We start from the raw sequence: 72,089 nt of genomic DNA, 5'->3' as shown, positions 1-72,089 counted from the left end.
TCTATGTGCCAATGAAGAAAAAAATAGAAATTAGAACATATTTGCTACTGGAGGAGAATGAAAATAAAATATATTAAAATTTGTGGAATGCCACTAAATCAGTAGTTGGGTGAAGTTTCTGTTATTAAATGACTCTATTAAAAAACAAGAAATCTTCCATTCAAGACACTAAAAAATGAAAGACGAATTAAATGTAAAGTAAGCAGAGAAATGAAACAATAGAGATCAAAATAAAAATCAATAAAATAGAAACACAATAGAGAAAATAAATTGAAAGTTAGATATTTGAGAAAATCCATAATACTGATAAACTTATAGCCTATCTGATAAGGACAAAAAGAGATAAGGTAATATTACCAATGTTAAGAATGAGAGAGCTGATAACACTCCCCATACACATTCTACAAATATTTAAAAAATAAGAGAATATTATGAAAAACTTTGTGACAATACATTCAACAATTTAGATGAAATGAATAAGATTCCTGAGAAATGCTAACTACCAAATCTCATTTAAATATGAATAAGTAATTCTAAGAGTCCTGTATCTATTAAATAAATTGAATTTGTAGTTGAAAATCTTCCCACAAAGGCCACTCCAAGCATTAGATGACTTTACTGGCATCTACCAAACATTACTGAATTCTACCAAACATTAAAGAAAGAAATAATACTAAATCTATAAAACTCTTCCTGGAAATGGAAGAGGGAGCCGATTTTACAAGTTATTTTATGTGGCCAGCATTATCGTGATATCAAAACAAGACAAAGACATTATAAGAACAGAAAACTAAATATCAACTTTTTGTGTTTGTTTGTTTTTTGAGACGGAGTCTCGCTCTGTCACCCAGGCTGTACTGCAGTGGCGTGATCTCGCCTCACTGCAACCACTGCCTCCTGGGTTCACACCATTCTCCTGCCTCAGCCTCTCAAGTAGCTGGGACTACAGGCACCTGCCACCACACATGGATAATTTTTTTGTATTTTTAGTAGAGACAGGGTTTCACCGTGTTAGCCAGGATGGTCTTGATCTCCTGACCTCGTGATCTGCCCACCTCAGCCTCCCAAAGTGCTGGGATTACAGGCGTGAGCCACCACGCCCAGCAATATCAATATTTTTATAAATGTGGATTAAATGCCCTAAACAAACAAACATACTATATATATACATATATATATGTATATATATAGCAATAGTTGGTAGAAAAGTGCCCCTCCCACCAAAGATGCCCATGTCTTAATTTCCAGAACCCGCGAATGTGTTATTTTATGTGGCAATAGGGATTTGCATATGTGATTAAATTAAGAGTATTCATATAGGGAGAATTGCCTGGGTTAGCCAGGTGAGTGACATTATAAGGGAGACAGGGAGTCAGGAGAACCAAAGTCAGACAAGGAAATGTGATTATAGAGTCATAGATGAGAAGAGAGAGAAAGAAAGAGAGAAAGAGAGAGACAGGTGAACTATGGGCTGGCTTCTTCAAGAGACAGAGGAAAGAATATGAGCCAAGGAATGCACACAGTCTCTAGGAGTTGGAAAAGGCAAGAAAGCCCCCAGAAGAAATGTAGCCCTACAAACACATCAATTTTAGGACTTCTGCCCTCCACAATAAAAATAATATGTTTGCACCACTGATTTTTTTTTTTGCTATTTGTTACAGCAGCAATAGGAAACTAATACAATGACTAAGTGAAGTTTACTCCAGAATGTAAGAGTTTAAAATTTCAAAATCATCCAACATAATGTGCCGTATTAACTAACTAAAAAAGTAAACTATCTGATCACCTTTGTAGATGTAGAGTAAGCTTTGACAAAGTCCAACATTTCTGCCTGATAAAAACTCTTAGTCAACAGGAATATAAGAAAGCGTTTCCAATCTGATAAAGAACATTCATAAAAGATTTACAGGGGACATTATATTTACTGATGAATATCCACCTAAGATCAGGAACAAGACAAGATAACCTCTTTCACAACTTCTATTCAATACTTTACTAGAAGTTCTAATCAGTGCAATAAATCAAGTAAAATAAATAAAAGCATCCAGGTTGGAAATAAAGATACAAAATTGTCTTTAGTCACAGATGACATGATTGACTGTGGAAAATTGGATGGGATTTATGAATAAAGCCACAAAGTTAAGTGAGTATAACACGTTTGCAATATACAAGATAAACATACAAAAATCAATTATATCACTATATGCTTACAGTAAGCAGTTAGCAACTGAAGTAAAAAAAAATCATACACAATGACATAAAATAGATGAAATGCTTGGGGATAAATGTCAGAACATATGTGCAAGACTCACACACCAAAACTGAAACTACCTTTGCCAAAATTATAAAGGTGAGAAAATTATGACAATTAAAGAGATCTGATCTAACCAACCCCCATCTTGCCTTTAGCCTCCAAATTGCCCTAGGTCGTTCTTGGGCTTGGGCCAAGCTAACTTTAGGAGAAAGTCAGTTTATAGTTTAAATGATAATAGCCCTTGCCAAAACTAAACCACCTTTGTAAAACTAATGAAAGAGCTCCAGGTTAGGAGGATGAGAGGAACCTGGATTATGCTAAGGTTTAGATATAAATGATTATCAGCCATTATTCCAGAGGTCACAAGATTTGGAACTTTCCCAGTAGTAACTGCAGATAACTTCACTATTGTAGAACTTAAGATTGGCCTTTTGAGATGTCTTTTCAGGCTTTTGCATTTCTGAAAACCAATGGCTCCACCCTCACGCTCCAACCAGTCCTGCGATCCCGTCCGGAAATGGACTCAGTGCAAGAGGACCATTTCCCACACCCCTATGATTGTAATGCCAACCAATCAGCAACACCCATTCCTCTAGGCCTGTGTCTGTCAAATTCTCCTTGAAAACCCTAGGCTCTGAATTCTTAAGGAGATTGATTTGAGTAATAACTCATCACTCACGTGATGTGGTCGCCCTCCTGCCAGCTGAACCCTTTCTTTATCACAATGCAGTGCTCTCAGTGAATTGGTTTTGTCTGTGCAGCGGGCAGGAAGAACTGTTCCAAAACTATTCCAAAGCATTGGTAAAATCGATTTTTAAAAGTGTAATAAAAATTCAAACCTACATCTTGTTCTCTTGGGTCAGAACAATCAATATTATTATGTCAATTCTCCCCAAATTGATCTACATATTTTTTGCAATTCCAATCAAAATCTTCGCAGAATTTTTAGTATAAAGACTGAGAATAATCAAAACTTTAAAAAGGAAAGCAAATTTGGAGAACTAACATTACATAATTTTGGTACTTATGATAAAGCTACAGTAATGAAAACAGCGTTGTATCAGTGCAGTGATAAATAGATGAACAAAATGAGCCCTATAGAGACAATTAAATATTGAGGAAGGCTCAAAGGCAATTCAGTGATGAAAGGACAGTATTTCAACAAGAGCTGCTGAAAAAATTGGATAACCATGTGCAAATCACTGAACTTTGAACCATAATTTCTATTATATTCAAATATTAGCTCAAGTTGAGTAAATATCTAATAGAAGTTCTAGGATATGAAAATTGAAGACATGCCAGTGAAGAGATAATATTTGAGAGCTCCTGATAATTGAAGATGTAACTCCTCACATTAAAAAAAATAGCAAAACAACAAAACCTCTAAGAATCAAAATGATTAAGTAAAAATAAATGCATCCTAAGATTCATAATTATGAAATATAGAACATCAGTAGAAAGAGAGAATATACCATAGAAAAAGATAGAGATAGAATAACTCAAATGAGTCGCGGATATATAGATGATATCTCCTAAGCAATGATACACTCCAGAAGAAAATAAAGTGATATTTTCAAAGTTCTAAAAGAAATTATTAGGAATCTAAAATTCTATATTGAACTGAACTATCTTTCAAGAGAGTCTGACATAAAAACATGTACAGATGTACAGATATACAAATTATAAAAAGTATTAAGAAATCATTTACACAAATCAAAAGAAAACTACTCATGGAAGTAAAGTGAGGAATTCAAAATGAGTAGTGGAAACAGAAATCAATACATACTTGATAAATTTAATCATCAGCTGTTAAATTAAAAACAAATTGATGTGTTTATTGTAAAAAATTGATGTGTTTATTGTAAAACACATCATGTGTTTATTGATGTCTTTATTGTAAAAACTGATGTGTTTATTGTAAAAATGGCAGAACCAGATCTCTAACAACATGAAAAAGACAAAGGGGGATTCTTGCACAACAGATAAATCATATTGAGTTTCTTATAACATTTAAAAGGAAAAAAGAAATTCTAAATAATTTAGGTAGAAATTTAAATTAAAAATTTAAACTGAAATTTTAAGGAAAGCGTTAAAAGCATGAAAACACCTATAGTTTTCTACAACAAAGATTTTGTTTGATTTTCAGGGAATATTAGGTTCAATTGCATGTGAGAAAAATCTGTATTACAGTGATTCATATAAAATATAGTTTGATTTTTTCTTGTCACGTAAAGCAGATTACAGGACAGTCACTGCAAGATTACTACAGTGACTCCATGATTATTTCATCTTTCTAGCACTAGACTTGTTCTTCAAGTTCACGTTCAAAGTCTAAGATGGCTAGTGTGCCAGGAATGATGGTTCATGACTGTAATCCCAACACTTTGGGAAGCTGAGGTGGGAGGATTGCTTGAGGCCAGAAGTTTGAGACCAGCTTGGTCAACATAGAAAGACTCCTGTCTGTATAAAAAACAAAACAAAGCAAAACAAAAAAACAGCTTGGTGGTATGCACCTGTGGTCTCAGCTGCTTAGGAGGCTGAGGAAAGAAGACTGCTCGAGCTCAGGAGCTCCAGGCTGTACTGAGTTGTGGTGGTGCCACTGCACTCTAGCCTGGGTGACAGAGCAAGACTCTGTCTCAAAAAAACAAAAATAAAAATAAAATAGCTGGTGGAGCTCTGAGTTTCAGGCTGGAAGAAGAAGAAAAGGAAATGGAAACAAAACAAAACAAACAAACAGAAATGTTCTTCTAGACAATTCAGCTCCATTTAAGATTACCCAGAAGCCTTTCACAACATTTCTGCTTACAACTCATTGCCCAGAATTAGTCAAATGGTCACATATGGTTGCAAAGGAGGTAAGCAAAGGAAATTCTATTTTGTGTGAGTAGCAGACCATGTAACTAAATATTGAAGAAACTGGAGTGGGTTTTATGAACCTCAGAACAAATCAAAGTCAGTTGCTTAGATAAGACTGATCTCTCAATTGAAATTCTTAGTATTATATCTAGGTATATATTCTTAATATGAATCAAAGTCAGAAGGCTATATGGAATGAGAAAGAAAGAGAAAGCTTTTTCCTTTTTGGATTAGGAAAAAATGCTTTAAATTACTGGATTCAATGATTCATAAATAGTAGACATTCCACTAATATTTGATGTTTGAATGAATAATTTCTTATATCACATATTCTTGCTAAGCACTGAGAATTTCATCAGTGCCAATCATGATAGACTTACACTACTGTGCAAACCCCTTCATCTGGGATCGTCTACCATGGTGGCAAGAGATTTGGATGATACAAAATGCTTTCCTATTAAATAAAGTTTTTCCATTTGAAACAATATAAGGAAAGCAAGTATACCTGATTTAATAAAATATTATGCTTCTCACTCTCTTCCTCTCCATCTCTTCTCGAAAGCCAAATTATATGCAAATTGAGCTTGATCAGTATTAATTCAGCTGCAACATGACATTTCCCTGATAAACTTGAACTGGAGTAGAGAATATAAGTCACAATATAAATTTTTTTTATTTAATAGGATCCTTTGTTCCTTGGTTTGCAAGTCTTCCTGACTTAGTAGTGGCAGCTAACACAATTCCCCAGACCTGACAGACAAGTCTTAGGAATTCAGTTTAGAAGAAATACAGTCTAGTGCGTATATCTTCCTTTTGACCAGAGGATTTCTGAGCAAGCCTCAGAGGGATTTGTTGTAATACACTTGTTCCTCTTGGGTAGATCAGTTGTATAAGAAAATATTCCAAAGGATAGCTGCAGTAAACACTTGAGAATACATTAGCAGCAAAGTAATAGAATACTATAAAATAATCAAGAATTTCTTAAATGCAAAATAAATAAAAACCCATGAAAATGTAAAACCTGTTGAATTACCGATTGGCAAGCCAAAGATTCAAGGAAAAACCTCTAAGATTGTTTATTAAACTTCACTTTAAAATTTCAAAGAATTTTTTAAAACATCAGTGTTTTTTTTTTTTTAACCCGTTCACCCTAGTATATACATCATGGTGTTGCAATAAAACAGGGATATTTTTGAAACATCACTAAACATCACAACAAGATATTCATCTATTTTAAGTAATTTTCTTTTGCTCATTTTACGTCTTTGACTCTGTAGTTTGTAAGGGAGCAATCAGCATTTGGAGTTAAGGGGTGTCTGTGTGTGCCAGGAATTAAGCTGCTATTTCTGTTTCAAATTCACTCTTCTATATTCTGCTTTGTAATTCTGGGGCCAGGACTCTGCCAACCACATTTCAGTTTTTGCATCTGCTCTCTTCAGGCCCTGCCAATAAGGAACACTAGAAAGAAATTCAAAAGCAGGAGGAGGGAAAATACACTCCTTCCCATTCATTACCTTTTCCTCTTTTTTTTGGCCTTCAATTTTTTCTAGTGTCATTTCAGCAATACTTCTTCCCTCCAGCAGCGGTAATTGTAGCAGCAATTAATTCTAGTATGCAGTTTTCCACAATACTTGTAGCACCAGCTTCATCTAGGCCCCTCACACAAGTCAGTAGCAGCCAGTTGAAAGTCCCTTCAGTAGGTCTATTGCCCATCACCATGTGGCTTTTCAATGAGCTAAGAGACACCGTCATTCACTGAGCAATGCCTACTCCTTCAAGTTCTGTGTTGTAGCTCCAGAAATCTTCTGCGAAATGTCTAATAATTTTAATAATCTTAATCTCTCCCCCTTTACTCTAGTACTCTAGTACTAAGGATTGTACCTGCTTCCTGTAGTTGATAATTGTGTGATAGCTTAGTGTACTTCTTTGAATTTTCACATTTTTAATAACTACTCAACTTTTTTTTTTTTTTTTTGAGACTGAGTCTCGCTCCATCACCTAGGCTGGAGTGCAGTGGCAAAAATCACTGCTCACTGCAACCTTCACTGCCAGGGCTCAAAGATCCCCCCACCTTAGCCTCTCAAATAACTGGAGCTACAGGCATGTGCCACCATCCTGGCTAATTTTTTTGCAGAAACAGGATCTCCCTATGTTGCCTAGGCTGGTCTCGAACTCCTGGGCTCAAGTGATTTGCTAGCCTCAGCCTCCCAAAGTGTTGGGATTACAGGCATGAGCCTCCATGCTCGCCCCAACAATTCTTTATTTTAAATTATCTCTGCTAAAATAATTGGTGTGGTTTGTTTGTTCTGACTGTACTCTAGTTAATATTTTTTTATCCTCAATCTTAGAATAATTGTGCTATTTATGAGAGTAAAATTTTATTTTTTAGAGATTAAATTTATATCTAAGACCAATTCAAATTTTAAAAGCATTTATTTGTTATCAAATAGATGTAAATGTACTGTGCTAGGCACTGCAAGACATTCAGATAATTATTAGTCACAATTTCACCTGCAAGTATTTAGGCAATTTTAATTAAAAAATGTAAATATGTATATAAGTGATATAATACATTATGTACTTTATGAATATTATGCAGAATGAACTTTGGAGAAGCTCAGAGGAAGAAAATCACGTCTTTGGAAACCAGAAGACACCTGAAGAGTTTTAACAGAGAATAAATGGTAGTAGCTGGGACTTAAAGCATATATTTATAAGAAAAACTAAGAGTATTATTGGTAGAGATTTCAAAAGATGGCATTGTAAGGGAGAAAAGAAAAAACAGGGCAGAATATCAAAAGAGTTGAAAGCATGCATGTGTGAATATTTGGTAGAAATAGAAGGTTCATAAAATGTAGAGATGAAATTTACAGGGAAGATTGGAGTAAGGTTACTCATTCAAGTAACCTTGAATGAGTATTTTAAAATCTGGCGTTTCCTTCTCTAGGTAAGAGAGAACCATTGAATTTCTGAAGATTGTGAATTTAGAAGTCTAATCTAAAACATGTTCAGAATTGACTTGGGTTGAAGAAGACTAAAGAATGCAAAAACATTTAGTAATACAGGTACAATAGCTAATTCCTTCTTTTCACACTGTGAGACTCACACCACAGGGGTTCTCAAAAATAATTAATTCAAAGACTTGTGTCTGAGCATCTGAAGGAATAAAAGTAACATTTATTGTTATGGAAATACAGAGGGAAGCAATGTGTACATGCTAGGGGAAACAAAAGTTCATTTTTAGACCTGAACAATTTAAGTTATTTATTTTACTTCCAAGTGGAATTGTTGAATAGGTGCTTGTACAAAAGAACATTGAGTTCAGAGAAGCAGGATGGACAGAAATATACACTTTTGAATCATCCTCAGGCAGATGGATACTTATGACCATCAGGCTGAGTGAGATCACTTATTAAATGAATGCAGACACAGAAATAAAGATTGATGAGAAGTGAACCCTGGGACACTCAAACATTTAGAGGTTGAGATGGAAAGGAAAGTTGTCCAATAAATCTGAGAATGACGTGCTTGCGAATTAGGAGACACAAGAGATGTTCCAGAAGCGAAGGTGTAGACATTTTTCAGGAAGCATAAATTGAACAACTACGTCAAATGACACAGACTAACCAAGATGTAAACTTTAAAATTGTTATAAATTTTTCAGTGCCTATATAACTTATGACTTTATTGATGCTGGTTTTGGGGGTGAAGTCAGGGGCCAAAACCTGATTAGAAGGTTTCAACTTATAATGAGAGAAAATAAATTAGATACAGAAGATGCAGAGAACTCTTGAGCAGTTTCACTGTAATGAGGAGTAGTAAAATGAAACAGTTAAATATGGTTTAAAGAGGAACATGTATGTTTAAATGTACAGTGGTATGTTGATGTGCTGATGAAAATTATCCAGTAGAGACGGACAGAAAAAAATGATGATGAACAAAAGAAAGAATATAACTGCAAAAAAAACTGGACCTTTATAATGTGTGAGTAGATTCAAGAAAGGGAAAGATGTTAGACCTAGATTAAAGCAAGAATAGTTTATACATTATAACATGATGGAAAACAAAATTTTTGGTACAGAAGAATGTATTTTGGCAGATTTCTTAGGAGGCATATGTAGAAGTTTTCTTCTACATGCTTCTATTTTCTCAGTAAAACAAAAATCATTGTGGGTACTTAGATTGAGGAAGAGGAGAGATTGTTGAACTTTAGAGAGAGATGAGATGCAGTCACTTCGGTGATTGAGAGAATGAACTGAATACAAAAAAGTATTTAATTACTTGGGAGCATTGAGATCACTCTTAAATTTTGTTGAAAATTAAATCAGCAGCAAGTATCATTTCTCTTGCAAAATTTTTCTCTGCTTCAAGTATAGGCTGAGAATAGATAGATTGAGCCATGACTAGAATTTTACCAGATGAACACCATGGTGGGAAGTGGAGTAACAATGGTGAGGGCACATGTAAGGGATAACAGAACATGGAAGCTAAGTGAAGAAAAAGGAAGACTGAGAGCATGAGAAGGGTAATAATCAGTTGAACACAAGAGGTGCTCATCCGTTATAGATGTCATCAGAGTCAATGCATCGCTGGATTGGGATAACACAGGGAGTAAAATGGAGAGATATGAGCTGGTGGTCAAGAAGAGGGATGTTTGACATTGAGCATTGTACAGTTATTGCTAACTGAAAAAGCATACAATTTGGGGCCAGGCCCGGTGGCTCATGCCTGTAATCCCAGCACTTTGGAAGGCTGAGGTGGGCAGATCACCTAAGGTCAGGAGTTCAAGACCAGTCTAGCCAATATGGAAATCCCCTGTCACCACAAAAATTACAAAAAAAAATTAGCTAGGCATGGTAGTGGGTGCCTGTAATCTCAGCTACTCAGAAGGCTGAGGCAGGAGAATCCCTTGAGCCCAGGGGGCAGAGGTTGCAGTGAGCCGAGATTGCAGCACTTTACTCCAGCCTGGGTGAAAGGGTGAGACTGTGTCTCAAAAAAAAAAAAAAAAAAAAAAAAGAAAGAAAGAAAGAAAAAGAACAAAAGCATACAATTTGGGAGTTGAAGAGTTGAAAGAGGGTGCGCGACAAGATCATGAAGAGAAAGGAATTCAAGACTGAGAGTCCAATATGTTGCTTGGTTTATCTGTGTGGATATCTAATTTTTATGTTAGAAATAATAATGAAGAGATGGTCGTAATCCAGGTGCTGATATCTTCAATGACTGAAGAAAAGTGATCAAGATAATGGTAGATTATTTTAAAAACAGAGATAATGGATGTGTGGTTTATATCATGGGCTTCAAATGCCATAAGAGGGAGAAAGGGAGGGAAAGTGGCTTGTAATTGGCAATATGGAGGTAGGTAGCCTGACATTACATTTTGGCCAGGGGTGCTTTTACATGGGCAAAAATAAATTGACTCCTCCAAGAACATAGCAGAAGCAGCAGTTTACTCAGGTGATAGCCATATTCACTTAAGGCAAGAGAATATAGAAGTCACTCAGGAAAAATTTCGAGTCAATGGGGCCTATTGAAAATATCTCACCAGAAAAACCAGATGGCACAATGGAATTTCCAAGGAGAAGGAGGGAGAGATTTCGACTTTATTAGGATAGATCCAGTCTAATGAACATGAGAATTTGATTGTGACTGAAGCAACTGAAGGAAGATGTGATAGGCAGAAGAATGGCCTCCCCAAAATATTTACCCTCTATCCCTTGGAACTTGTGAATGCTATACAGCATTGACAAAGGGATTTCATACTAAGGTTACAAACTGTAAGATAAACAGACTATCCTGGATTATCTGGGTGGATCCAGCCTCATCACATGAGTCTTTAGAAACCGAGAACTTGACCAGTCTGGGCAATATGGTGAGACCCTGTCTCTACTAAAATACAAAAAATTAGCCGGGCGTGGCGGCATGCGCCTGTTTTCCCAGCTACTCGAGAGGCTGAGGCAGGGGAATTGCTTGAATCCGGGAGGCGGAGGGTTGCAGTGAGCCGAGATCGCGTCACTGCACTCCAGCCTGGGTGACAGAGTGAGACTCCGTCTCAAAAAAACAGAACAAAACAAAAAACCCCTAAAACTTTCTGTGGCGGCAAGCATAACAGAAATGCAGAGGGAGAGGCGGGGTGGATGAGGTCAGAGAGATTTGACTTCTCATTCCATTGCTGGCTTTGAGTCTGGATGAAGTGGTTTATAAGCCAAGGAATATGAGTGGTTTCAGAACCTGAGAACAATGTCCCTCTGACAGACAAGGGAATCTCCCTGCTATGGCTGGGTGGAACACAATTCTGCCAACATTAATAAGCATGGAAGTGGATTATCCCCCTGAGTTCCACATAAGAATCCGGGCCAGCTGACACCTTGGATTACTCTTAAAATTAGTATCCTAAATGAAAGAGGCAAGACAAAAAAAAAAAACTAAGAAACAATAATTCTATAAAATCAAACTAGTCTATAGTGAAAGAAAGCAGATTAGTGGTTCTTTAAAAATCGAGGTGGAGGAAATGGTAGATTATAAAGGGTATAGGGGAACATTTAGGAGTGATGGAAATGTCTGTTATCTTGATTGTGGTTAACAATTTTATAAATAGACATATGTCAAATCTTACCAAATTATATATATTAAAGTATGAAGTTGGCTGTACAGCAGGTCCTCAAAAAAACATGTTGTTCAACGTTGTTTCCTTATAAGGTTGATGAAAAAAAGAGTTGATTCTTGTTCAGGGCCACCACCTGTGTGGAGTTTGCACCTTCTCTTGTCTGCGTGGGTTTTCTCCAGGTACTCAGATTTCTTCACACATTCCAAAGCTGTGTGCATGAGGTGAATGGGCACATCTACATGTCCCAGTCTGAGTGAGTGTGTGGGTGTGTGTGGATGCATCCTATGATGAGAAGGCATCCTGTCCCCAGCCGGTTCCCACCTGGTTCCCTGAACTGCCAATATAGGCTCAGGCTAACTGCCACCCTGAACTGGAATAAGTGAGTTGGAAAATGAATAAATGAATGAATACAAATGATTGTCAAATACAAATTCATCAAGTCTATGGTAATCATAAAAATGTGTGACAATAAACAATGCATCAGGAAAGCGCTCAGCAAGCCCACCCTATTTGTGATTGCTTTTAACTGTGGTGGTAGGAGTTGCTTCTGATGATCCGTGATTGCAAACATTTATTCCTCCATTTAACCCACTACACTACAACCGCCCTCACTCACTAGTTCATAAAAAATTGAGCAAATCATTGTCTTATTCATTTTGATTCATCTGTCTTAAATATAGGTATAGCCCATATTTCTTTCAACATTTAATATTAGGAGGGTTTGGAGTTTTATTCTATGTTGTTTGGCTGAAATCCACAGTTTCCAAGAAACTATGGGCAATGTTTAGTGAGAATGTAACTATTCTTCAAGTGGAACTCCATGAATTGGTTAAAATAAAACAAATAATCCAAGTCAATGCTGCTTTATCCCCTATCCACAGCAAATAAGAAAAATATACACAGACTTTTAGCGACATGACAAGGTCAGATTGATGGAGACAGTACTTCAAATATTTTCTAGGTATTCAGAAACTGTAGAAGAGTTGTGGCACTGCCATGGTGACCTGAGTCAGGGGGCTACATGCAGTGTAGCAATCATGACACTTAGCACAAATAATAGTCCTAACCACTCCAGTTCATGCTTTCAGCCAAAGAGAAAAATTCCTCTTGATGCACTTTATTAAAAGATCAATATTAACATTCTTAAAAGAAATTATCATATTAAGTAAGCAGTCAAGACAGGTGAAACTTTGTTCATATAAAGTGAATTTAGTCTGAGACCTCAGGGTGCTTCTCTTTCATTTGAAGAACATACAAGGAGAAATGAGATTCAAGTGAAAGTAAAGATGTTAAGAGATGCCAACAGTTAAAAAAAAAAAAAAAAGAGAGAGATTGAAGGTGAGCATCATAAAACATTGCTAATAAAGAGAATTGTAGATTATATATGAATTTTATATTTTTATAATGGGTCCTAATATCTGATTCATGTCATGAAATAAAAAATGTTTTAATCTCTAGTCATTTCAAGTTAGAAATCCTAGCCTTAATTAGAATACAATTAAAAACATATTATCTATGAATTGTTCTTGAACATTTGTAGATTCTCAGAAGGGCAAGGGTTTGATTGGTATAAATATTTCTTAAAGATCCTTGATCATAAAAATCACCTGGGGTGTTTGTTTAATATCTAGATTCCCAGATTCCTTTCATGGGTATTATGGGAATAGCACTGGTACTGGTAATCCAGGATCAACTTCGCAGGTGATCTAGTGCTAAGCAAACTTCAGAGACACTGAACTAAGGCAAGAGAAGCTGACTTTGTTCCCAGGTTACTGTTAGGGTGAAATAACTCTAGGCATTTATGATAGTGAAAATGTACATTCTTGAAGTTCAGTGCCATTTGCCTCAGGTATCTAACAGAAAATTAAATTAAAAACCAGTAGTTTTAATAACTGAATAACAGAAAGAAAACTCGGCCAACTTTCTTTGTAGAATGCTATGATAGACAGACTATCACATTTAGAGTTATATATCTAAGTTAGAATCCAAATTCTGTAGATTGGTGTGTGAATTTGATGAGAAATTAAACTCACCAAACACAGAGTACTCACTTGTTTTATATTATAGGTATTATAAATTATATACATATGGACTATAGTATTTAACATATATAACATAAACATTGTATGTATTTTATATATACAATATATAGTATACCTATACAGATTTATATCTACCTAGAGTATGTATTATATATAATCATGTATTATACGTTATAAAATATATAAAATATGTTAAATACACATATACTATGTATTTTGTTATATATAATTATAATGATCTAATTATATAATAGGTAAAATATATTATATCTATTATTTTATGTGTAATATAATACATAATGTAATTATATTATGTATATTAATAAATAAATACATTATGCATTATACAATTATACATATACATTATATCATACATATCATATATTAACATATAATAATATATTATACCTATTATATAATAGATCAATATAATATTACATATAACATATAAAATGTATTTGATATATTGACATTATCAATATATCAAATCTGTACAATGCACACATATTATATTATATATTATAAATATTTATATTATAGCTATTATAAAAATATAGGTATTATATATTATAGGCATGCTTATTATAGGTATTATAGACATTTTGTATATAAAACATTGTATAATATATAACATATACATTATATACATATTATACATTAATTATAGGTATTATCTAATACATATAATACCTTTGTAGTCTAATTGTCATGAATGTAATCACCACATTGCATTACATGACATTGTGAAAATTCTTTTTATCAATGTTTTTATATAAGTTTAAAGTGATAGTACTCAGATCTTTTCAGTAAATTTTCTTTAAATCTGTTACTTAATGGTATTTTCTAAGAAGAATGTGGCTGAATATCTTCTGTGAGTCGGCTTCCACCTGTTTTATCTGTTCCTGCAATACTGCCCTCTTTCTTTCTTTGCTTGGACTGCAGCACTCCTATTGCACTAGATTTTTGAACACCCCTTTCTCCTAAAAGCTTTGCTTTTCTCTCTGTGTTTCCTCTATTCCTCTATCTGCCCTCTATTTTGGCCTTGTTTCTTGTTTGTTACTCTACTAAAATCCTTTAGCTTTAAAAATCATAATTGAAAAAAGAGAACTTTAGGGTCTGGTTAGACATATTTATTATTTTTGTTTCTTTTTTTTTTCTTTTTTTTTTTTGAGACCGAGTCTCCCTCTGTCACCCAAGTTGGAGTGCAGTGGCGCCATCTCGACTCACTGCAACCTCTGCCTCCCTAGTCACGTGATTCTCCGGCCTCAGCCTTCTGAGTAGCTAAGATTACAGGCATGCACCACCACGCCAGTCTAATTTTTTTTGTATTTTTAGTAGAGATGGGGTTTCACCATGTTGGCCAGGCTGGTCTCTAACTCTTGATCTCAAATTATCTGCCCGCCTCAGCCTCCCAAAGTGCTGGGATTACAGGTGTTAGCCACCGCACCCGGCCAGACAAGTTTATTTTTAATGAAGCTATTAATGCTAGTTTTCATGATCACAAGACCACAACGCAACTTCCATGGTAGATGGGACATCACATTTACAACAGAGTTCTTGTCCAGCACAGCTCCTGAGAAAAGAGAAAAGTTACCTCAAATAACACATTGCCAGCTGCCTTCTGTCACTGAGACCTCAGGCCTCAGCACCTAAGAGTTTTTTTTTTTTCTTTCTTTCAATTTGGAGATTTTACATTTGTCACTTTTAAGAGTTCATGACTTAACTCTGATTATTATTGACAGTCCACTCATCTCTAGTGGTTGCTCTGACAACGGGTGAAAAACAATGGATTAACAGCTTTCCAGGAACATCTCTCAGACATAATTAATTTCTGCCTTTGGTATTTATACCTCATATATCAGTGCCATACCTTCCTGCTAAATTTCTGTTCTATTTTCCAGGCTTGGAAAAAACCCTAGGTTCACCTCCGTATTTAAATACAACTAAATTATGTACTTTTTCCTGCAAACAAAGAAGTATTTTTCTGTTACCCTTTTACTCAAAAGGATTTTTTGAATGAGGAAAAAAAAAAACAAATCACAAGCACGATTTGGACTCAATAAATTATCATTCAGGTTCATTATCTCATTCTATATTGTAGGAAAGGCATTTCAATAAATCAAGGACTAACAATTTAAACAAGGGAGAAAACTAGAGTTCTCTCCTGTGAGAGTAATTCATAGATATAATTACTTTTGGTTCGATATCTGTATTCACCGTAAGTTTTCTGACTTCTGTAATAAATAACCCTAAAATCTCAGTGGTTTAATGAAATATATATATATATATATATATATATATATATATATATATATATCTCCTGACTCACTCCAACTCCAGTGAAGATGTGTGTGGTCAAGGGGATCTCTTGGGAAGCTCTTCTTTTAGTGGGAAATCTAGAGTCCAGGCTGCCTTCTTTTTTGTGTACTCTCAATCCTCCAGGGCCTTGGAAATCTCCTCTGCATTCTGTGCATGATTGGTTCGTGAGAAAAAAAATTAAAAATTTTAAAAAAGCTAAAGATTCTCAAGGATGATATTTGGTGTGGACTTCATGTGGCATCGTCAGCTTCTCCACGTTCCCCTGGTGCCATCAAGTTCATGGCCCTGAATGATGCAAGGAGTCTAGAGAACCTGTTCCCTTGTATACACACGGCATTCCAGGACATCATGTCAGTCACAATTGCATTTCAATTTTCAACTTTATCTACATGTCATTATTTCCCCAAGTGACCAAAACTGGTTTCTAGTTTTCTTGGTTGTATAGACTAGCTGAGGAAACTTTCTAGAACTTTCTGAGGCCCAATTCCCTTTAAGAAAGTGGAGATGAAATAACAGTCCTAAAGAAAGGTTGTGAGGATTAAATGTAGTGATGATTGGGTAGCACTTCAGATGAAAGAGCTATTAATATAATGGATTGTGATTAAGATGCAATACTAGTTCATCAATTTTATGGGGGAGGGAAAGTAGAAATCAAAGATTATATCAAGACTCATGAAGAATTAAATCACCTTCTGATAAAAATATGAGAGAAGAGATCCCCCAAACCTTCCTCTACAATGACTATAAATGACATGCATTATGAAAATCTAATCTATTTCCAACAGTCAGAAGGCAGCAGAAAGATGTTAGATTAAATTAGGAAAAGGAACTGATCTTCCATGCACTTCCTTTCATAATTTTATTATAGATTGGATTGAACACCCTCAACAGAGCAATGTACAAAAAAGAGATATTTCTGATTTTTAAAAATAATTGTCATCACTTTAGTTAATTCCCTACTCTTTCACAATCTAGGACAAAGAGTATGGGATAGAGGGAAGAAACAGTAGAAAGTAATCTTAGTGCTACCTATAATAATAGGCATTCATTAAGATAACTAGCTCATCCGGTGATTGGTGTTGCAATCCATTTTAATGACACCTAATTTGAGGGTAAATATTCAATCCTATTTATATCCTATTAGCCTTCATCACTGCCAGTTTTGGGAACTCAGAAGGAGCATCCAGCCCTGAGCCCCCGTTGGCAGATGGGTGTGTGACTTACTTTCCCTCCCCCTTTCTCCTCCTCCCCACATTCTACAGAAAACCCTGGTGGGAGGTGGAGTTACCATTCTACAAGGCTGATCACACTTGGTGATAGTGAGTTTGCTGCCCACCATCTCTTGGACATCACTCCTAATTTAGCTGCTTGAGCAGTTAGAAAGCCTAGAGAACTATCAAGAGCAGGTACAGCCTGCAGCCTTCTAGGTCCCCAGAATCATGGCAGACATTTTAAGCAGACCTTTCACTCTGCTAGACTCTGTGCTGGCAGCATCAGGCATACTTTCCTTAGATGCACTCATTTCTTTGTCTCAGCAGTCTCTGACTAGCATGCATGCTCCTATTGTCATCTACTCTTTGGAACTCAGTCCATAGCCCATAGAGTAGGCTTATCAGCCATGTAGATAAGGTCAAGGGGTAAATTTCTCTCATTTTCTTCTAGCAACATAACTTGCCTCAGTTGTGCAAGATACTTCTCCTGTCTTCTAGCATTGTTGATGTTGATGAGACTATGATGCTCAAGTAGCTAACCAGGAGGAAAATGTCTAGTTTTCTATCCCTTCATGAATGGAACTAACCAGAATATACTGAAGTAGAAAGAAACTTAAAACAGAAACACTGGCTAAGCAGATGTTTACATAGCCTATGCCAAAAAAAAAAAAAAAAAAAAAAAAAGGTAATTTGGATCAGGGACCCATCATTGAGAATAGAAGAATCCAAATGTGGGACTTACTTATTTGACTAAGATTTCTTGGGCACTTTGTGTTTACCAGTCCCTACTTGAGGTTCTAGAAATATGGCATTCAAAAGATGAACACTGACACAGAGCATATAGCCTAATAGCAGAAACAGGTTTATAAACATTTACTGTAGTATGTAATGCATACATAAATGCATAAATGCATAAAACTACAAGTACAGGGCTGATAAAAGAATACAATAGGAAACATAGGGCCAGGCGTAGTGGCTCATGCCTGTAATCCTAACACGTTGGTAGGCCAAGGCGCATGGATCACTTGAAGTCAGGAGTTTGAGATAAGCCTGGCCAACGTGGCGAAACCTCGTCTCTACTAAAAATACAAAAATTATCTGGGCACCTGTAGTCCCAGCTATTTGGGAGGCTGAGGCAGGAGAATCGCTTGAGACCAGGAGACGGAGGCTGCAGTGAGCCGAGATCGTGCCACTGCACTCCAGCCTGGGCGATAGAGCAAAAGATCGACTGAAAAAAAAAAAAAAGGTGGGGGTGGGGGAACATAGGATAGGTTAGGAACTGGGAATAAAAATAATGAAAATGATAATGATAATCACATATTAAATTACACCAGGCTTTGCACTAAACTCCTTATATTCATTTGTTTACTCCTCTTTTAACTTTAACATGTGTAGGCCGGGCGCAGTGGCTCACACCTGTAATCCCAGCACTTTGGGAGGCCAAGGCAGGCAGATCACGAGGTCAGGAGATCGAAACCATCCTGGCTAACATGGTGAAACCCCAACTCTACTAAAAAAAAAAACAAAAAAAAATTAACTTTAACATGTGTATGTATCACCTGAGAATCTTGTTTAAATGCAGATTCAGGTACAGCAAATACAGGGGTAGATCCATCATTCTGCATCTCCATAAGCTTCCAGCTGGTACGACTGGTACTGTTCTGGGGATCACTTATTGAGTAGGAAGGAACAGGCTCATTAACATTCATAACAATTCATTAATGTTGCTGTTCTTATTATCCCCATTTTGAACAGAAGGAAATTAAAGCAAAGAGATGTCAAAGCTGTGTTACAGGACACATAACTAGTAAGTGAAGGTGCAAACTGTGGAGCCAGTTAGTCTACCTCCCATCTTAACCTCTGCACTTCCTGGAGTGACAGTCATCTTAAACTTGGGTCTGAAGGAAGAGAAGGGTTGCCTGAATGTGAAAGGGTGTGAGGAGCTTGTGTGGGGAGGTGTGTAGGAGGCATAGGGTACAGGGATGAAGTGGTGGCTCCAAGGGGAGGAAACAATGTGTATGGAGGTTTAGAGAGAAAGAGGGGGCAACATCGAGAAACTGAAACATTTTCCAGAATGTTTAGGAAGCAGAATCAATAGGATATGAAATATGCAGGTAGGGTGGAGTGAGCAAGAGGTGGGCACAAAGCAAGATTCTTAAGGCTTCCATCTTGAGTGGCAGGATGGGGTAATAAAACCACCAATGAAGATGGAGACACTAAAGATGACTTAGGTTGGGAGTTGAGTAGAGAAAGCTGAGGACAGGACCACAGTTCTTGATGAAGAGGTGTGATAATCCAGGTTAATCACTCTTGGCTGATTACCAGGCAGCAGAACGGCACAGTTTGCGACTTCTGTAGCCTTGGAGATGCAATCAAAGATTATTTCTCAAGCCAGCAATGAAAGATTGGAGTACCCAGTTAGGGAAATGTTTTCCCCTCTGGACTCCCATTTATTTTTTGCTCACACTGAGCTACCATTCTGTCACTTGCTTAAGTTGTTACCAATGTTGCTGCATCCTGGAGAGGAAAAAGATACAGAGATGAAAGTTGAGGAGTGGAAAGAGAGAAGAACTTTTAAATTTCAATCAAGGAAATGATTCCAGTCTATCTTGAAAGCTCTGTCCCCTGGCTGCATTCTATAATGTCCTCACTTCCGGAATTAAATCACTATAAAATAGGGCTGGCCTCAACTATGCAAGCCACAAGGGCTCCTATGAATTCAGGCATCTGTTCACTTTATTTTTTTTTTCTTTTCCCTTGTAGAAACACAGTGCTAAACTGCCCAAATACTCACTCTTTCCTGTAACTAAAAATATGTGAAACTTGTATTCTTGTTTTATCCCCTTAGAAACAGATTTCTTCTTTTGTTTCATACTAAATCTTCAAATTTGTTCCATGTTTTAAATATAGAGGAAGGAAAATTCCACATGGTTTACTCAAATTGCAGAGCAAATAAAGTATAATTACTTAGCTATCCCAGCATTGAGTGAGAAGGTAGGGAATTAAATGCCTCCTGAACAGAAAGAAGATTATAGATGTGATAGTCAAACTTATTAAACTGGAGACTAAGGACACCTTAGAATGAGCTTCCCATCCACTCCTAATAAATAAAAAATACATATTTTAAATAATTGTCCAATCTACTTTGTCAGGAGTAACTGAGACACCTCTTCCCTGCCATTCACCACGTACACTTAGGGAGTAGAGAGCAATTGAGAGAGTTATTCAGACAGAATTATGCATTTAAAACTAATGATTTCCTGGAATATGTCAAAACATTTTTGATCTAAGTACCTGCTGCAAATCCAAGGTTTGGGAAGGCATGTCATCCATTAAAATAGCCTGAGCTTTGTCTTGTAGTAGAAATAGTTTGGTTAAAGTATATGCCCATGCAGTGATGATTAAAACATAAGTAATTCTATGTGTAAACATGCTTAAAATAAACAGGGAAAAGCTGGCCATTGCTAACAATAAAGGCAATACATCTGTAAATTTATTGCATAATTTTGTCCTAGTTACAACAATGTACAACCACCACGAGCGAGGCTGCTTTTCACAAACAAATTTATTACTTCTGGATGCTCTTCTATTGCTTTCAATAAGAAATGCCAAAATAACTGTGATTTAAAAATGCTATCAGCTGATTTGAATGCTCAATAGATTCAGTGCATTATAATAAAACTTACCTCTAAGTGTTGTACTTAGAAGAAAACACTGTGTAGACTTAAATCCTCCGCTTTGGCTGCACATTTCGGCGGATGTATTTACTACAGACAACTGGAAGTCAGTCTTTGGTTTCCTATCTGCATATTCATAAGGCTGTCAGACAGCTTGGAGAGAGTTTTTACTTAGTTATCCCACTTTAAATATTAGGACTTGCTAATGTTCAGTTTATGCAAATCTTGAGTTGAGTTCACATCATTCTTCTGATGTTGTAGGTCATAATTTCTCTGCAAGACGGCCCAGAGACCATACAACAGCTGGATCATGGGCCTCCGTACCAATACCCCCGGATTCAAACAGCCATTTAGAAGTTGGGGAGCAGGCTCTTTCCCAAGGAAGAGAAGTCAAAGCCGTAACCACGCCCCCATTTCTCTCAGAAAGCAGGCTCAGATTGTTAAAGCAGCTCCTTCCCTGCCCATGTACTCTTCAAATTGAGCTTTTGTAGTGCCAAAGCCGGCTTTGGCGTAATGTTTTTTAACTGTGGGGAAATTGTGTGTGTGCACGTGCACGTGTATGTGTGTGTGTGTATAGGAGCATCTCAGTTATCATAAAATTGTCATACTCCATCTTTGACAGTTGTACTCTTTCTAGCTGGAATCCATTACTCCAGTATTTGAAACCCTTTTATTTGGGAAAATAATAATCATATCTGGTTATTTCTAGTTTGCCAAAGAATTCCATGATGTTAGGATAGCAATTCAGGGTTTAGAACTGACAGGCTAATTTGGATCACAATTAGGGCTAATGGCAAAAATATCGATTACTCATATGAACTGGCATTTTCAGCTACCTATGTAATATGCAGTTTGGGGTATTGTCTGAGGCTACTGGTTTTAAATAATGAATGCTATCTTACCTTTCCTAAGACTCATATTTCATGTCCAGACTTCTGAAATTTCTCGCCAACCCTTCTGATGCCTACATTGTACAATGAGAATAATGTGTATTAGTTAAGTGGGAATTACGTGTGATGAAAACCATTGCTTGTCCAGCAATCATTCTTTTAAATTAATATCTATATTAACGTGATTATGATTTTCCTGAGTGCAAAATTGGTTCTTCAGAGATCAAAGCTACATGAGAAGGGTCTAGAAAAAAATAGACATTTGTTAGTTTGGAATTTTTAAGTGAAACTTTATACATAAGCAAGGAATTTGACAAGATGATCTCTGATTACCCTACAAATTCTGAGATTCCACTGGAATTACAACCAGTTAAAGGAGTGTGGATAAAAGGACTTTGGGAGCTAAATGTAATGGGCATGATTTTCATTTCATTCTGTGCGCCACAAACAATAACCCCTTTTTTTCTTAGTTATGAGTGGGCTAAATGTCCAATTGTGTGCACAATTTATATGGTAAAAATGTTCTTATTTACATAAAAAAATGTACTTTTCTTTAAAATTCCCTTCCATATCCACTTGGTGTTACTAGGCATAATTTAGTGGGTGATTGGCCGTAGAGTTTTTCACAGAGTTCAAGGTTTCTGGGGGCTAAGCTAGATCCATATACACAAAGGGTGGGAGAAAGGCAGCATAAACAGAGGTAGCATTTGACAAATCACTGAAGTAGGAGATAAAAATATAATGCTGGAAAAATAGTGCTTTGTATCAAGTACCATTTAGCAATAGCAGGTGATTAAAAGAAGATGAAGTCTAAGGTCAGAAATAAGAAAGGAGAGAAAAACAACAGAAAATGTGTTCTAAGATGTACTGGTCAAAGCTGATATTGGTATCATAAAAAGTAGGTTGAAGACTTAAATAATGTGACATCATGTATGAACTGGGTGAGAAGAGAGCTCAGAAACCCAGAACTCCTCAACAGTGAGGTCAAATAACATTTTTCAATAATTCCAAACACCATACTTTGACATAATTTCTACAAAAATCTTGATACATTAAGTATTTTCCATGAAAATAGTTCCAGTGTGTGAATCTTTGCCTATAGAGTGTATGTGGTCTCTCAATATCCAGTTGCATGATACCAAACTGGTATTATTCCCTTTTTGCCAAAAGCGTGTTGGTAGGTGACCAGATAGGATCTAAATAAAAGGTTATAGAACTCACTTACAGGCTACCTCAGTTCTTTCAACAAATATTTCAGGCAGTTATGAATTAAAGTTACTATCTTTGCTGCTTTAATAGAGATACAACAAAGGTGGACCCTGAGCAAGAAAAGGACATGAATGTTGTGAAAATATCAACGAACTCTGGATAATCATGAAGTACTAAAGTCCAGGGGCTACTGTAAAATGTTGCTTAATAACTTGAACATGAACAAAATAATACCTTCCTTAGATAGTTGGATTATATTATCTCCTGATAATGGTTCAGAGAAGAGATGAACAAGGTCACCTTGAAGAGACCTTGACCTGATCCTCAGGTATCTTATTGTGATACTATATATAGATATAACAAGATGGAGAATGTTATTGATCAGAACTTATCCTTGAGAATTCTCTATTAGAATTTCGCCTGAGAAAATCAGGCTGAGTGTGAGAAGAAACGCATTCCCAAGGCACTCTGTGAACTTTACTGTTGCAGATAGAGGGAGACTCAGACATGGTGGCTGCCAGTCCTTCCAACCCTCTAACAGCAACTTGGCACAGCTGATGAGAGGGACTATAAAAGTAAATAGCCACTCTCAGGGAGTGGGGATCCAGCAGGAGGCTAGGGAAGGAGGAAAGCACAGATTCCTTACAGGCAGGATATCTTGGGGTGTTTTGTGGAGAGATCTGAAAGTAATTACATAATGGGAGGCTCAAAGCACCTGTAGTTTGTGAGAGAATTGAAGTGCAGTTGAAGAGGAATTCCATTTGTGCATTCCTGCTGTGGGTTAAGAATTGGATCCTCATTAATGTTCACTGAAAGCTACAAGTAAAGGCTAGAATTGTTTTTTAATTACTCTTGCTAGACTGTGGTATCTGTAAAGCATTACCATGTAAGAAATGGTCCATATGGGATCTCTGTTTATTGTTGTGCTACATTTAAAAAAATAAGGAAGGTAATTCAACCCCAAAACCATGAACAATGAAGAAACACTTGGGAAATATTCACAGTGCTCATCTGAGCACTGTCTGGTGGGCTGGTCAGCCTAAGGACTCATCATCCTACCTGTATTATTGATACCAAGAGTCTTAGCTTGGTATCAGTAGAAATTTAAATGATCTAACTATTTTGTTCTTGTTCCATGCAATCTTCTCATTATACTCTAGGTTTATATTTTGTATACTCACAGGACAATAACACATTGGATGAAGAGCCCAAGTTTCCAGTCTCCTTAGCATTCATAATTTGTATTCCTCAATAATAAATGGATTTACTGATCTTGTACTTCAGTACTTGTGACCTTGGTTAATGTAAGTCTGCCTCTGATTGAACAATACATGTCTTGAGGTTTCTGAGTATATGACTTAGCAATTGACACTTAACCTTGGAACATTTAAAATTGGCCTTGTGAGGGCTTTTATGATACTGTCAGTCTCCCTAATTTCATTTTGGAAATCCTCTTCCTACTCAAACTCCCCTAGTGACCATGCCAGTCACACCTATTTGGGGAAGAAAATGCCCTCCCCCTCGCCCCCACACACACATATACACACACATACCTTAAAAGAAGTTTGCAAAACAAAATAAAGGAAGGGTAGATGAGAAAGATGGAAAGCAAAATGACTCATATCATCACAAAGAGAAATTGCATATGCTCATTGTCAACCCTGTCCTAACATGGTAAGTTTCCCCACTTCGGCATTATTCAAGCAGAACTGGATGGTTCTCTGGAAGTGATGCCACTTTAATTCTGTGAGACTTATTTTTATAATCTGTTTCCAACACTAAAATGAAAAGAGTGTATAACATTGTTTGCACAATGATTAATACGTAAGCACTCACTAAACACCTAAGTCATTACTGTGGTTGCTGTTATTTTGACATTGTATGAGAGAATCAAGTATAAGATTTACAGCCAAAATGGATAATGTGAATGTCCTTTCCATCTTTAATAATCTGTGATTCTATGAGAATAAATGAGTTTTTGATAATACTTAAATGAACTAATTTATAGACCTTAATAAATAACATAAGTATGTCGACAATTTGTCCCGCATTCCTAATACACCTCACCCAAATTCTTACGTGGCTTACACACTCCTACATGATCAATGCCGCTGCCAGCTTTCTAGCTACGTCTTCTGCCAGTCTCCTACTAACTCACTGTCTTCAAACATATTAGCTTCCTTGTCACATGCTTCTGATTCAGAGCCCGTGCATTTATTCCTCCCTTCCACATAAAGCTGGTCTTTCCTCAACCCCATCTATCTGCAGGGCGTGCTCCCTCTTGCAGGTTTAATTTTGGTTCAAATAGCTTCACAGCACTTTTCTAATTTTAAATAGCATATGTATTTTTTTACATAGCATATATTTGTCTATATCTGTTTCTCCTATTACAATATAATTTTTATGGGAACAGGAACTTTTTTGGTCACTGTCACATTCCTCTCACCTAGAACAATGCCTAGCACATAGTGGGCACTCAATAAATATCTGTTCATCTCCCGGCTGTTGCTTGTGGTGTCCACTCCATGCCCCTCCTTTCGGATGTCCTCAAACTATTTCTCTTACCATTTGTGTGTATCCTTATTATTTCCTTTAACTCGTAGGAGTGTGATATTCTGTGAGTTTTTGGCTCCAATTGAACCTTGTGCTGCTAATGCCTGAAACCATGTATTTTTCTGCTGAGTACCCTTTGCCAGGCATTATGTACTTTCACTGCATTATCTCATTTAAACCTCATTAACAACCCATTAGCTAGCAGCTCTGTTACTGTCGTGATTTTATCAATGAGGAAACAAGGTTAAATCACAAAATCACTATGAAACCAAAGATCATGTTTCAATTTTTAAGAATCATGCCTCTTGGAATTATTATCTTCTGTATTCCTAGCACAAAGTGTATTGCTGGCAAATAATAGTTGACAAACCAGTAAACTGAGTGAATGAGTAAACCAACCTTCAAAAATAATGTTTCTTACCTAAGTTGTGAAGTTACTGGGCAGAAATTTATCCTTCTTATTGGGAAGGATCAGGATTTGGTAAATAGAATGTTCCTAGGAGGGGGACATTAGGCCTCAGTAATAATGCAAGATCTAATTGTCTGAGTAAGGCCATTTAGAGTTTGCCTAGAAACAACTAAATTCATTGAAGTCACTGATGTGTTATCCTATAATTTCTTACATTCCTGTTGAGGTCAGAATTGGTTCTGGAGCCTTAAGAAAACAAAAACTAGAGTCAAACTGCATGAGTCCAAATCCTAGCTTAACCATTAATTGTGACTTTATGAAATTTCTTTAAATTACAGCATTGCCCTCTATTCACCGGGGATACATTCCAAGACCCTCAGTAGATGCCTGAAACCACAGATTGTAACACATTTCTGTTCATGTCTTCCACCCACAAATTTAATATCTTTTCCATCTTAACTAAGCACTTAATACACACTGTGGACAAAGGAATGATTTACATCCTTTGGATGGAACAGAACAGAGCAAGATATCACACTACTCACAATGGCTCACAATTTAAAACTTATGAATTGTTTATTTTTGGAATTTTCTATTGAATATTTCCAATATTCAGTTGAAAGCAAGTAACTGAAACCATGAAAAGCAAAATCATGGATAAAGGAAAACTACTGAACTTAATGTTTCTGTACAGACGGGTTTGTATCATGTGTGCTGCAAAAAAAAAAAAAAAATATTGCCTCTACCTCATATGGTCTTCGTGATGATTAAATATATTATTTTATGTGAAGAGCTTAACATACTGTTTGTTCATGTATGTATTGCAAAACTGATAGCAACAATTAGATTTATCATGCAGTTGAGGGTCAACTGGCCCTACCTATTGAAAGAGGCAAGTTTCTAATTCCTACAATATGCTGTCGTCTCTGAACCATAACTTAAAAATTATCACTCTAGTTCAACCTAGAAAATAAGTGGATTCTGTACACCCATTAAATAATCATGACTTTGATTATGCTAAAGTGCATCAAAATCTGGCAATTTTTTTTCAAAAGTTTGGAGTAATTATGGCAATAAGATTATTTTATAAATGTTCTAGAAAATTTTCTCCATCTTTGACTTTGCTTTGATTGTGGACACGAGGTCATAGGGTTCTGAGGTGAGTTCCCAAAATAACATAAACCTGCAACAGAGAAGTGCTTACAAAATGTAGTGAAAGCTGGGTCCTGAGGTTGCCAGGCAACAAGTCATGTACTTGGCATGGTAGTTAGTTTCCTGGAAACATTAGGAGAAGCAACTCAGACACGCTTGACTCTGCAGGTATGTACAGATCGTCCAGATCAGACGTTTAAGTCATTTCCTGACATTAGAGCAAAGTCTTATTGGAATCCTCTGAACACATAGCCTATCACTCATCATATGGATTTAGCCCCATCCCATTCAAAAGCAACAAGAGTTGGGTAGATTAAACAAAACATACAGTAAGAAAATAAATAATTGCTGCTAAAATGATTAACACCGCTTTTCTATGCTATTCTGTGTACCAGATCTTTCTTTTTTCCACTTCCTAAAATCAATTAATCAATTGATCATTCAGCAAGTCTCATAATTCTTCTATGACAGAAACATTTTAATTAGGTGTTTGGAAGTTGAAGGCTCGTATGCAATACGGTTTCTATAATCTAAAGATTTTACCATTCCTTCAGAGTATCTGATAAGAATTCTGGAGGCTTCTTTTGACTACTACGAAAATAAAAAGATTAGTGGTTTATGGGGGTGAGGGGAGGGATGACTAGGCAGAACACAGAGGAATTTTCGGGCAGTTAAACTATTCTGTATGATACTATAATGGTAAATACGTACCATTATACATTTGCCAACACCTGCAGTACAACACCAACAGTGAACTAAGGTGAGCTACGGACTTTGGGTGATAATGGTGATTTGTCAATGTAAGTTCATTGATTTTTAACAGATGTACCATTTCTAGTGGTGGATGCTGATAGTGGGAAAGTCTATGTGTGTGGTGGGGGAAGCAGGATGTTTAGGGGAACTCTGTAGCTAATGCATAATTTTGTTGTGAACATAAAATGCTCTAAGAGAGAAAGTGTATTTAAAATAAATAAATACATACTGATGTTAATATCTGTAGTTATGGAGAAAAGTAAAGCAGAAGAAAGAGAACCTAGAGTAAAATTGTTTTCTCAGGGAAGGTGGTCACAGGAAGTACCTGTGGATGCCTCATGAACAGAAACCTGAAAGAAATGAGTGAGCCATGTAGATATCTGAGGGAAGAACATTCCCCACAGAAGGAATGGCAAGTACAAGGACAACAAATAAATGGCAAGGAAAATATTAGTGCATTTCATTTGGGGTCATTAAGATACTAGTAGATACAGTAATGACAGATAATAAAATCAGTAAGAAAAAATAATCTCAAGACTTGGAATATTTTGAAAAGAACTGGTCATCCAATCAATCTTCTATTTATTTATTTTTACTGTCAAGTAGTGTTAGTCCGTCTGGCCTCCTATAACAAAAATATCCTAAACTGGGTGGATATAAACAGCAACCATTTATTTCTTACAGTTCTGTGGGCAAGGAAGTCCAAAATCAAGGCCCTGGCAGATCTGGTGTCTGGTGAGGAACAGATTCCTCATAGATTGGTGCCTTCTTGCTGTGTCTTCACATGGTGGCAGAAACAAGGCAGCTCTATGGGGGCTCTTTCATAACAGAACTCATTTCATTCATGAGGACAGAACTCTCCCAAAAGGCCTGCCTATGTATCACCTCCCCAAAGACCTACCTCCTAAGACTATCGTCTTGGTGATTCGGTTTTAGCATATGAACTTTTGGGGGATGCAGACATTCAGACGATAGTAGATAGTGTTGAAATCAGTTATTTATCTTAAAGTTATACCTACACATATTTACTTAGTGAATATTTATGCACCAACTGTTATGTACCAGTAACTGCCTTTCCCTGTACAAGCATTTATTGTGGACTTAAGTTATCAGGAAATTAAGCATTTATCCATCGACCAGACAATAAATGCTAGACCAGCAGCTGTCATTCTCTCATCTAGCATATACTGCATGGACTATTACAGTAGCTTCCTTCATGGTCTCATGGACTTAAGTCTAACCTGTGCTAATACAAACACTTGTGACCTACAGTAATTTTTTCTGGGGTAGAGATCTGTCCCATAATGCTAAGTTTAACACTAAAATAACTGTAATCCACCAAAATGAGTTAACTTTCTGAATGCATAATGGATTCTATGAAATAAAAATGTATTCTAATTATCCATTCATTGAAAATAAAGCAAGAGTTTGTGTAAAAGTTTAATACTATGCTAAATCATTGTGCATAATTTTATCTACGGGCCAACTTACTATTTTGGAGTGTGTGTTTGAAATGATGTTTACTACTGATTAAGTTTAAGATACTTTACATTTTCATATAGCTAGAGGTTAACTTTTAGAACAATAGTAAATCAAGATGACTTTATTTCTTGTAACAAGGAAAGATAAAGTCTATGACTTTATTGCAATCTAAGATATGAATCTGTCTACTTTTTTTGTTGCTTTTTTATTTTGTTTTTGTGATAGAGTCTCCCTCTGTTGCCCAGACTGGGATGTAGTGGTGGGATATTGGCTCACTGCAACCTCTGCCTCCTGGGTTCAAGTGATTCTCCTCCCTCAGCCTCTTGAGTAGTTGGAATTACAGGCACCCACCATCACACCAGGATAATTTTTGTATTTTTAGTAGAGATGGGGTTTCACCATGTTGGCCAGGCTGCTCTCGAACTTTAGACCTCAAGTGATCCACCCTCCTTGGGCTCCCAAAGGGCTGGGATTCCAGGGGTGAGCCACCATGCTTGGCCCAATCTACATTTTAAATTGAATATAAGAAGCTTACATTAGTATTCTTTTTTATTTCATTGATTATATAAAATCATTTACTTCATATATTTTTTGAATCACTTTTCTCAAATCACTGCTTCCCTCATTAATAAATTAAATAAAAATTTGACAAATGATCACTATTTATTTACATAAGAATTATGTTTCTAACATTTTGAGAATTAAATTTTGACACATGAGTGCTTTTATGATATCAGATTCACTTGCTAAGACCAGAATTAATAGTAGTTTTCTTATATAAAATTCTGAATATCATCTATGTGTGAATGTTCCACAGATATATTCAGAAACATCCACAATCACAATTGCAAACTCTTCTTTTGGGAGTTAGAAATGCTTTGAAAATCAGTTTTTCTTAATTTGAATTAAGATTTCTTAGTAAATGTGAATTCTAATAGGACTTTCAAAGACTTGGGTAAAGATTGAGTTAGAACATTTATGTAAAGGTAACATTTCTAAGTAATATCTTGACTGCTTTGTATGAGAGTTCACCAAAAGACTACCAGCAGTTGTACCTTTAGTTATAATGGAAGTAGAGGATAAAATATTTTTAATTACTGAAAGTGAAAGTGTAATGTGAAGCATTTGGAAATTGGTTAGCAAATTTGTATTCAAAGCCACTTGTAGAAATGGTGTCAGACAGATCCAAGTAAGAAAACCTACAAGTTTATTAAAAACACTATGCAGTTCCTTAAAAGAAGAGACCTTATCATTACCTACTGGAGCACAATTCTACTCACATTTTAAGGTGCTCAGTAAATTCTGAAGTTATTTATGGTGAATTGGCATCAACATAAATCAGGCATTTGGTAGTAGTAATTAAAAGAGAAAAATAAATCAGAAGACACTATAAATTATGCAAATAGCAAAACTGCACCAATAAACTAGATTCAGAACAGCATAGTGGTAAGTATGAACATTGGTGCAATACTGCCTGGGTTTACTATTATGTATGGGAGCTTGAGTAAATTATTTAACTTATCTGTGCCTAATTTTCCTCATCTGCAAAATAGGGCTAATTATTATTCTTATTGTATAGAGCTGTTATAAAGATTAAATTCTTTAATAAAAATAAAGGACTTTGGAGAATTCCTAGCACAATATATGTGCTACTTAAGTCTTAGCTACTGTTATCATTACAAGCATTAATTGCACACGGAAAATGAAAGAGAAGGAATTAAAGTAGCTTCAAGGACCTGAGAAGTTAGATAATGCCATTGCTTCTCATGATTAGAAAGTTAAGTGAAATGAAGATATGAAAGAGGCAAAGCTTCCCTGGGTCAGTGATGACAGGATCCTCCTAAGGAGTTATCCACTCAATTTTTACCCAATGAACCATTTTGAATTCATTTAATTCAAAATTTAACCCCAAAGAATATTAGAATAGAAAGGATTCTACAAACTATTTACTCTGAGCAATCCTAATCTTTGGTTTGTATCAGAATGACTAGGGGAAACTGTTTAAAACTACACATGCCTTGATAAAATCTATAAAAATCTATTAATTCAAAAATTATTGGAATACTTCCTTCAGATTATTCTGATGCACATAAAGTGTGAGAAACAATGAATCCAGCACAACTGCCTTATTTTACAGTTTGGAGAATTGAAGCCTAAAGACATTAAATGGCTTAGGCAAATTAAGAATTTTTTTTTTTTTTTTTCGAGACAAGATCTCACTCTGTCTCCCAGAATGGGATGATCTGCCTTGTGGACAGTTGCTGGAAAGATGTGATAATTCCATCAGTGATGTGATCATGGTTCACTGCAGCCTCGAGATCCTGAGCTCAAATAAGCCTCCCACCTCAGCCTCCCAAAGTGCTGTGTTTACAGGCATAAACCAATGCATCTGGCCAAATTTGCATTTTTAAGGATAACCTGGCCTCTTGTGTCCTGATAGGTGCCCAATTTCCATCACCATGGAAAATGTAGAGCACAAGGGAAGAGTTGCTCCTGCCTCTCACCCTGAGGTGCAGAGGGCTACTGCATCCATGAGGGTTCTGACTAAGCTCACATTATACCTTCTGATTCACCTGCATCTTGCAAGGAAGTGTCTGATCTGTTGCTTAGCAATGGCATTGTTCAGAAGTCATAGGATTCCAGCAAAGAAAAAAGTGGGAGGGGGGATGAATCACTAAATAAGCTCCCCACATCTCATTTTTGTGCTTCTTCCAATAGAATGTTACATTTTTAACCTTCTTACCAATGAAGAAAATACATGAGCTTGGCAAGGATGACAATGACATAATATCATCTTTTATTTGCTACGAATTGTTCCTTTTGTGAAACTGAGGATAGGAGAGATGACTGATGTGTCAGAATACACACTTTTTAAAAAAATTCTCACCATAAGAATAAGACATAGTCTAGAAAATTGCTGCATTTAAGAGCTATTTCTTGCCATTGCTTTAAATGTCCCCCCACCCTTTATTTTCACTGCATTTGAAATTTTCTCTGCAGGGAATTCTACTCTAGGCTCAAGAAGACATCTGGCAGCAGTGTGGAACGAGATCTGCCTTATGGACAGTTGCTAGAAAGATGTGATAATTCCATTTTCTGTTGAACAGCCGAGCGCATGTTGTTAAATGTCAAGTATTTCCACAAACAGCTGGAAAATTGAAGCTATGGAAAGTCTTGTTTATTACCCTACAGCTTCTTATCCTGTACAGGAAACATAACTTTGTTTGACCATGTGGTTCAGAATATTAATAGCAGCTCTATTCAGGATAGATTTATCTTCTCTTTTAACAATAAAAATGTCTATTTTTTCTTCCTCTGATTTTTCTTCCCACCAGTTCAACTCAGAAGTCATCTGAGGAGGATTTACCAAATCAACTTTCAGATTGAGAAAAAAGTTCTGCTACAGTTAACTAAAGCATACAATAAATTGTATGGTTGTATGAGGATTGATCGAGTTATGTAGCAAGACCATTAAATGTGAATAGAATCATTACAAAAACTAGAACTTAATCATTATTATGATAATGTGGGCACTTTCTAAAAACCATTAGTTGAAATTTTATGATTATTTGAGATATCAACTTATGCAGTCTTTCAGTTCCGTGTTAATGCTGTAATCTGACTATCAGTCTGTCATTCCTGAATATTGAAATTGAGGAAATGACTAAATTCCTTTCTATGGATATGCTACTTTACTTGGGGAAAATATTTTTAGAAAGCCAAGCATCATATTAGAAGGATCATAATCAAAGCTCTCATTTATAGATTATAATATTAAGGTCCAAAAAAGTTAAGTTAATTCAAGTTATAATATCAGAGTTGATATCAACACCAAGATCTCTTGTTCCCCTGTCAATATAATTCAATTAAACAAATATGTGGTGAATGAGTGAATCATTGAGCCAGGTGTTGTGCTAGGCACTAGGCCAAAATAAACAACAAGCAAAGGAAAAAGGCAATTAAGTTCAGTGAGCCGTAATTGATAAGCCAAGGGTAATGGCGGTGGGGGGGCAAGGATCAGGGAAGACATCTTGGAGTAAGTGTCAGCCAAAGTGAGACCTGAGTGTGAGTTACCATTTCTTTATTCCTACTTTATCTGTTCTTGTCTGAGACAATAAAAGAGTAAAAGTATGGGCTGGGTGCCGTGGCTCATGCCTGTAATCCCAGGGCTTTGGGAGGCCAAGGGAGGTGGATTGCTTGAGCCCAGAAGTTCAAGACCAGCCTGGATAACATAGGGACACCCTGTCTCTACCAATAATAATTTGTTTAAAGAATTAGCAGCATGTGGTGGTGCATGCCTGTAGTCCTAGCTACTTGGGAGACTGAGGCTGGAGGATCTTGTCAGTCCAGGAATTTGAGGCTGCACTGACATAGGATCACTCTACTGCACTCCAGCCTGGGAAACAGAGCAAGATCCTATCTCTCAACAAACAAACAGAAGAGTGAAATTATAGGGTGGAGAGAGAGAGAGAGAGATAGAGAGAGAGAGAAAAAAAAAGCAGTTCAAGGAAATCAATTTCATCATGGCTGGAATAGCTGAAACACACAATGGGAGGGTGGAGCTGTAAACAAGTCGTGTTGTTAAGGATTTAGATGTTATTCTAATAACCACTGGAAACTGCTGAAAAGTTTTTAGTGAAGCAGTTACAGTTGTTCCATCACATCACATAAAAATGTTGGACTCGCACTACAAAAGACGGCAGCAAAGTCAAGGGCAGCATACGAGTCACACCTAGAGTAAAAGGAATGATTTTAGGAATATTAAAGTCAGGCCCTCTGTCCCCAAACATATCTCTTGTCTACCTGTTCCTCTTCTCAAAGTCCTACACGACTCTCTTCATTTAGCATGATAAGTTTGATGTCTAGATTCTGTAGAAATGATAAAAGACCAAAAACAGTGTGTGAGCAAGCACTGCTGGAAAATTCAAGGAACATCTTTCCGCTCACTTATGATACTTGCCTTAGCATCCCTTCAGTTCAATGTTGTGAGCCCACACTTAACTAGTCTGCTAGTGTGTGGGATGATATTTAGACCCCCCAATCCACACACCTCTTTTTTTTCTGTTGCTCTAGTCACCACTTAGTCCAGTAAAATCAAATTATTGCTAGAATTCTCACCTGCCAGATGCTCTGCATGGTCGTGCCATGATTACTAATTTGCAAAGAGAGAGGGGAAGAAAAAACATTTCACATACTTAGGTGCCAAATAAAACAATCAACTTCAACTCACATTTTAGCTTAATCAGATAGTTGAAATGGATTTTATCAAGTTTTATTTTTTTCCTCTTCCATTAGAGCAAATGTTCATGCTGGTTCTTTGAATATTTTGTTGGCATAAGTAGGTGCAATATTTTCAAGGTCTTGATTTCTAATTCCATTTTTTCCTCTGGGGAAAATTTATTCTGCTCTATGTCTGGCCATACTCTGGGAAGCTATACACTCTGCTCCTAGTCTTCAATATTTAGTTCCAAAAACCTTCTAGCATGGAATCTGACACAGAAAGAGGACCTAGTAAATGCTAGCTAAAACTGAATGCTTTCCTGTTCTACTTCCAGAAAAAAAAATAGAGTTGTTGAAGACCTCTAAGCAGGTGTCCAGGGTGACTAATGCTAATCTCAAGTTAGGACAAGGCGGGCTGTCAATGCTAAGAGCTCTCGTTATTCATAAAATGGCAGGGATGTCAAGGAGTGCAGCACAATCGTGAAGCAACACAGACTTCATAATGATCGAATTTGTTTTATTTTTCTTGAGATATTGCACAAAAAGACAGCTTCCCACTGCCCATTTTAAGCTTGAATTTCCAATGAGCCAGCCCTGCGTTTCAGCCAATGGGCTGCTGATTGGTTTGGAAAGAAATTCTTTACGAAAAGTACAAAAAGAGAAAATAAACTTAAAATCTCTCCTCTGGGTATTTTGTGTTTTCTTTCTCCCAGAGATAATCAGGTGGAAATCCTAGCCAGGATTTAAAACCTGTGTTTTACTTGGAGATGCTAATCAATGGAATGCATTTGAGACTTTCTCTGATGATCAGTTATTCATGAGGGAGCAATCATCATGCTCTTTGTTAAAGGCAAAAAAAAAAAATTAAATAAAAAAATAAATCCTAACATCTAGTGGAGATGCTTACTGTTTGAGAAAGCAACACTTAATTGGAGTGAAAATTCAGGGCAGAAAATAAGCTTTTTTATTCCTTTCAAGACTAAGGGTTTTTGAGCTTTGAAATGTAGAATTTAAGAACTTATGTTTCAAGATTTTACTGTAAATTACTCAGTTACCAAGTATTTGACAGGTGTTCAGATTGGGGTTAGAATGAACTCTATAACAATTGTTAAAACATTTTAGAAAATGAAATATCTGTTAGCCTCAGATCTTTACATCAGCTTCTGGAATAAAGAGAACTGATTTTTACTTTACCCCTGAGAGTTAACATCAACCCAAAGACAAGATAAAGTCTGTTCAGAGACCAAGAAAATAGACTAAAATGTCTAACCTGAACTCAGGAATTCACTCCTTTGCCCTGGTCTTGACACCGGACAGGGGCAGATTTTCCATTTTACTTGGACTTCACTATACAAACTGACAGCTGTAAAGATGAAGTTTCCACGTATAAGTAACAAAACCACTATATGACACAATTGATTTCCAGACCCAAAGTTGTAAAAGGGCAAAAGCAAAAGTCAAGGGTGGTAGACTAAGACAAAACAGGAAACAGCGGCGTATATATATCATATGTTCTAGTTCAGCAGAAATATAAACACCCTTTCTTGGCATCTCTCAGATCTTTCTTTTCTTTTTCTTTTTTCTTTTTTTTTGATTGAGTTTTGCTCGTTGTGTCCAGGCTGGAGTGCAATGGTGCAATCTTGGCTCACTGCAACCTCTGCCTCCTGGGTTCAAGCAATTCGCCTGCCTCAGCCTCCCCTGAGTAACTAGGATTACAGGCGTGCACCACCATGCTAGGCAAATTTTTTTTGGTATTTTTAGTAGAGACAGGGTTTCACGATGTTTGTCAGGCTGGTCTTGAACTCCTGACCTCAGATGATCCACCCACCTTGGCCTCCCAAAGTGTTGGGATTACAGGCATGAGCCACTGCGCCCGGCCCAGATCTCCTTTCTTAACGTTCACCCCTTGCTCACTGCACCCCAACACACAGGTCTTGCTGTTCCTCCAGTATGTAGTCAAGCCTTTGCTTCTGCCAGGAGTACTCTCCCACTGAACCCGCTACTTAACTTTCCATCAATACACTCCCCAATTCCACAATTCCTACTTTTTTATTTTTAAAAGTTTCCATAACACTTAGCATCATGTAACTACAGAATTAGCTCCTTCACTGTGATTACTGTCTAATTTCTGCCTCACCTTTGTTAAAATATAAGTTATATGATGGAGAAGGTCTCTCTTGTCTTGTTCATGAATATATTCCATGAATGCCTAGAACAGTGGATGGGTCATAGTAGGTACTCAGTAAAATGTTGTGAGTACATGAATGGATAAACGGACAATAAAACAGTCTAAAAAGCTTGGCAGAATAAAGTGTGTGAGAGTGAAGCAAAAATCATTTTCATAGGTTTGTTCTAAAAACTCTTCTTTAAACTATTTTTTGCTAATGAAATTCTCTAGGATCAGTTTGAAAATTAATATTACTCTTTTCATCATATACATTAGCCAAGAGTCAGCTATTACACTGATCTAAAATTGTTAAGAGCATGGACTTTGTACTAGGACAGACCCACACTTGAAATTTAGCTCTGTCATTTGCTAGCAGTGATTGCAGTTGAGTTACTTAATCTTGTAAGATACAATTTCTTGCTAACATGGGGATAAGAAAACCCACTTCAAAAGGACATTCTGAGCATTAATGATAATGTTTGTAAAGTGCCTAACACAGTGCTAGGTGGAAACTCCATAAATATATTTTTATTAGATTATATTTAAACACCTCCATGTCCTGGCATTTGTTAAAGCCATGAATACATAACGCTGTGTAACTGAATCAAATCAGAAATGATGCAGAGTGATTTGGAAAATATTCAGAGTGTACAGCTGGAATATATATCATTAGGAGTGAATTATGACATCTTACTGGGCCTCAGTTTCTCTTTAATAGAATCTCAGTTAGCATTGGTGCTTTCAATATCACGTATAAAATGTTACATTTAACAACTGGAAAAAGAGACCCCATAGCTTCTGATAAGATGAATGACTTCAAACTTGTAAGTACTTTTGGAGAAAAATGAGCAAGGTAGTATTGATCTACGTGCCTTTGTAAGCATGTGTGAGCATGGACATACACACACACACACACACACACACACATAAACATACCTGTAGAAAACTCTTTCTAATTTGGTCCAAACTAATTCAGAATTCAAGAATCAACTGTATATATATATATGGCAAGGATCCAAAATTTGGAAAGTCATTCCTAGAGAAGTAAAGACTACCAGTATAAAAAAGACAGGGTCACTTACTTTAAGGAATGTGTATGTCTGAAACTTCCTGTAGACAAAAGGAAACACATGTGAAAATACATACATAAAATGTTCACATTGCAAGTGATTATTTATAAACGGCAGGCCCTGAGAAGGCTTTATAAGGAGTTAACATATGAATTAAAGCTTGGCTGAAGGAGGAATCTTGGTATAGGTGGAGGAGTATCTTGGTAAGTTGATTAATTGTAGGATAAGGGTAATTCTAGGATATGTACAAAGTTAGGGCTGAAAGTACCTGTCCGGTCCAGGAATGTTAGTGATCAGCTGTGAATAGAGCACAAGTGTGAAAGGACATTCTGGGGACAATTAAGTTAGAAGGATTGATTGGGACAATCACATGGGAGACTTTAAACACTAGGTAAAGAGCTTGAACTTGATTGTCCAAGTTTCCAGGTTTTAACTATTTGGGGAGGAAAAATAACAATATGAACTGATTTATTCAGATGATAACTCTGATGACTGTGAAGGATGGTCTGGGGAAACACTTATAATTTGAGAGACAAAGAATGGCAATCTAATAAACTCTTCAGAAAGGGCAGACACAGCAGGAATGGAAAGAGGAGACTGATATAAGAGGCATTGAGAAGGAGGAGGCTGTGAGCTGCTTTGCCACTGCTAACTATTCCCCTCATACTGTGGCTTCTGTAACACCCTTGCTTGGTTTTCCATCTTCATCTTCATTTTCTTTTTCTCAGTCTTTCCCATGAGCTCTTTCCTGTATCTCCTCCTTAACTGTATTACTGCTTAACTATGTTACTGCTGAGGGTCTGCCTGTGGCCATTTTCTTGGGTGGCTTCATGTTAACTTGTGGTCTTCAGGCTGGCATCAGTGTATGTGACACATACATTTTCATCTTGCAGCCAAAGTTAAATCTGAGCTCAACTGTATATTTAACTATTCACTAAGCATTCTCTTACAAAGATGTTTAACTTCAATCTACTATCTTCCCTTGAAAACTTGCTGTCACCTCTTATAGTCCATATTTCAGTGTTAGTTGCATTATATATTTAACTACTGAAATGATTTTTGGAAATCAGTCTTTATCCCCTTTCTCATTTACTCTCCATATCCAGTAGATCATCAGTACTTAATAATAATGGTATCTTTTAAACATTACAGAAATATGACTTTCACTTAATTCATATTGTCATTCTTTAAGTTCTATTTTCCTCTTATTCCATAAGTTAAGGTGGAGTTCCAAGGGAGAAAATCCCGGGTCTGCCTGGAAGTGGCATTCTATGAGTAAGTTCGAGGATGCATTGCAAAGATGGATAAGCCAATAAAACTTAGAAGGAATAGGGAGCATAACTGAAAAAGGCAAAAGAATACATTAAAATAAAAAAAAGCATTGACTTAACAAAACAATGAAAAGCACCCGATTTGGTGGCTGTAAAACTGTAGAGAGCAAAGCAAAATGGAATGTATTGATCAGATCAAGAAATTCAGGAACTAGTCTATAAATAAAAGGCACGTTCTTGAAAAGCAAACTGATTATCAGGTTAATAGTTGATATGTTTTGGCTGTTTCCCCAGCCGAATCTCATCTTGAACCCACATTTTGTGGGAGGGACCCTGTAGGAGGTAATTGAATGATGAGGGCAGGTTTTTCGCATGCTCTTCTCTTGATAGCGAATAAGTCTCACGAGATCTGATGGTTTTATAAGTGGAATTCCCCTAAACAAGCTCTCTCTCTTTGCCTGCTGCCATCCACGTAATGAATGGTTTGCTCCTTCTTGCCTTCCGCCATGATTATGAGGCCTACACCGCCACGTGGAACTGTAAGTCCATTAAAACCTCTTTTCCTTCCCAGTCTCGGGTATGTCTTTATCAGCAACATGAAAACGAACTAATACAATAGTCTTCCCACCACAAATCTCGTCTTTCTCAATGCGTCTTGTACAAGATTGTTGGAATGGCCTTTCTAAAGGATGATTGTGATCACATCAGTTCCTTAAGATCCCAAGAGCAATTTTGTACCTCCTAACTTTTCTTTAAATTTATTTAAATTTCTTTAAATTTATTATTTTTAATCATTACAGATTCATAATAGTTGCACGTATTTGGGGGTACGTGTGATATTTTGATAAAAGTGTACAATGTGTAATGATCCAATCAGGGTAATTGGGTATCCATTACCTCAAGCACTTATCATTTCTTTATTTCCAAAAGTTCAATGATGTGCTTAACCTGCATAGTGCATACAGAGTATCTTCAACATTATTAAAACAGGTTATACTCTCTTATGTTGTGCTATGGTGTTGTACTGTGCTATATTATGTTATATTGTATTATATTATATGAACTTTCCAATATAGAAAAGAAAATTTGGAAAGTATAGGAGTCTTTTTTATAGGAATTTTATTTTAATTTCAGTAGTTATTGGGATACATGTAATTTTTGGTTACATGGATGGAGACTTCTTTAGTGGTAATTTCTGAGATTTTGGTGCCCCCATCACCCAAGTAGTGCACACTTTTATGTGTGCCTTTTATCCCTCACCTCCTTCCTGTCTTCTTCCACTCTGAGACCCTAAAGTCCATTACATCATTCTTATGCCTTTGCATCCTCGAAGCTTAGCTCCCATTTATAAGTGAGAAGATAACAATATTTGATTTTCCATTCTTGAGTTACTTCACTTAGAATAATGGCCTCCAGCTCCAAGTTGCTGAAAAGACATCATTTCAATTCTTTTTTATGGCTGAGTAGTATTCCATGGTGTATATAGATCACATTCTCTTTATCCACTCACATGTTGATGGGCGCTTCGGTTGGGAACTTTACAATTCTTAACATGGGATGTGTTTCTTCATGATTTGATCCCTGCTTATCTCTCCTTTCTCATTTCCTCATTAGATACCACTTCACACCCAGAAACTTTAATCTTTTAAAATTCAACTATCAACACAGTTTAACTAAACATACTATTCTCTCCCACTTCATAATTGTTTTCACATGCTATTTACTCTGCCTATAATGCCGCCTTTGAGCTAATCCATTAAATTCCTATACGATATATCTTAAACATCTCTTCTTGGCAAATTTTCTTCTACCACACACTCAACCCACCAACTCTCTTTTGCACTACTATGATATGTTCCTTTATTATAGTACTTAACCTGCATGGTGCACAGACGGTTTCTCCAACAATATTACATGTTCTGTTTTGTTATGTTTTGCTGTGGTATTGTATTGTGTTATATTATGTTATATCATATGATATTTCCTGAGGGCAAGAGATACTTTCATATTTGCCACAGTGCCATGAACAATATAGACAATCAATATATATTAGTTGAAGGTATGAATGAATAATTGAATAACTAAGGAATTGATTGAATATAAAAAGAAGATTTAAAAGCTGGGGTCAAACGCTCTTGAGATTTATAGCCTGAATTATTAGGAATTAACTGACCCCAAATATGCTCAAATCTAATCCATTATCCACGTATTCACTGTTTGTACCTATTCAGCTGAAGATGCTTGGAGAAAAACATGTATCATGTGGATTAGATTTATTTCAATTTTATTACATTGAATCTCAAGTGGTCCTTCAGTCAGTGCTGCCCAACAATTCTACCACATTCCCCTAATCAAGTCACTTGCCAACACTCCCAGATTGCTATTTCATGTCTTCTGCCTCATCTCAAATTTTAATACATCTTCTTATCCTCTGCTGTTGCTGACACTTTCTATTTCACTGAGGAAATACACATCCAGAAGAAAAAGTTCATATTCCATACCTCTTCCCGACACCTTTTATTTTTCTCTTCTTTCCATACTACTTATAAGTTCTAATATACCACATAATGTAATTCTGTTTTCTTATTTATTTTTATGTATTTATTTTGTTAATTTTAAATTTTTATCCATTTTGATTAGATTTGATTTATTTTGTGTTGGCTTTCCCTGTCCTCCCCTCCACCCCACTAGAATGCAAGCCCTATAAAGGCGAGGCTGTTTCTATGTCTTATTCACTTCTGCACCCCAAGCTCTTGGAATAGTGCCTGAAATGTGCCAAAAAAATCAGTACACATTTATAGATTGAAATAATTAACTCTCCCACCAATAAATCTGCCAACCTCTCTGTAACTGTACCAATGCATTGTATTGCCCATTCTATTTCAATATGAACTATTCTTTTTTCCTTAAGACTTGGATATAGGGTCACCATGATAACCATATAATTTGTTTTTTGTACAATAGTGCCTGGCTGAGGGGGCAAGTGGAAGCTAAAGGTCACCTTCCTAAAGGAAAGGGTTTCTTTTCTGAATAATTGCTGTGGGAAATAGTAACAGCTCTAATAAATGTTAAGTCTTTTACTTAGTAACTTTTATGCAAAATGTTTTAGCAACTCCTATCTTATAAAAATAACCATCCTTGATTATACATCCTCTTCTTATTATTGCCTCATCTTTCTACTGCCCTTTATAGCAAAACTTTCTGAAAGCACATTTATAGCAGTAGAGATAAACCAAGTTATGCCAGGGCAAAAAGCAACTTCCAAGTATCTGTGGCTTAGCACAACAGTAATTTACTTTTAATTCACCTAAAATTTGCTGTAGGTCCAGGAAACAACAAAATGCAGCTCCCAATGTTGATGAAACAAGCAAAAATATTTTGATCTATTATACCTTTATATAAACTTATGCTTCCACTTTGATCTAGGAAGGAGAGGAATAGGCTGAAGTTCAAGAATCAGCATTTAGTGATGCCTGTTACTTTGACAGTAGCTCATGGGCCAAAACAAGCTACGAGGCTATGCCTAAGTCCGAGGGGACAAGAAATTGCAATTTTCCTTTGTGCCCAGAAGGGTAGAGAATCAGATATTGATTAACTATCTACAGCTATATTCATTGTCTTTAGTTTCTCTCCTCTCCTTCTATTTTGAACTTACTCTAATTAGTCTTTAATCTTCACAAAAGCACTGAATCTTTTGTCAGTGTCACCATCGTGGCAATTTTTAAAAACAGCTTTCATGAGGTATAATTGACGGAAGTAAATAATACATATTTAAAGTACACGATTTGATGTATGTTAATATAAGTGTGTATGTTATGTATATATATACATTTATTACATGGTGTGTGTGTGTGTGTGTATATATATATATCTTCATATATGTATCAAGGTTTTCTTTCATACAGCATGCTTTTGCTGTTGGTGTTGTACCTAAAAAAATTTTGCTTAATCCAAATTCACAAATATTTATTCCTTTGTTTTCTTCTAGAAAGTTTATACTTTTAGGTTTCATCTTTAGAACTAAAATTCCTTTTGCATTTTACTTGTGATCATTTCTATTCTTATGTCTTCAAGTTCACTAATATTTTGGTCTGCAAATGTCTAATCTGTCATTAATTATATCCAGCATATTTTTTCTTTGAGACTTTGTAGTTTGATCCTTTTACATCTTGGTTTTAAACTTTGTAAGGTAGAATCAAAAAACAATTTTGTCTAGGGCTGAAAATTCCTCCTTACTGAGGCAAGAGCCCTCTGAATACTCTTACTGCATGCCTGTGAGTTATGTGTTTTTAAGATCTGGTTGGTGGGAACGGAGACTATTCTGTATTCTGTTCCTGTATGAGCCCTGAAGATTGTTCCTTCTAATTTTTTTCGTGTGGTTCTTTCCCTACTCTGTAGTAGCTCCTCATAGTCATTCCCCAACTCATACTCTACAAGATAATTTCCGCAGGTGTCTCCCAAATTGCTGCTATTTCATGTGTCCAAGAAATTCACAATTTTTGGGTTTCTTTGAGGTTCTCCTCCTCTATATCAAATTTGACATGGTGTCTGTCACTGTAGATGCTATGCAAGGAACACTTGTGCCGTGTTTAATCAATCCTAGGTAAAATTGCTGCTCAGAGAGTCAACCTGCCAAGGAAGGATTTTTTTTTTATCTCACAGCAAATATATCTACTAAGGAAAGTGTTTCCCACATGTTGCAGAAAGAGGCAGAGATATTGCTCAGTGTCATATTTCCCAACTCAAACCCGTGGCTGTCCTTCTTGGTGGATATATCTCTTCTCTTTGTGCGTGGTTGGTTCCATAACTCACACCTAGTCATACCTGCAGCTTCTCTTTTATACTTCTGCCAACAATTAGGGCTACCTTATCCTACCACTCTGCAATGACAATCCTATCCCCAAATGGACTATTCTATGTTTTTGTTGGAAAGATGATGCTTTTACTGTACTTAAACCAAACCATTTGTTGAATGCTACCGGACTTCGAGGGAATGTAATGCCCTTATTCCCCACCAGTGTTTGGAGTAATTAAAATATGGGTGCAACAGTTAAAAACAGTCTTAGAATAGATTAAACTGATTGGAAAATATGTTTTTTATGAATGGTCACAACATACTTTCTAGTATTTCACCTCAATATACCTCCTAATATTTCATAAACTTAATCTCCTATTTTTTTAGAGAGAGGATCTTGCTCGGTCTCCAGGCTGGAGTGCAGTTGTGGGACCGTAGCTCACTGGCTGCAGCCTCAAACTTCTAGGCTCAATCCTTTTGAGTAGCTAGGACTATAGGCACATGCCACTATGCTCAGTTGATTTTTTAAATTTTTGTTTTAGAGGCAGGGTCTCAATATGTTGCCCAGCTCCTAGCCTCAATCTTGCAATTTTTAACTGAGTCCCATCTCATGAGGGAGAGAACAAACCAGAATTCACTCTTTCTCCATAGGTAATAAAATTCACAAAAGATACCCAGAAGAAGCTTAGTCATACCTGTCAGTCATCTAAAATTGCCCCCAAAAGGAATTCTCTCTTTTCTGGTGAAAGACAGAGGGGTAAGGTCTGCCAACAGGGCAGGTATGTTACTTATGTGGAATTCACTCCACATGGGGACATTAATCAGGAGCATGGAGATTTCTTTTCTAACAATTGAGAGCATGAGACAGTCAGAAAGAGAGAATCATCTCGAATATTGTTCTATAGTTCTTTTTAATTCAGAAAAAAAAATTGTGAACACATCTCCTAATGTTTTACCTACTGTGTACCTTATACAATTTTACAATTTAATAGAGCTTTAAAAATGGTGAGATAAACATGAAATAAATACCATTTAGCTTTCAATTTTATAGTATTTATGTTGTTTCAATTTTATGTTTTTATATTACTGAAAATATATATTCATATTTTTATAATATGAAAATGCTTAACTACAACGTGATGTATTCAAATATCTAATTTTAAAGTTTGATTCAAGATTGGTTTTTAAATAACTTCATTGAGATGTGATTCATAAACTCTACAAATCATGTTAAGGAGAAAAATTCAATCTTATTTAGTATATTTGTGGGTTGTACGACCATCACCACAATAATTTAATTTTAGAATATTTCTGTCTTCCTTAAAAGAAACCCCGGTTGTTTTACCCACACCCTCTAGGCAAACACTAATGTAACTTTTGTCTCTATAGATTTGCCTGTTCAAGATGTTTACTATAAATGAGATCCTGCCATATGTGGTCTTACTGATGTCCTTAATGTGCTTTTAAGGTTTAACTGCATTATAGCACATATCAGTAGTTTATGCCTTTTTATTGTGCAATAACATCCTATTAGATGCTTAGACTGTCTTTTATTTATTAATTAATCTGTTTATGGACTTTTGATCTGTGCCTGCTTACTAGTGATTACGAATAATGCTGTTATAAACACTTATGTGTAAGTTTTTGTATGGACATGGGTTTTTTACTCTTGTGTGTGTGTGTGTGTGTGTGTGTGTGTGTGTATCTAGCAGAGAATTTCTGGATCTTATGGTAACTCTATTTTTAACATTTTGAAGGAACTGCTGTAGCATTTTACAAAGCAGCTGCACCATTTTACATAAACATCAGTAGTGCATGAGATTCCCAACTTTTTTATCCCCTTGCCAACATTTGTTATTACCTTTTTCATTACAGTCTCTTAGTGGATGTAAAGTGTTATTTCATTGTGCTTGTGATTTTTATTTCCCTAATGACTAACAATGCTGAGCATCTTTTCATGTACTTACTGGAAATTTGTATATTTTTCCTTACGGAAGTATTTATTTAAATTATTTGCCCATTTTTAATTGAGTTGTCTTTTGTTGTAAGAATTCTTTGTATATTTTTGATACAAATACTTTATTGGATATATATTTATTTATTATTTATTTATTTATTTATTTATTTATTTTTATTTATTTTTTTTTTTTTGAGATAGAGTTTTGCTCTTATTGCCCAGGCTGGAGTGCAACGATGCGATCTCGGCTCACCGCAACCTCCGCCTGCCTGGTTCAAGCGATTCTCCTGCCTTAGCCTCCCGAGTAGTTGGGATTACAGGCATGTGCCAACATGCCCGGCTAATTTTGTATTTTTAGTAGAGATGGAGTTTCTCCATGTTGGTCTCACGCTCCTGACCTCGTGATCTACCCACCTCAGCCTCCCAAAGTGCTGGGATTACAGGCGTGAGCCACTGCGCCTGCCCTATTGAGTATATTTTTGCAAACATTTTCTCCCATTCTGGGATTTGTCCTTGTACTTCCCTGATAGTCTTATTTGTAGTTCAAAACTTTTCACTTTTAATGAAATTAATATTTTTATGTATCACTAGTGCTTTTGGTTTTGTATTTAAGAAACAATTACCTAACCTAAAGTGACAGAGATTTACCCATGTTTCCTCTAAGATTTTTGCAGTTTTCCTCTTACATTTAGGTCTATGATTCTTTCTAAGTTAATGTTTGTGTATGTTCAATGGCAGCGATTCAAGTTTAATCTTTGCATGTGGATATCAAGCTATCCCAGAACTATTTGTTCAAAACATCATTCTTTCCCCCATTCAATAATCTTGGCACCTTTGTTGAAAATCAGTTGAACATAATTGTAAGAGCTAATTTCTGGACTCCCAATTCTGTTCTATTGATCTGTATGGCCGTCCTTATGCTGTCTGGATTGCTGGATCTTTGTGGTACATTTTGAAATAAGGAAGTGTGAGTCTTCCAATTTTGTTCTTTTACAAGGCTTTTTTTTATATGTATATTCTGGGTCCTTTCAATTCTCAGATGAATTTGAGCAACAGCTTGGTAATTTCACATGAAAATATCAGCTAGGATTTTGATAAGGATTATGTTAAATGATTTTTAGTCTAAATGGCTGCCATGAAGAAGTAAAGTTACAAGGACATATGAGACCATATTTAAAAACTGAATTATCGGTTGTACTTAGTAAATCATGACACGTATTTTCCAATTCAAATTGCAAATCATGATTCTAAGCATGCTGAACTTTTAATTAAGAAGTTTTGTAAACTATATTACAACATTTTGTTTCCAAGTTATTTTTAAGACCTCTGATATAGAAGTTTTAAACATAAAACATTTCCATTTTTTTCAGTAAATAAGTCATTTAATTAAGAAAACACTCTCTGGCTCACGCCTGTAATCCCAGCACTTTGGGAGGCCGAGGCGGGTGGATCACGAGGTCAGGAGATCGAGACCATCCTGGCTAACACGGTGAAACCCCATCACTACTAAAAAAACAAAAAATTAGCCAGGCGTGGTGGCAGGCGCCTGTAGTCCCAACTACTCGGGAGGCTGAGGGAGGAGAATGGCGTGAACCTGAGAGGTGGAGCTTGCAGTGAGCCAAGATCGCACCACTGCACTCCAGCCTGGGCGACAGAGCAAGACTCCATCTCAAAAAAAACAAAAAAAGAAAACACTCCCAATTCACTTAAAAAATAATAATGTCTCCATAGAATGAATTTTATTTTTTGGAAAAATTCATTTTATTTTTACTCAGTGTGTGTGTGTGCATGTCTGTTAATATCTGCTGGGTGGCATGACACACCAATTTTTAGTATTTTTTTCTTTTACATTTAAGGTTTAGTAAAATAAATTTTGAAGCTCTTTGCCATAAAATAAGCAAACTCTGTATGATACAAAATATTCCTTACCTTACTGTAAATCATTGTCAGTATTTTAATATGTAATTTTTATATATTGCTTAAATCCACTTAGGTGAGCATGTTTATTAAACTATTTCTCAAGATACTGAAAATAACTGAATAAGGGAGGCCACCACTGACAACCATCTTCATGGAGGAGCTCCCATTCTTCTCTCAGCTCAATCTCAAATCTTAGATGACCAATGAAACTGATGAGGCTGCCATATAATTAACTTTTGTAATGCCTAATATTTTTAAGATAAAAATACATATAAATATAAGTTTTAAATATTTTTCCTGGATTGGGCATGATGGCTCCCACCATGAAGGATCACTTGAGACCAGGAATTTGACAGCAGCAGGCTGGGCAACAGAGTGAGACCTCATCTCTACAAAAAATAAAAAATAAATGAATAACTTAACTGGGTGTGGTGGTGCATGCCTGTAGTCCTAGCTACTTGGGAGGGTGAAGTGGGAGGATCACTTGAGCCTGGGAGTTTGAAGTTGCAGTGAGCAGTGACCATGCCACTGCACTCCAGCCTGGGTAACACAGAGAGACCTTGTGTCAATAATGAATAAATAAATATGAATATTTTCCTGCAACCATGGATCATCTTGAACACTATCTAGGGGCCATAGGTCACTCTGCATCAGCATCTAGTCTGGAGTGTCAAATGTCTAGAGATTAAGTGGATCAAGCATGAAAATGATGCAAAAGTTTTGCTAAGTAATTTACAAGTGACTTTGATTAAAGCTGATTTTCTATAATGGCAAGGACACAGCTTGAATCTTAAGAAATAAAACATCTTAATAAAATACAAGACAATAAAGTGCTTCAGGATGGACAGAGTGGTCAACTGTGTTAAGTGACATAAACAGGTGGAATAAGACAAATACAGAAAAAAAAAACACTAGGATATAAAAATGGAAGGTGGTTAGAAGAGCTGTTTCAGTGAGGTAGAGTTTTGGACAGAACTGTGCACTGTGACACCCCAAATTCACAGACTGAACTTCAACGCCAACTGTGACTGTTGGCATTGTGAAAGGGATTTCCTTTCCTTTTTCTTTTCCTAATTTAGAAAGGAAAGAGGTTTAATGGACTCACAATCCTACATGGCTGGGGAGGCCTCACAAGCCATGGGCAGAAGGCAAAGGAGGAGCAAAATCACGTCTTACATGGCATCAGGTGAGAGAACTTGTGCAGGGGAACTCCTGTTTATAAAACCATGAGATCTCATGAGATTTGCTTACTACTGGAAGAACAGTATGGAGGAAACCACCCCCACGTCAATTATCTCCACCTGGCCTGCCCTTGATTACATGGGGATTATTACAATTCAAGGTGAGATTTCACTGGTGACACAGACAAACCATATCAGGCCGTATCTGATAGAACGGTGTCCTTATAAGAAAAGGAAGAGCTCTCTCTCTCTCTCTCTTTCTACACACAGATAGAAAAGGCCATGTGAAGACATAGCAAGAAGGTGGCTGTCTACAATCTAGGAAGAGAGTCCTTACTAGAAACCAAATGTGCCAGCCAGCAACTTGATCATGAACTTCCAGCCTCCAGAACTGTGAGAAAATAGATAGATGTCTACTGTTTAAGCCACCTCATCTGTAGTATTTTGTTCTGGAAGCCTGAGCAGACTCGTAAAGGTGGTAGGGACAGAGAAGCCTGATTACAGAATGGTCAGTGGTAAGCAAATCATGACACAAAATTAGACAATTCTTCCTCATTTCACTGGGTAAAGGAATAAAGACATTGAATGGTAGCTGGACAGGTATGTGAGGAAAGGGAGGATATTGTTTTCTTAATCCAGACTATATTTTTATAATGTTGTGCTTTGGAGAATAATACAGTAAAGAGGAAAACTGTTAATGAAGCAGAAACAGGTAATTTTTTTTGTATTGTTTGTCTTATGTAGGAGAGTATGAGAGCCAAAGAAAACGTAGAGTCACATGAGATAGGAACATGGGCCCCTTTCTTTTCATACAGGAGAAAAGGGAGAGTGGATTGGTATATAGCCACGTAAACTTGATGGTGTGAGAATGATGCAGCATTTTTCTGAGGTAGTTTGGGAGCTTATAAGTGAAGGGAATATAAAATGAAAAGTTAGCTTGATGGAAACAGAGACTCAAGAATGTTATTTATTTAAACAAAAAAACTCTTGTGTATGTTTATAAATAATAAAGGGTCATCAGGTTTACAGTTTTACAACTGATGATTTAATAAAAAGAATAATTGATAAGCCCACCAATTAAACATTTAGCTTGAGAAAGAGTGTGGAAATTCTTTCTCAAGTTTAGAAAAAAAATAGAAAAGAATGAGTTCAAGACTCAAATAGTACTGGAGGAGAAGAAAATTGAGGGAGACCAAGTTGAAGTAAATTGCTAAGAGTAAGGGGTTGGGGGAAGGCTTTGAGAAAGGGAAGAGGCACTAAATAGTCACCTTGGACAATGGGTGCATTAAGTCGAGAAGAATAAAACATCTAGACTGATGTTTAGCATTAGTGGTCCTGGTGCGTGACTTACCCAGTATTTAATTGAAGTTGTATCAATAAACATATTTTATTCTCTCAGGCAGTAGAATAAGAGAAAATGGGCTATTGACTTTTGTTCTAGATAGACAGAGAGAAAAAGTTCTGAAAGTAAAGCAGTTTGAAGTAATATGGGATCTGAATTTAGACTATGTACTTTTGTTAAATAAAGTGGATAAAACAAGGATTTGGAGAAGGCAGAGGATATTGAGAAATCTGGTGAACAGGCTGCCTTATTTTCTGGTTTCTATATAGAAAGGGCGGAAGTGTCTTATCATTTTGAGGGGACAGAGGAAATTGAATAGTATCTAAGGAAGACGGTAGAGGAAATAATTAGGAATAGTTTAAAAATGTTAAATTGTGACAAATGTAAGAAATAAATGCATATTGAACAGGGCTAGTAGAGATATTGACAAGAAGGAAATGATCAAAACAGTAACTACATGCAGGTTGCAGATGAGGAATGAAGAATATGAATGTGGAAAGTACATACAATCCCAAAGACTTGCTCCTCAGGAACTGATTAGGAATTGCAGGAAATGAAGACATGAAATTTAAGACCACATTTTATTCCCCACAACTCTTCTGAGCTTTGGAGAACATAATTAAGAGCATTTATTCACTTTAGCTCTTTTAGTAAGGACAGTATTGAAAATACATTAATGGGAGGTAATACGTGCTGTAGACTGAATGTTTGTGTTCCACACACAAAAATATATATGTTGAAGGCTAATTTCCAACGTGATGGTGTTTGGAGGTGGGGTCTTCTGTAGGTAATTAGACTGTGAAGGTAAAACCCTTATGAATAAATGAGATTTGTGCCTTTGTATGAAGAGACAAAAGAAACTTGCTTACTCTTTATTTGCTCTCCACCATATGGGAATACGAGAAGAAGATGGTCACCCACAAATCAAGAAGAGGGTCCTAATCAGACACCAGATTGCTTGCATCTTGAGCTTGGATTTCCCAATCTACAAGCTGTCAGAAAAAAAATGTTTGTTTTACAAGCCACCCAGTCTATGGTATACTTGTTATAGCAATCCAAACTGACTAAGACAATATGTTTCATGTGTCTATTGGTACAAATAATAGGCAATAAGATCTAAGAAAAATTGGGAATGAAGGTATCAAATTTATTAACTAAAAGGAATAGGGAGAACTATCAAATTATGAGTTGGAGAGACCCCTCAGTTCTTTACTATATTATAATTTTTATACCTATTCTTACTACAAATTAACTAAACTTTTATCATCCTAGGAAAATTTTCTGAGTAGTTTTGAGAACATATGTAAGCTTGAATTGGAGCATTTAAAAAATATTTAAAAGGAAATGACAATTTAGTATTAAATTGAGCTAATTGACTGAAGAGCAAGCATGGTCAGTTAAAACCTTTTGAGTTTCATAAACACAATATGAAAAGTGCATATGTGATATGAATTATTTTCATGGTTTGCATCTATCTCCCCTTATTAGAGAACATTGGTTACATAATATCCTCCTTGCAGCTCATATAAACTATGTCTTTGGCGATAATGTACATGTTACTTTAACCTCCAAATGGCCAGATGTTGTAATAACGGAGACCTTTCTCACCTGGATGATGAGTACAAAGTGTTCATAGTGAAAGTGTCACCATTAGGTGAGCTAAATCCCCTCACGATACTGGTGTGCTCAAGGAAAGGAGATTGAAATGTTTATGAAGTTACTTCCTTTTGATCCTATAACTTAGAGCCTGAAAGATAAAAATGACCCAAGTACTCCCCAAATCTCACCTGTGATGCCTGCAGAGTTTACTGCTTCATAAAACTGCAATAAAGCCCTACTATTTAAAAACGATCTCTTGCTCTATCACATGGTGTTTACAGTCTTTGATCACTTTAGATGGAAGAGCTGGCATGCTGCCCATAGCCAGGAAATAGCAGGCTTTGTCCTTTTCTAGCTATTAAAATATTCTTCTGCATAAGGGGAAAAAGAACAATGCATCAAACTAGGTACTTCTGTACAGTGTAAACGTTGTGATTTAATTTGCTAATTTTCAAAACTACCTTGGAAAAGAAGAGACTACCTGCAAGCTCTCCACCTGCTTATAAATCTTATTGTTAGTATGCAAGCTTGTGAGCACACTTCTTAAGATTAGATCTGCTCATTACATGTGGGTATGTCCTCTGCATATTCTGTGAACAAAAGAAAGCAAGAATGTGGCTCTGATGGGCAGGGGCTCAGCACGATTCCCATGTGGGAGCATCTTCTAAAGGGGCTATTTCCTTAAACTAACCAGAATCTTTTATGTCAGCTTAATGAGGCTGAATCTTTTATGATAATCACTCGGTAAGTAAGGTTGGGAATATAAGAAGAGACTTCCTGAAAGTGGACATTGTTAGAACAGGGAAAGGCTGCCACTTTTGTGAAGGAAACCGATTGTGTTTGGGGCTGATTAGCTAACAGCAGCAAATGTCCCCTGTGAGTTAAGAAAAATTGAGAAGTTTGCTTTTAGGATTGGCCTTCTAGTCCCAAGGCTAATATATGAACCCATTTAGCAAGGCCACATATATATAGGTAATAGAAAAGCATCTCAACTAAAATACATTTTGGAGCAAAGTAGATAATAAATAACATTTACAATGCATTTTAAATTATTTTATCTCTCCCATTAGGTTTAAAATTTCTTGAAGAAGATGATGCTAAGTGGTACTGCTCCCTGTGGATTTTTTCCATATGTCCTCCGGTACAAGTAATCTTGAACCATCTCCATAGCCACAGACATTTGCATTTTCACCATTTGTTACATTTGCCAAATGTATCATCATCATCTTATTCACTTTATTCACCATCACCAAATTCATCATCACCTTATTCAGTCCAATGATGCAATCATCATCACAGTCAGCCTTCAACATTTCTTGAGTGCTTTCCGCTTTCAGGGCACTCCACTCACAGGAACACCAGGTAAAGTCATCATTTTACTAATCTACTTCATAGTTTCCAAGGATAAGCCTACAAATATGAGTTTGTGTGGGGGTAGCAATATGGCTTGGGTGACTTAGTTGAAACTGAAACACTACTACTAAGGCAACCTCCTTCCTCTCCACCATAAATATCTGTTTATTATTATTCATGACAACTGGGAGAGAGAATTCCATTTCTGAAAATATAAGGCATTACACTATGTACTTACTAGATTGGCCAATGTTTAGGACACTAACATCACTGAATGCTGACAAGGATGTAGAGAACAGGAATTCTCATTCATTGTAGGTTGGAATGCAAAATGGTACAGCCAGTTTGAAGACAGTTTAACAGTTTCTTACAAAACTAAACATCCTCTTACCATAACATCCAGCAATCTTGCTCATTGGTATTTACCCAAATCAGTTGAAAACTTATATCCACACAAAAACCTACCCATGGATGTTGATAGCAACTTTATTCATAATTGCAAAAACTTGAAAGCAAGCAAGATCTCCTTCAATGGGTAAATGGATAAATAAAATTTGGTATATAAAGTTAGTGGTACATTATTCAGCACTAGAAAAAATGAGCTATTAAGTCATAAAAAGATGTGGAGGAAACTTAAATGCATATTATTAAGTGAAATAAGCCAATCAGAATAGGCTGCAAACTGTATAATTCCAACTATAAGATGTTTTGAAAAAATGCAAAACTCTGGAGACAGTAAAAAGACTACCAATGGTTGCCAAAGGTGGGAGGGTCAGGAGAGATGAATAGGTGGAGTACAGAGGAGTTTTAGGACCGTGAAACTACCCTGTATGATATTATAATGGTGAATACATTTCTTTATACATTTGTTGAAACTCATAGAATTTACAACACCAAAAGTGAACCCTAAGTAAACTATGGACTTTGTGTGATAATGATGTGTCAATGTAGGCTGATCAATTGTAGCAGATATACCACTCTGGTGGGGGATGTTAAACATGAGGAAATTTGTGCATGTGTGAGTGCCAGGGTCAAGTTGGAAATCTCTGTACCTTCTGTTCACTTTTGCTGTGAACCTCAAACTGCCCTAAAAAATAGTCTATTTATAAATAAGGAATTAGATGTCTACAAGAAACTTCTTGGGAGCAAACATATAAAAGACTGGATAAATATGAATAGCATATTTTATAATACATGAATGAACAGTTACTTAAGTAAAGAAAAGCATCGAAGGACAGAAATTCTGAAAAAAAAAAGAAGTGGAAATATAGAAAGCGAAATGCACTATGAAGCCAATATTCACTCTGAAGCATTTGCTAATATAGACAGCTGGGGTGTGATCTTAACGGACTGCACGAGGAAGATGCAGGATACAAAACCAGGCCATGAACAAGGAGGAAAACTGGGTTACAGAGCCCTATGTAAAGCTGATTTTCTGCATTCCATCCTACCAAGCAAAACAAAGAAACACTTCAACAATTTCACAAGGGAAAACAACAAAAACCCTTCCAGCAGAGGGAGACAGAAAGAGGATTAGCTCTCAATCTTGATTTTGGGGGAAGGTGGTGAAGGGAAGAAAAAAAAAATGTGTCTCATAGGAATTCTAACCACAAACCCACCTGCACCTACTTTTGGTGATAAAATTCACATAATTCAATTACTCCCACAACACCAAAATAAAACAATCTTAAATTGAATGCTTAGTTCCAAAGTGGCCTTGGATTGATGGTGTCCTCAGGGACCAGACAGAAGCAAATTCAAATCCTTTTTTCAAAGAAGACACTCTAGATACAGAAACTCAGTCAGCAAAGATACAGGAGAAAAATGAGCTTGAAAAAATGATGACAATTGTAATTGCAGAACCAGTTCAATCTGTTTCAGCTTTGTCAGTGATAAAATGTAATAAAATGGTGAGTTGTTTTTCAGTTGCCATGAATCCCCAGGTTGCAAGTCAAACAGCCTCAGGATATGCAGATGAACCAAGCTTGCCCAATTCATGACCCCAGAGCTGGCAAGAACAAAAAGTCAACCACATAGGGAACCTAAATGTCCGGATTGGGGAATGGAGAACACATTAAGAAGCAATGGGGAACCTGTTTTTTTGTTTGTTTGTTTGTTTGTTTTTTGCAGATTTAAGAGCCAAGGACCCATCACCACCTCTTTGCCTGATCCAATCAGATCACGCCTCCTTGCATTTTCCTGTCTCTCTCATTGCTACTTTCTGCCTAGAAAACCTCCCCACCTACCCCACCATCCTCAGTTCAGGGAGACAGATTTGAGTGTTGCCACCTGTCTCCTTGCCAGTAGACTCACAGTAAAGCCTTTTCTTTTCTAGAAAACCACTGCCATAGTATTGGCTTCTATGTGCATCAGGTAGCCAGCCCATTTCTCAGTAACATCATCACAACACTTTAAACAGGCCATTGCTAAGGGAAAATCAGTGGAAGAAAAGATTGTAAAATCAGATACTCAAAGGATTTTCAGAATTTTACTCTAAAATATGAAGACCTAATATATTTTAGGAAGTTAAAGGGTATAAGGTAATATATGAAAAAATTAAACACCAAGAAAATTTTAAATCTAATAAACCATTTAGAAATAAATAATACATTATAATTGTTTAAATTTTTTTGTACTTATACAATAATTGAGCATATTTTGGAGGTACTGCTGATATTTTGATAGATGTATACAATGTGCAATTATCAGATCAGGGTACTTGAAATATGCATCACCACAAACATTTATCTTTTCTTTGTATTGGAAACATTACACTTCTAGCTATTTTGGAATATACAACAAATTATTGTTAGCTATAATTTCCCTACTGTACTGTTGAGTAGTAACATTTATTCCTTGTATCTAACTGCATTTTGCTATCCCTTAGCAGGTTAGAAATGTGTAAAGAGATATTCCATGAAGTGAGAGATAGATAGGAAGAAATTATCTGGAATTCAGCATAGCAAAAGAGAAAGGAATATAAAAGAGATATTAAGAGAAATGTAGGTGAAAGTCATAAAATCTAGCTTGTCTTCTAGACTTCTGAAGTTGTAGAAGGTGAATAGAAAGAAATTGGAGTATATTAGTTGAGTAGTAGAGCTATTCTTATAGATATACTTTATCATCTCGATGGATTAACAGAAGGATTAATAGAAAATTTTAATGTGATGTGTTAAACGTGTGTTTCTGATTTACAGATCACCTACCCAGGGACTACAGACTTAAGTATATACATTCTATCATCTTTGAACTGAATTGGGCCCAAGTGGCCCATAGAACTGATAATTACTATTTTTTGGATATACACAGAAATTGACTCTCCTCATCTTAAAGCCTGAGACTTACATTTGTCTTTTCTGAGTTCCTTCTTCAGGGAACCAACCCTCAGGCATTCCACATAGTATCAAGGAACTGAAACTCACCAAATCACTGCATCCAGACAATGATCTGTCAGACCCCTCATACATCATGATTCATGTTTTCCAACTCCTCTTCCTTTCTTTTCCCTAATTCCTGTTTACCAATTCCTCTTCCATACCCCTCTCTAATTCCTATTTTCCCACATATAGTTACATATCTTTCCTGAGATACAAACCCCTAATTTTAGCCAGTTGAGAAGATGGATTTGAGAAAGATCTCCCACCTCCTAGGATGCAGCACCCAAAAACGCCTTCTTCCCTGACAATACTTACTGTCTCAGTGATTGGCCTTCTGTGCAGCAGGCAACAGAACCTAGACTGTTCCCCTGGTGTTTTGGCAACATAACCATGACTGAAATGTGATCGTGCTTGTTGGTTGGCATCATGTCAAAGAGAAAATAGCATAGAGTATTATCCATAAATGGGTTTGGGGATACAGATTTAGAAATTATGTTCATAACCTTCTTCTCAACTTTTATTGCTAGAAGTTTGCTACATGGTCCTATTTACTTGTTAGGGAGGTCAGAAAATGCAGCCTAGCTAAGAGCTGGAAAGAACAGGAAATGAGTTTAATGACTGGTCTGCAGGTTTTGCAGGTTAACACTTCTGGTCACTAAATGTGCCTTTCACTCTTCTCTCCACACATGAAAGACACTTATACCCTCTATCATGGAGATAACCCAAGGTTCAAACTATTTTCAGCTTATACCTGGAAATCTAGAATTCACTTGATTTTCACAGCTTTCCATAGGAAAACATATGGATCCTCACATCCTGGCAAACTATTACCTGAAAGAGATAAGTTATGTCCAGCCCCTTCCACCACCTCTAAAATACAACAGTTAAAGAGGTCAAAGACATCACATTAAATATTCTCATTCAGAGTAGGAGAATAACAGAGACACGTGGCAGTTCCTGATTCCAAAACAAGAAAACACATAGTTCAATATATGGAAACTGGAAGCCAAGCTCACTCATGAATATAGGTAAATACCTCTTAAACAAATGTTGGCAAATCAATTTCTGCAATATATAAGAAGAGTAATGCATAATGAACAAGTTATTTTTCCCAGATATGCAAGGCAAATTTATCATTTGATAACGATTAATATAACTGAACACATTGAAATTGAATGATGAATTTAATAAAGTGAGGAGTAAAAAAGCAAGTCACAGAATAGCATTTATCATAACCTTCATTGATATGTAGTTTAAAACATACAAAACTAATAAGGGTACCTTTTTAGGGATATACACATGCATATTCGAACTTTTAAGATGAAAGCAAGGGCATGATACACACAAAATTTGGAGAAATTGTTATTTCTGAAGTGTGAGGCTTCAGAGGGATTCGTAATAGTCTCTAATATTGGTGATAGAGTCCCACTTAAATATCAACATAAATGATCTTTTGTCTGTAATTGTTATGTGATTTAAAAATTAAAATACAAGTGCATAAGGGTGAAAGGCATTTGACTGGGGGAAGTCTGTCAGGAAGAGCAGTAGAAGAGAAAGCACTTCGGAGTGAGGGCCTTCACCCATCTTAGGGACTTGGTCATAGCTACCAGAATCAAGAGGTTCGAGGACCACAAGCTGCCTGAATTCTTTTCATAAAAGATTTTGGGAGAGTCCAAGCATAAGCAAAACAACTTGCTTCAGGGCTTATGTGACAACACATGTCACAGAAATATAGAAAATCATTATCCCAAATTCTGTTTCAAGCTGGGCTTCCTTCTGGCATCCTGAAAACTGAAGTCTGAGGGAGGAGGTGTGTGGGAGGCAGCAGCCCAGAGAGTGGCCTTTCTCAATGAATATTTTCAATGTCTTTGCCATTGTAGACCTCCTGTGAGGAGACTCACAAACAGCAGGGAAAACCCAGTGGCAGTCAGGGCAGGAAAGACAGAAAGCGTAGGTGACACAAACTGGCTGATGCTGACTCTGGATCTTGGGGGCCAAATGAAGCACTCATTTTGGAAGTGTCAAAAATAGTACAATGCGGCACTTAGAGAAAGGTGAGACCCTCTCCTGAAATACCATCAAGAGTCTAGTTTTACCCACAGTCATTTATGCCAGTTGATATTTTGGACATACACATAAAGAGTTGCTACACACACATCCACACATACACACACCCATCGACCCCCTACACACAAAATAACGCTTCTAAAAACTGTATGTTCGGGGGCTTTTCTGGGGGTGGGGGGAGGGATAGCATTAGGAGATATATCTAATGTAAATTACGAGCTAATGGTTGCAGCACACCAACATGGCACATGTATACATATGTAACAAACCTGCATGTTGTTCACATGTACCCTAGAACTTAAAGTATAATTTAAAAACAAAAGTGTATGTATGTATAACTGTGTGTTATATGCTTTATGTCTTTTTGATTTCGGAAGAGAGAATCACTTCTGAAGCAGGATATTTCCCTGACCCCTCGTGGGACTCGCAACAGGGGTGCCTCGTTTAGTCAGCCTGCCGCTCTCAGCTCCTGACAGGAGGGAGTCCACGAGCAAATGAGGCAGGAATTGGAGTGCAGGACAATTGGAACTGGCCGGCCGCTTTGGCACACTCTGTGCAGGACCCCCTCAGAAGCATCCATGTGGGGGTGCCTGTAAGCCGCGAAGCCCCAGAGGGCGGGTTACAGCGCTCTTTTAGCTCTGCCATCCGTGGATGGCTTAAATGTTAACAGTTCAGTGGGCCCTTTGCCTTGTTGCATGGGGCACCAGCAAGGGCAAAGGGCCAGTGTGACAGTCTTTGGTATCCACACTCATGGCTCCCGAGCTCTTGTCCCGCATCCAGGAAAAATGAGGTTGCACAAACGAATTGAAGGATGATAAATGTGAGGGATTTTATTGCGGATGACAGTGGCTCTCAGCGGGAAGGGGAACTGAAAAGGGGATGGGTTGGGGGGTGGTTAGGTAATCTTCCCCTGAAGTCCAGCCGGATTCTTCTCTGAAGTTAACACTGTCAGGCTATCCCTCTGAAGTCAAGCCGCTTCTCTTTGACGTCCAGCTGTAGTCCCATCTACCAGGTGAGTCGGGTTTTTATAGGCACAGGATGGTGCAGGGCAGGGCCGTGGGTGGTTTAGGAAAAGGCAACATTCGAGCTGGAAAACAGGGATATAAGTTATCACTTTTGGCCGTGGTTTCAGGCTTTTTGGCTTGGGGGTGGGGTTTTCACTGGGGAACTGTTATTTTCCTCCTAGAATTTCTCTGCCTTCTGTCCCCATCACTCCTATTGAGTTTTCTAAGAATATATCTTCACTAGAAAGAAATTCAAGTATGACATCAAGTTTCTCAGATATTATCCAAAACATTTGATGAAGGGCGTTGGTGCATATTCTGTTTTCATGGCTGTGCTTAAATGGGTCCTATTCTTGAAATAAAATGGTGGCATGCTCAGAAGTCTCCAATATGTAGGATATGCTTATCACATGCTTACCTTATGGCCTTTTGATCCAACACCTTAGAATAAGTAAGGAGTCTTGTCCAGAAGCCACTTGATTTTCTTAGATTTCAACATATTCAATTGTTTATTAATTGACACAGCCCTCAATAGCTTTGCCAAATCCTCAGGGCTCCTGTAACCAAGATATGGCAGCCAGGTTTAATTGCATAAAATAGCTACAACTAGAAATTCACTTAGAGCACTCTCACACACACACAAATAAATGTTGTGAAAATGTTTCCACAATGATGTCAACAAAATACCCTGGCATTTTTTCATGTCCTTTCTTTCATGTCTATTAAGTCATTCTAAGTTGGTTCTCTCATTTTAGGTTTCTTAAAAATGAAGCATTTCTATACAGTTAAACCTGCTGACCAGGCACATTCCATAGACTTATTATTATATTTTTAAATTAGTTTTCCTCTTTCATTTTCAACTGGATCAAAAAGCAAAACCCAGCATCCATCAGCTGAGGTCATCTCTGCAGGAAGCCCAATTAACTCAAAATAAATCCTCAAATGGTAGATGAACCAGAACCCATAATAAGCTTCCTCCAGGGTACCATGACCAATTTGTGCCTTAAAATGTTTTAATGTGATCTTTCCCCATACTTTTAGTCTTGTCACCTCTTTTATCAATATATTATTGTCTTTAATGTATACACTATTAGATAAATGCATACGTATGAATATAAATTGGTGGTACTTCTTTTCAGTTTCTTAATTTGTTTACAGTTACCTGGACAGAAACATCTGTTTTTGTCCCTTTGAAAAAAGTAGATTACTAGGCTGCATTTTAAAAATTTGTCATTTCACAGTTATTTACAAGTATGATGTTGACAGAGTGGATCTGAGAGGGTAGAAAAGGGGAGAGGGAGAGAGTGAAAGACAGAGAGTGTAAACAAGAGAGAGACAGAGATAGAAAGGAGAGAGAGAGAAACTAATTATACAACAGATGCCAAGAGTGGTATTTATTCACCAAAACTGCATGGGTCATTCATTAAAATCTCAGTTTTAATTAGCAAACACCTGTTTTCTGTTTGATTTTACACTGATATCTACTGTCTGCAATTTGCTTTCTTCAATGCAAGCAATTAGATATCCCTGACAGTAACAGTTAATCTAATTAGTCCCGAGGTGCCCTGGGAGGCAACTATCGACTGGAAGAAATTGCAGATATAAGTGATCACAGCTTCACTCACCTGGTTGAATAAGATTTGTGCAAAATTATTGTTGGATGTCAGCTTTCCCCGACCCCTGACCTTTCCTTTTGGACTTGGGTTTAGGAGGAAGAGTGAACTGAAGAATATTTTTGAGTGCCTACTATGTATCAGTCACCATGCAAGGTCCAGACAGTAGGAAAATGAAACTATTACAGCTTCTAGCCTAGAGGAGGTTTACAGCCTGATGAAGGAGTCAGATGCATAAGCAAGTTATTCTATATGTAAGGATCTTGGAAGCCCCAAAGAGCCAAGATGAATCCAAGCATTTACATGCAAGAATTAAGGTACTTCTCTAAGAAATTTTGATTGCTACTGAAAAAACAAGATGAGGTTGCCTTTTTGCAAACTGAGAAAGTTGTTTGTTTTCAAATTGATAAAGTTTGCTTGTAAACATTCCATCTGTGTAACTCTATCAGCATCTTATCATAACCTTTTTTAAAGCTACCTGATGTGCCTCTCTTTACATAGATTATGACATGTAAGATATTCTCTTTCCTAATTTTGAAGTTTAGTTAAAGCAGGTTGTCACTGAGTCCAAAGGTCTAGGAAATATGCATGAAAGAGGAATCAGTTTTCAGACCAAATTCCATATGCGTGTTTCAAAAATGGTACTGTTAGATAATTCAGAGTGAATATTTCCACAAGTAAAGCAAAGGCCCAAAAATGGCACCCATAGAGATGTCTGGAAAAACTTCTTTCCTCTGCTCTGGCCTAAGTTTAATATACTTGCTTGGAAAAGATGAGAGCCCTAAGCTTCACTTGGCTCAATTCACAAATTATACTCAGATAGAGGAAAACTATCTATCTCTCCAGCACACACAGGTTGATGCCCAAGGTGGTTTTAGGAGGCATCTTCTGTGCATTGCACAAACTTAATGCAAGCAGCCTCTGACTCTGTGAACATCACATTATGCTAAACATTGTGAAAGAGGATGGCAGGGGAGTTTTAACAACAGTACTGCAAAAATTAAGTTATGCTCTGTCTAAAACTTCCCAAAGGCTTTTGCTGGAAGACATTCATCAGCTGGTGTGATGATGGTGGTAATTAATTGACTGGAATTGTGTTTTTTCTTTATAGAACAAAAATGCATCTAAAGTGCGCTAGATTTGGACCTCCTCTAAAAGATTAGTTGTTTAGATAGAATGATTGTGAAAAGCATCTTGTCCATAGACACTGCAGTGATAAAGACAAAGATGATCATTATAATAGAAATTACTGAGATGAACATCATTAGACAGTTTTGCATGTATAAATGTCTATTACTAGAGAAATAGGGAAAGGATGAACATTTGTGAGGCATCTACTATATGCCAGCAACTGCTGGGTAGGAGCTTCATATATAAAATAATTTTCATGTTCACCCTGTCGGCTATGTTTTATCTATCTCTTTTATAAAGTGTGGAACAGGCTCAAAATCATTAAGTGATTTTCCTAAAGGTTTTACAGTTAGAAAGTGGCAAGTCATTGTTTTAACCAAAGTTCCTCTGATTCTTTATACTATCTGGCTGTCTCCAAAGAACAACTAATAAATACTGATATTCATATCATGTTCTGCATTTTACAGGATACTTTAGAAATTATATGAAAGGTTTCTACCTAGGACAGTGGCTGGCATTTACGTTCTATTGTTTGATTCTTATAGTAATCCCAAGACATTTTTGAAACAGGTAATATTTCCGTTCTGTTAAAAGCAAAGAAATAAAAAAAATGGCAAGTCTGGAAATCTTCAGGAGTCTGTTAAATATTACTAAACACTAGATAAATGAAGTAAATCATACACAGTTCTACCCGTAAGAAATTCACAATGTCATGGACAAGACAGACATATAAGTATATAGAATATAAGATATAATAGAGAAAGTACAAAGATTTATTTTTGGAATAGTGAGATTTGATCTTCAAAATAATAGCATATTTCCATTTCTAAATAAGTTGTGGCCTATTTAATATTTATCTGTCCTGTGTTTTATTTCTCAGAATAACCCAGGTTAGAGTGTTCATGGTAGCTTACAGGCATGTTATTTATCACTAGCCATAAACTCGTATTCTTTTTTTTTTCTTTTTTCTTTTCTTTTTTTTTAAAAGGCCTGATTTGTAGCATTGGCCAATTTTTTTTGTTTGTTTTTCTTTTAGATGGAGTTTAGCTCTTGTTGCCCAGGCTGGAGTGCAATGGCACCATCTCAGCTCACTGCAACCTCTGCCCTCTGTCCCCTGGATTCAAGCAATTCTCCTGCCTCAGCCTCCTGAGTAGCTGGGATTACAGGCATGCACCACCACACCTGGCTAATTTTGTATTTTTAGCAGAGAAGGGGTTTTTCCTTGTTGGTCAGACTGGTCTTGAACTCCTGACCTGAGGTGATCCACCTGCCTCGACCTCCCAAAGTGCTGGGATTACAGGCGTGAGCCACCGCACCCAGCCACCATTAGCCAATTTTTATGATGTAAATACCCTCAAAACTTCAAGCTGTCCCCATTGTAACTAACATGGAGTTGGGAAAAGATGTCCACAACTGGCTCACCAGAGCTGGTAGAAACTGGCTTAATCACATCCTTGGCAGAGCTAATATTGGAGTATGGAATGTGTTTCCTTACCAGATCCACCTTCTTTTTTTTAGGGCTTAAAACCAGGGATACAGGTTTGTTACATGGATGTATAGTAGAATGCTGGAGTTTGGACTTCTATTGAACCCATCACTCAAATAGTCACTATAGTATTCAATAGATAGTTTTTCAACCCTTGCCCTGTCTCTTCCTCCTCCCTCTAGTGGTCCCCAGTATCGATTATTTCCATCTTTATGTCTATGCGTACCCAATGTTTAGCTCTCATTCACAAGTGAGAACATGAAGTATTTAGTTTTCTGTTTCTGCATTAATTCACCTAGGATAGTGGCCTCCATCTGCATCCATATTGCTGCAAAAAAACATGATTTTGGCTTTTGATGGCTGTGTAGTAGTCCGTGATGTATATGCACCAAATTTTGTTTATTTACTACACAGTTGATAGGCACCTGGGTTCATTCTGTCATCGTGCTATTGTGAGTAGTGCTGTGATAAGCATATGAGCGTGGCTGTTTTTTTGGTAGAATAATTGATTTTCCTTTGGGTATATGCCAAATAATGGAATTGCTGGGTCATATTGTAAGTTCATGTTTAGATCTTTGAGAAATCACCAAATGGTTTCCTATAGGAATCTCTGCCTTCTTTGCAGTACTCATTCCTGTCTCCATGACACCCACTTCATGTCCACATATGCTCTCATACTGTTACCTCACATCCTCTTATACTCCATGACAATATTTCCATTAGGAAAAAGTTAAACCAATTAGTTGCCTGTTGTAGGGACATCTGTGTTTTACTAATCAGGGAAAAATGACAGTGAGAATAAGCAGGTAGGGAAGGTATTTCAAAGACAGAGCTCCATCTCGGGAGTTGTGTAATCACACACACACACAAAATAAGGATTTCCAGCATTAACTAGACTTGAAAAGGGACCTAGCATTATTGGTCCTTGTCTCCTACAGGTAAGGAACATTTTTATAAGACTATTTTAGTGGAATCAATGCATTAACACAAAGGAGCAACTATAATGCAAGAAATCAGGTGAATGAGATACTATAGAGAAGTCAATCCTTGTGTTATCACTCTCATTAAAGGCTGCTAATACTTCCAAGACACTGAAAGAGTCTTGCAAGAATTAAGTTGTTTTCATAATGCTGCCCTTCTTGTTATTTTATGCTTCAGTCTTTACTTCTGTAACATCTCTGCTTCTATCTTTCCCTTCAGCCCACAACACTTTGTTTATTTCTAGACACTGGCAGGATGCAGAATCTAAGCACTCAGTGTTATTATTCTGCTGAGGGATTTGGAGAGGGGTGCATAATAAACTCTGAGTTACTTCTCAGTACACAGAGCTGTGATCTGTTTTTGCTGTCTTTTTTCTCCCTCTAGTCTTGTTTGTCAAACAGAAAAACAACGCTGGCTACTTTCACATCCATATTCAATGACTTGATTTCAGCATTGTTTTAATACTTCATCAGAAAATTATTATTCTCTTCTTTCTTTACCCATGTAATTTTAAGAGGTTTACTGAATTTTAAAATGTCTTTTTGTCGTATCTCCAGGCTTATATTTTGTCATGAAGAAAATACACCTCCAATTTGATAATAGAGGTCACTGAGGGATTTGTGTTTTGAAATGTACTCTTCAGCAGGTTATTTATTTAATAGTAATAACTGCAAACACATATAGCACTTGCTGTGTGCAAGGCATTGTACCAAGCACTGTGAATATGCTGACTTATATAGTCCTCATAACAACCTACTTATGGGTATTACTATTTCTCCAATTTTACAAATAAGGAAATTAAAACAGAGATAGTTATGGAAATAGCAGATGGTGAAGCTAAGCACCATCTGAATCCAGCATAGCTGTCTCTAGAATATGTGATTTAACTTCGACCCTGTCCATTTTGACCTAACACAAAAATCATGACTTATGATTTGGCCTATCATACTGCAGCACTATAGACATTAAAGGATTCTCAATATTTAGTATCAGCTTCTGTAGTCCTCCTAATTAGGAAATCACAAGATATCTTGCTAGCATTATAAAGCTTATCCTATTCTCAGAACAAAAGAAAATTTCTGATTAGGAGAGAATCTCAGAAAGCACAGTGTATTTGTAGAGAAAAGTCATTCAAATTTCAGAAAATATTAGAATCTTTATGCAACACTTGTATTATTTCTTAGCTTCTTTTACAACAGCATGCCAAACTCTCCTAACACCAGGAGGAAGTTACAGCTAAAAAGAATGCAACAGCATACCAGGCACATAGTAGCCTCTCCAAAGACCAGACTCAGAGTTAGTGTTTCATAGAGGTTTGTTGAGTGAATGAAATGCATATAAGTGAAATAACTTGCTGCTGTTTGTGAATGCTTGATACTTTATAGCTAGAAGCAGAAAGTGGTTTCTCTGAGTTGCAGGACATACGATCCCTTGTTAAAATATAAAATTATTTAGGAGAGTTAATGCATTATACTTTCTTTAGCAGGAATGCATATATTGGTGGCAGTTGGACTATATATATGTAATATATGTTTTCATATTAAGTCATAAGGTGCTCTCCCTAGAATGAAAATAGGCAAGGAATACATGCAGCCAGGTGATAAGGTTAGGAGTATGACTGGGATAGGAATCAAAGATACATCTACTAGAAATCAATTGTGAGGCTCACACCTGTAATCCCAGCACGTTGGGAGGCTGAGGTGGGTGGATCATGAGGTCAGGAGTTCGAGACCACCCTGACCAACATGGTGAAACCCTGTCTCTACTAAAAATACAAAAATTAGCCAGGTGTGGTGGCGGGCACCTGTAATCCCAGCTACTCAGGAGGCTGAGGCAGGAGAATCACTTGAACGCAGGAGGCAGAGGTTGCAGTGAGCCAAGATCATGCCACTGCAGTCCAGCCTGGGTGACAGAGCGGGACTCAGTCTCAAAAAAAAAAGAAAAAAAAAGAAAAGAAAATATCAGTTGTGAGATCCAAATGAATGGATTTTGGCATGAAGTTCTGCATAGACATAGGTTTGAAAAAAAATGAATTAAGCAATTACTAAGATAAATTTCAGAAGGGAGAAACAGCAGTTACACAGAAAATTGCTTAATCCTGAAATGTAAATGTGAAGGTATTGGCAATAAACTCAAGAATTGAATCCACGACTGAAAGCTGAAAGTTGAGAACAAACAAAGACAGTGTACGGGAAAGGGCAAGTTCCCCAAATGGAGACCTTTTGAGCAGATGCAGGAGAGCTGGTTATCTTGGAAATACCACAGGGCAATGAGGTCAACAGTTGTGTCCCCAGGCCAGTCAGAGTTCTCACAAACAGCTGCATGGGACAGGAGTTAATTTATGTTTGCCTCATTTTTAAAAAGACAAAACATCTGTTGGAATACTGAAGTGGCCCTCTGGATAAGGATGAGCATCACTTTTTAGAAGTTTACTGGATTAGCAGCTGGGTGCGGTGGCTCACACCTGTAATCCCAGCACTTTGGGAGGATGAGGAGGGTGTATCACCTGAAGTCGGAAGTTTGAGACCAGCCTGACCAACATGGAGAAACCCAGTCTCTACTAAAAAACAAAATTAGCTGGACTTGGTGGCACATGCCTGTAATCCCAGCTACTCGGGAGGCTGAGGCAGGAGAATTGCTTGAACCTGGGAGGTGGAGGTTGCGGTGAGCCAAGAGCATGCCATTGCACTGCAGCCAGGGCAATAAGAGCAAAATTCTGTCCAAAAAAAAAACAAGTTCACTGGATTAGCTAAAAATATATTTCGCTATTATCCATCCTGAAAAAGGCTTGATAAAAAAATATTTGGGAAATGATGATAAATTATAGCTAAAAAGAAGCTAATAGCATACTCTTAGTAAAATATTGGTATTGAAAATTATTATAAATGTATTTGAGTGTTTATGTATGTGATTTAGTGAATGTATATATCGGAGAGAAATGTTCCAGTTTTGTCTCAATGACCATAACCTTTTCCATTTCATAATAAAATTCTTTAGGAACCTCTCTAACCTCCAGGAACTCTTTTAAAAGAAATATTGTATGAATAAGTGTGGCTGACATCAAAGTCCACATTCTTAATTGCTACCATATACTGGTAGTTGAAATAATAATTTTTCAAGGAGCTCAGTCTGCTCAGTCAGTTTTCTTCTCTCATTTCTCCTCCTTTCTCCCTCCCTTAAAATGCCCTACTTGACCTGAAGTTGTGTTTTCCTCCACTGGAACTCAGACCCCGAGACTTTGGTTTTGTTATTTTTTCTCTCTAGGGTATCTTCTCTGTGTTTTTGTTCTTCTAGAGGGGTGACTGATGCTTCAACTCAAAGCTATTAACTTTTAGCCTCTTATTTTCCTAGTTATATTTTATTTATAGGATAACACCTGCCTAACACTTGTGAAAATATTAGAAGAGACAGTCATTGTTAAAAATGAGCATCTATATTCATTTACAGATGAGAAACATAGAACATGAAATGAGCTTACCTTTAATAGTTCTCTGATAATAGCACTCTTGTTTCTGATTGGTTCATAGGAAAAACAGTAGATTTTTGGGACACAAAGCCCATGTCATAACCACCTTCTCTCAATTACAAGACACATGTGACTTTTCTGATCAAATTTCTAACAATTGCCACTTGCCTTTTGTTCCGTGCCATGGTATGATGTGGTATGCTCTAGTGACTATGAACATGGGATTTTGAATCAGACTGTCTTGTGTTTTTTCCTGGATTTTTCAAAGCTAGCTGTAGGCCTTGGGAAAATTACTTAAAATTTTAAATATCAATTATTCATAAAATGAGAATAATTGTATTTATCTCACAGAACTGGTATCATTAACTTAGCATAGTACCTGGCACATATGTAAAGGCTCCACGGATGCTAGTACATATTATTGGTTGCATATACTTAACTCTTCTATATGTCAACTTTTAGGTTCATTAAACTGCTACATCTTGCACAGATGGTGCACAGAACGGGCACCATGGTGCTACAGATGGTGGTATAGAACTGGCACCATGTAAAATTGAGACATCAACCCTGAATCTCATGCTTTCAGCTCAGTTTAGCATTGAACCACACCTTAAATGTCTCCTGATATTCTTCCTTGGCTCCTGAATATGTTCCCAGTTTTCTCATTTTTAATGTTGAATTCACACTTGATTATTGGATTCCTTTCATACGTATCCAATAATGACTTGACCACATCAACTAGTGACTTCATGGATAAAAAGGACTAAGTGGCTAAATGTCTAAAAATGACTTGACCAAGGTCAAGTAGTGGCTAAAAAGGATTTTGACACAAAAAGTCTGAACCAGACCTGCAGTGTTGACCATTACCCTTTCTATGACAACATTAACTCAATGCCTAAATGCTGTTTATATTACCCCATAAGCTACATGCACTTAGATCACCTTCAGGGAGTATTCTCCTCTGTTCTCCTTTAGCTCCTGGATGCTATTTCTGACAGAACCAAAGTGCTGTGAATGTCAAGCCCACATAACTAGCCAAGGAAAAGCTCGAATGGAGCTGTGAAATTCTTACACTTGATCACCAAGGTACTGGTACTGGGCAAAAATGTTATTTGGCAAACTGAAAGCATGGGTCACACAATTAATGGTCAGGCATAGGATGAAAATTCAATCTGCAGTTTTCGCCACTGCCCTAGACTCCATCAATACCTCTCGTAACTTTGATAGAATGCTTCTTGGGTTCCTTGTGCAAAATGCTTTGATCAATCAGTTTATTCAGTGTTAAGGGGGCAGAACTATGGGAGATTTTGGGAACCTGCCTGATATTAAAGGGAAAATACATCTTATATGCAGTCATGCAGCCTCCTATGAAAGCTTTCTACCAAGATTACAGTGGATTTGTACCCTCTGTATCCATTGGAGGTCAACCACTGAGATACTAGACTTCAGGTAATGGTTTTTCAGAAATAGTGGCACTGCCCCACCTAATTCCAGGAGGGAATTGCTTATTTCTGTCATTACTAAAAGGATAAATATGCTTATATAATGCTCGTATTTGTAAAAGCAGGTACCGAGCACCCTCTCATGATTCACATTCTTAGTTATGAACTGCCTGCACTACCTTTGCTATGCACCACTACCCATTTGATTTCTTCTTCTTCTTCCATTTCTGTCTTCACTCAAAATATTTGGAGCTCAGCATTGTTTTCCTGGCTATGACCACAGATGTTCTTTGTGATCACAATTCAGATTTTACTCCCTGGCTATGTAATCTCAGATAATTCTGGATAAACATGCAGTCTAACATGATCCAGTCTCTGAATCTCTTAGCTCAGTACAGCTTCTGAACCAGATCTGTACCATTTCCCCTTTCAAGCCCAGCCCATCTGCCAGGTTCTCTAAGACTTAACAAAGTGAGACCTCTTTATAGCATCTGTGCTCCTCTCAGTCCTTCCTGTTTCTTCTGAGTGTCAGCTGTGGTCCTCACCTGCTCCAATCACAAACACAGGGAGGTATTTACAGCTAGGGTTCACTGGCCCGAAAATTTCTGTGTTATATGCAGCAGTTGCAGGACATGAGGGAGCAGGTGGAAGACTCTGGCTACATCAGCCAGTTTCAAAACCCAAAGGCATAATTTCTCCCCAGCAGCAGAAAAAAAAAATGGAAATAAAAGCAATTGCTAATGCAGTTAAATTGTGTAGCCTAGGGTAGTTGAACACTGTAATCTAACCTTCTTGTAAGACCACAGGGGAGTCTTTTCCTGATGTTCTGGATGGAATTTGGTAAAGGCAATCAAAGCGACTCCAGTTTTCTTGACTCCAAACAGGTGAAATAGAACCTAATAGAAAGAGGTAATTAGACCCAGGAATTGACTCATAGCCCAACAGGATTAAAAAAGTTGTCTACTTGGAACAAGCCCTGAATTAATGCAATTGAAGTCCCTCTACAGAGAGCTGAAACATAGATAAGGCAGATCAAAATTAATAAAATCACTTTTAAAAATGTCTCCAAATTCTGCATTCTCATCTGCTAGATGAACTGGACAAACTTTAGAATCAGGGCTAATAAAGAGAATTGTTAAAAATATATTTATTTATTTGATGATTATTTAGAGTGTCAGTTATGTGGCAGACACAGGTCTAGGTGATGGAGATTCATATTGAATGAAATAAACAAAATTTCCCTTTCTCATGCCAGTAGTAGAAAACTGGCAGAAATGAGACAGAAAAAAATGTATACCTTTTAGAAAGAAATTAAATATTAAAGTGTGGAAAAGGGGATAAAATTCCATGAGTGAGATGGTGCTCAGGGAGGGAGAATAAGATTTTAGAGTAGACAAGAAGGTGATTTTTGAGAAAAAGCATGATGGAAGAGGGGGAATGAGCCATGAAGGAATCTGAGAGTAGATCAGCCCAGGAAGAGGGAATAGCAAATGCAAAGGTTTGAGACAGGACCCTCCCTGGAAAGTCTGAGAAACAGCAAGGAAGGTGGTGGAACCAGACTGGAGAGAGCTAAGAGAAGAATATTAAGAGATGAGGCATGTGTGTGTGTCTGGGGGAACAGGATTAAGGGCATAGTAAGAATTTCACTTTTACTCTCAGATGGAAGCTATTCGTGAGTTTTGAGCCAAGGAGTAACATGATCTGACATGTTTTAACAGATCATTTGGCTTCTCTGTTTAAAACAGATTTGAGTGGGCAAAGGTAGAAACAAAAAACTGGATAGGAGACAAAGGCAACCATAGAGGTGAGAGCTGATGGTGGCATAGACCAGAGAGTCACAGTGGGAGTGTGAATAAGTGACAAATTTAGGACATATTTTGAAGGTAAAATCTATGGATTTTTATAAGGAACTCAATACAGTATATGAAAGGAAAGTCAAGATTAAAAGCAAGGATTTTGGCCTGATCAGCTAGAAGAAGAGCCATCATTAACAGATATGAGGAAGATGACAAAAATATCAAATTTAGAAGGCAGAATGTAAGGAATTCAGTTTTGAATATGTTTATTTAGACATCCAATAAACATCCAAATGGACATGTCAGGTGGGGAGTTTGACAACAGAGTCTTTTTGTTTCTATATTTTTATTTATAAGCCTTTTCATCAAAGGGACAGGAAAATATGATGTAGAATCAGAAGCCTTGGTTGTCCCCAATTTTTGTTATTCTGACTGGCTCT

The sequence above is a fragment of the Homo sapiens genome, chromosome 8, assembly GCF_000001405.40.
Source record: "Homo sapiens chromosome 8, GRCh38.p14 Primary Assembly".
Taxonomy (NCBI): domain Eukaryota; kingdom Metazoa; phylum Chordata; class Mammalia; order Primates; family Hominidae; genus Homo; species Homo sapiens.
The sequence above is the reverse complement of the archived record's forward strand: the minus strand, read 5'-3'. Positions refer to the sequence as shown.